The sequence below is a fragment of the Cricetulus griseus genome, chromosome 7, assembly GCF_003668045.3.
Source record: "Cricetulus griseus strain 17A/GY chromosome 7, alternate assembly CriGri-PICRH-1.0, whole genome shotgun sequence".
Taxonomy (NCBI): domain Eukaryota; kingdom Metazoa; phylum Chordata; class Mammalia; order Rodentia; family Cricetidae; genus Cricetulus; species Cricetulus griseus.
This window is the reverse complement of record NC_048600.1, coordinates 69023643-69094775: the sequence shown is the minus strand read 5'-3', so window position 1 is coordinate 69094775 and position 71133 is coordinate 69023643. Positions and strand designations below refer to the sequence as shown.

At 44.0% G+C, this 71133-nt stretch overlaps 2 protein-coding genes and 1 non-coding gene across 6 annotated transcripts; 1 reads left to right on the top strand and 2 right to left on the bottom strand.

Annotated features, from left to right (window-relative positions):
• Positions 1–26858: 26858 nt before the first annotated feature.
• On the bottom strand, positions 26859–31072 carry Hint1 (histidine triad nucleotide binding protein 1). Its single transcript, XM_027427479.2, has 3 exons — positions 30858–31072; positions 27611–27715; positions 26859–27173 (listed from the first exon to the last, which is right to left on the bottom strand). Exons 1-3 carry the CDS (start codon positions 30966–30968, stop codon positions 27009–27011), a joined length of 381 nt encoding a protein of 126 aa, XP_027283280.1. The 5' UTR covers positions 30969–31072; the 3' UTR covers positions 26859–27008.
• An 8111-nt stretch (positions 31073–39183) lies between these two features.
• Lyrm7 (LYR motif containing 7) lies at positions 39184–58666 on the top strand. 4 transcript variants are annotated; one of them, XM_027427483.2, is made up of 6 exons: positions 39550–40034; positions 40603–40708; positions 42526–42598; positions 45574–45641; positions 46630–46711; positions 58072–58666. In XM_027427483.2, exons 2-6 carry the CDS (start codon positions 40694–40696, stop codon positions 58140–58142), a joined length of 309 nt encoding a protein of 102 aa, XP_027283284.1. In that variant the 5' UTR covers positions 39550–40034; positions 40603–40693; the 3' UTR covers positions 58143–58666. The 4 variants fall into 4 exon arrangements, with proteins under 4 accessions (XP_027283283.1, XP_027283281.1, XP_027283284.1 ...); XM_027427482.2 differs by lacking the exons at positions 39550–40034; positions 40603–40708 and adding an exon at positions 39184–39337; XM_027427480.2 differs by lacking the exons at positions 39550–40034; positions 40603–40708 and adding an exon at positions 39185–39337 and having other exon boundaries at positions 45571–45641.
• A 10942-nt stretch (positions 58667–69608) lies between these two features.
• Positions 69609–69769, bottom strand: LOC113836852. Its single transcript, XR_003487372.1, has one exon. It is a non-coding gene; the product is annotated as a U1 spliceosomal RNA (small nuclear RNA).
• Between the last annotated feature and the right edge of the window lie 1364 nt (positions 69770–71133).

Below are 71133 nucleotides of genomic sequence, written 5' to 3'. Positions count from 1 at the left end.
TACACATGCACACACATATACATTCACATACAGGCATATTCCCCAACACAGAGTATACACAAAATAATAATAGTTAAAAAACAAAACAAAACAAAGGGGCTGGAGAGATGGCCCAGCAGATCTTATTGCTCTCACAGAGGATCTGGGTTCAAGTCTCAGCACCCACAAGAGGAGGCTCACAACTGTCCATAACTGCAGTTAAAGGGGTCCAATGTCCTCTGACCTCTGCAAGCACAGTAACATATAAACTCAGGCAGACACACATATACACATGACTAAAAAATTAAATAAAACTCTTAAGACAAAAAAGCAACAACAGCAAACCAAAACTCAAACCAGAGGCTTCTGGAGCCAGGGTACTTTCCCAGGGCTGCTTTTTCTCAGCTCTTAAAGCCCAGAGGAAACAGGCTGACTCTGCAGCATGAGGCTGGAAATGCATCAGTAGCTGTAGACCTGGCTTTGTGGCTGTGCCATCCCCTGGGCTCCACTGACAGATGTTCATGCAGCTGCCTGCCTGGTTCCTGAGGTCTGACTCCTGCCTAGTGTGGCCCCAGCTCTTGTCTTACTCTGATGTTTGGTAAATACTCCTCTGCCTTGGTTTCCCTACCTCTAGATGAGTTAGTAATACTTTTATTCTACCTGTGACATTACTGAGTTCTAACAGCATTAGTAATAGTAATGAATAGGGTGTCACTTGCTCAGTGAGGTCTGGAGACTATGCCAGAATCATCCAATTTGATTCTCACCATACCTGTTTCAGATGTGGAAACCGAGGCACAGAGGTTGAAGCACATGGTTTAAGCCACATACTTGTCACCCTTTTGTTGAGAATTTGATGGACTACATGAGTTCTTTCCTATCTGTTTTCCATCCTGTCCCCAGGGTCATCTCTGCGGGCACTCTCTCTTACATTCCTGCTTCAAGTGATCCTTCTGAGGGTCTAAGACAGAGTGTGCCCAAGCTCACAGAGCTAGTTCACAGCAAAGCTCAGTGATGAAGTTAGGTTTCCCTGTGTCCCATTGGTAGCACCACACAGTCGACAAGCTACTTACTCCATGGGAGTCATAACTTGTAGAGATATGGTCCTTCTTTTCTGCCTTTCCTCCTGAAACTCCCCCCCCCCTGCCCACACACACTGAGACAGGGGCTCAGGTTTCCCAATTGGAGCTGTCTTTATTGCTAAAGATGACCTTGAACATCTAAACTCCTCTGTTCCCCTTCGGAGTACTGGCATTATAGGTGGGCATCACCATGCCTGGCTTATGCAGTGCTAGGAACTCAGGGCTTCCTGCACACTAGGCAAGAACCCTGCTAACTGAGTACATCACTAGCCCTCACATTCTGACAAGATGCCTCATTTGTTCATTCTTTTTTTTCCTTTCTTTCTTTCTTTTTTTTTTTTTTTGTTTGTTTGTTTGTTTTCAAGGCAGGGTTTCTCTGTGTAACAGCCCTAGCTGTTCTGGAACTCGCTCGGTAGACCAGGCTGGCCTCGAACTCACAGAGATCCACCTGTCTCTGTCTCCCAAGTGCTGGGGTTAAAGGCGTGCACCACCACCGCCCAGCCATTCATTCATTTTTATGTGCTGGGGAATATCAGAATCTCTACTGTACTAGGCAAGCACTCTACTACTGAGCTCTACCCCCAGCCCTATTTGAGGCATTCTGTTTCTCTTGGAGTCTTCCTAATGCTTTCCTGCTTTGGACCATGGTGTAGGAATAGCATTGGGCTAGGATTTGGCATATCTGGGACCTTGGCACATACCAGTTTGTTTGTTTTTTTCAATTTTTTTATTTTGTTTTTTGTTTGTTTGTTTGTTTGTTTTGAGACAGGTTTCTCTGTAGCTTTGGAGCCTGTCCTGGAACTTGCTCTGTATACCAGGCTGGCCTCGAACTCACAGAGATCAGCCTGCCTCTGCCTCCCAAATGCTGGGATTTACAGGTGCCACGGCTGCCCAGCTTTTCACATCCCAGTCTTAATTCTCTCTCCAAGCTATTTTCTGATCTGAAGGCATTGAGAGGAACCTGGACTAGGTGACTTATGCTGTCTCCTGGTTATGCCCATGCTGATGCCAGCTGACCTTGAAGGGGCACAGCTGGAGATTCCCTGGAGCAGTCTCTGTCCTCTTTGACTGGCTTATTGCATGCCTCTGGATGTCACATTTCTTCAAGCAGCCTCACTCCCTGTCTCAGGGTTAGTCCGAATTCTAGAGCACACCTTTGATCTTTGGCCTTTCTCTGGCCCTGGTTCAGCAATTACTCAACACAGCCTCACTCCAGAGTAAGAAGTGCAGTCCTCATGCTGACATCCCATGACGTATACTTAAATGACATATACTCTCCCCATCCAACTCTTTTCTTCCTTCCTTCTTTTTGTTTGAGTCAGGCTCTCATATAGCCCAAGCTGCCTTAAACTCACTATGCAGCCACAGATGAACTCCTGATCTTCCTACCTGCACCTCCCAAATGCTGGGGTTACAAGTTGCACCACCACACACAAATCAAAACGGTTTCAAAGCCCTGTGAAGTAGAAACTAAATAAGGTTTATTTTACAGTTGTGGGAACTGAGGCTGTGGAGCCACAGTGACCTGGCTCAATGTGCTAATGAGCTAATGATGCAGATGACATAGACTGTGCTGCTGCTCCTCCTGTCCCTCTAGTCTCTATTTACTATTCAATGGGCATATTTACTGGGCACTGGCTGTTGTAAAAACCTGGGCTGGGCAGTGAGGATGTGGTAGTGAACAGGACAAATATGGCACCTGCCCTCACAAGAGGAAGACTATACTAAGTAAATCCCATGATTCTTTGTTGGTTTTTGTTGTTGTTTTTGTTTTTTTCAGTATTGGAGACTGGTTCCAGTGAAAGACCTCAGAAGAGGTACTTTCGTAGCAGGAGACCCGCACCCAGGAATCAGCGAGACCACATTTGGATGCAAAACCGCAAGAGGTTTTATTGATGGCGCCGGGCACCCGGGGACTTAGCTTTGTTAGGCTAAGCCCTGAGCCAAGGGAGAGGGGTCCTTATATAGCTAAAAGCACCGTGCAGAAGCGAAAAGCATAGTTACAGGGATTCTATTGGACAATTTAATGAGGTACGGAGTTATTTTAGGTCAGTATATTCTCAAGGTCTGCACCTGGTACAACAGACCCAATTCCCCCCTCCGCGTCCAGATGGCTGACCTTGGGACGGAGCGATCCGGTGGGGGGAGCGCGGTGCCAGGCGGGGCGGGCCGGGGGCGCGAGCCCTGCCGGGGTGAAGGCTTGGGAGGCCCCGGCAGCTCCGCGGCCCCCGTGTCCTTGGCTCCCCGCTCGCAGCTCCTGGACAAGCAGCATCGCTGCTCTCCCAGCTCAAGTTCCCCTTCCAGGCGCTGCCTGCGCTGCACTCTCCAGCCCCTGGCCGAACCCTGGCCCTGCCCTGCTCAGTCCCCGCCGCGCTGCCCTCGGTCAACTGCTCCTCCTGCCTGCTCCAGAGAGAACACCCAGCACCGGCACAGGCGGGGAAGACAGAGGAGCAGGGGGCATGCAGAAGCATCCCGAGAGGGTCTTTCACCAGGGTCTCCCATGTGCTAGGGCAGCGCTCTAGCACTGAGACACATCTACCCCTGCACTCCACCCCCCATGAGTGGGTGTGTGTGGGGGGGTCTCAAATAGCCTAGGCTGGCCTCTAACTCACTATATAGCCAAGGATGATCCTGAACTCTGATCCTGCTGCCTATACTTCCCAAATGCTGGGGTTTCAAGCCTGGACCACTACACTTGACTTCCAGCCTTTTTATTTATTTGGGGTTTTTTTGTTGTTTTGTTTTGGTTTTTTGAGGCAAGGTCTCTCTATATAGCCCTTGGTGTACTGGAATTCACTGTGTAGACCAGGCTGACCTTGAACTCAGGGATCTGCTTGTGCTCGCCTCTGCATCCTGAGTGCTGGGATTAAATGCATGTGCCACCACTCCTGGCTCCCAGCCCTTTTTAAAAAACATTTTGTGACAGGGTCTCATTATCTAGCCCAGGCTTGACCTGAAACTCCTAACTCTCCTGCCTCGGGTACCCTGGCTACAGGTATGCACCAGTCTCATCCTGTGCTTCTAGTATGTTTGCTTGCTACAGGATTTCATGTGTTCAAAGCTTCATAGCCAAAGATGGTCTTGGACTATTCATCCTTCTGCTTCCACTTCCCCAGTCTTTGCTGCTCATTCCATGAAATAAAGTGTTACAACGAGCTAAGCAGGGGCTGGCTTTTATGAACAAGGAAAGGCTGAGAAATTGGAAACAAAGGCCGGGAGTGGGCTGGTGTTACAAGATTCTCCTTGTGTGACAGATTGTGGAGACAGAGCTGGTAGGGGGCTGACTAGTTAGGACTGGTTCTGTTTGTAAGGATTAGGCAAGGAACTTCATTATCACACAGACAGAAACTGGCCTGATTGGAAAGTTCTGAGTTTTGGGTTTGTTTGTTTGTTTTTAGATATGGTTTCATTCTAGAGCCTAGGCTGAAGTGGGCCCAGGAAATCTCTGTGTAGCTCAGGCCAGCCATAAACCCCCTCCCCCAGCAATCTTCCTGCCTCAGCTCCCGTGCACTCACCCCCCTCTACTCCCCCAACCCCCCAACTCTCCCCACGCCACCTCCCCCAGTGCTACAATGGCAGGCCTGAGCCACTTCACCTAGCTGTCTGGATTGCTGTCTGTCTGTCTCTCATCTACCTACCTATTTATTTTTGGTTTTTTGAGACAGGGTCTCACTATGTATCTAAAGAAGCTTTGTTTTGTTTTGTTTTTCAAGACAGGGTTTCTCTGTGTAGGCCTGGCTGTCCTGGAACTCACTCTGTAGGCTAGGCTAGCCTCACATGGAGGTCCACCTGCCTCTGCCTCCCAAGTGATGGGATTAAAGGCATGTGCCACCATCACCCAGCTAAGAAAAAAAAAATATTTTAATTTATATTACTTAGTTGGGTGGTGGTAGCTCACTCCTTTAATCCTAGCACTCAGGAGACAGGCAGGTAGATCTCTGTGAGTTCGAGGCCAGTCTGGTCTATAGAGCAAGTTCCAGGACAGGCTCCAAAGCTACAGAGAAACCCTGTCTCAAAAAACAAAAAACAAAAAACAAAAAAAACAAAAACAAAATTATATTACTTTATTTTATGTATATGAATGGTTTGCCCGTGTGTGTGTGTGTGTGTGTGTGTGTGTGTGTGTGTGTGTGTGTGTGTCTGTGTACCATGTGTGTACTTAGTGTCCATGGAGGCCAGAAGAGGGCATCAGATCCCTTGGAACTGAAGTTACAGATGTTTGCCAGCTGCCAGGTGGGTGCTGGGAACTGAACTCTGTGCTCTTAACTTCCTCTCCAACTCCTGTATTCTGACTTCTTAGAAGTTCTTTTCAGTTTGAGATGTCATTCTGTTGTGGCCCAGGGCAAGAACCTCATCTAAAACAATGGCCTTCTACTGTTTATTTTTGGTGCCTCCTTCACTATGTCTCCCACCATCTTTCTGCTTTTTCATGTTCCTCTGTCCAAATCAAGGCCCTTTGCCATATATGGTCCATATATCTATAATCTCAGCACTCTGGAGGCTGAGATAGGAAGATCAACTCAGTCTCAAGGCCAGCCTAAGCTATGTGCTAAGTTCCAGGAGAGCCCTGTGTCAGAACAAAACAAACCAATCAAGGCCTGTCTGGGCAGAGCAGAGTCATGGGCCAACAGCTTCAACACTGGATTTTGGCCCTCCTTGCCTGCCTCCAGGATAAGTTGCTGCTTCCTGCCTAGACAGTGGGAGCAAATGGCCCAGAGGCAGGGTCCCCAAGGATGGGACCACCTTTCCCATAGGGTCTTGTCTCTCTCATGGTGGCTTGTGGATCAAGGTTGGGAAAGTGCCTGGAAGTTCAGAATGGCCTGAACTTGCTTGTTCCCTGCTGGGCCAGCTCCCTTATACAAATATGCATGCGGAACACGCATGACTCAAGCCTCAAGGTGGGGCCTGGGGATCCTGGCCCTGGCTTCTGAGAATCAAGGTTCTCCTGTCTAGTGGTTTCACCATGGACAAAGCATCTTCCCTCGTCTGTAAAAACGGGGTTTTGTAGTGGCCAAATGATACATGAGGACTGCCATGGTTTGAATCTGGAATGTCCCCAAAGGTCTCGAGTTTTCAATACTTGGTCCCTAGTTCATGGTGCCATTTTGGGAGGTTCTGGAAGTTTTGGAAAGTGGATGAAGTGGCCTTGGAGGTATATTCTCCCTAGCTGCTTCCTGTCTTGCTCTCTGCTTCTCCCTGGTAAGTGATAAAGTGAGCAGCTGTCCTCTGTATCCCACCTCCATGATGCTCTGCCCAAGTACGTAGTGACCATGGACTGGTCCTCTGAAAGTGTGTGCTAAGATAAGGCCTTCTTCCCTTGAGCTGTTATGCTGGTTTGAATGAAAATGGCCCCCATGGAATTATATGTTTGAATGTCTGGTCCCCAGTTGGTTGGGAAGAATTAGGAGGGGTGGCCTTGTTGGAGAAGGTGTACCACTGGAGGTGGGCTTTGAAGTTTCAAAAACCCATGATAGGCTGATAGGCCTAGTGTCTCTGTCTCTGTCTTTCTCTCTGCCTGTGGATCAGGATGTAGCTCTCAGCTACTTCTGCAGCACTATGCCTGCTGCCATGATGATAATGAACTCACTCTCTGAAACAGTAATCAAGCCTTCAATTAAATGCTTTCCTTTCATAAGAGATGCCTTGGTCATGATGTCTCTTTACAGCAACAGAACAGTGACTAAGACAGCTGTCTGTCAGGTAGTTTGTGGAAGTATTGAGAGAGAACTGATATAAGGAAGGATTTGGGGCGTTGATGGCTCACGCCTTTAATCCCAGCACTCACTCTGTGAGTTCGAGGCCAGCCTGGTCTACAGAGCAAGTTCCAGGACAACCTCCAGAGCAATACAGAGAAACCCTGTCTCGAAAAACAAACAAACAAACAAACAAACAAAAAAACAAAAAAGGAAGGATTTGATTCTGGACATGGAATCCAGTCCCTCCTTATTCTGTGGTTAGGATGGTTCAAGGTGCAGTGATGGCTGGGGATGTAGCGAAGTTGGTAGGATGCTTGTCTGACATGCACAAACCCTGTGTTTGATCCCCAGCAAGACATAAACCAGGTATGGTGGTACATGCCTGTTATCCTAGCAGAAACAGGAGGATCAGAAGTTCATCCTCAGCTGCATAGCAAGTTGGATGCCAGCCTGAGCTACATAAGACCTTGTCTCTAAATAAAACCAATGGTGGTTTCCATGTACAGACACAAAACACTCTCACCTCAAAAACAATAGGAATTTATTCTTGTGCCAGTATAACAGCTATGGGTAGGATTCCCTTAAGTAGCATGTCCTTCCTTAGTAGTGGCTTCATGAGAGTTCATTAGTTACAGAACAAAGACAGTCATAAGTCAAGGCCTTATCAAACACTCTAGAGAGGACTGCAGGGAGGCAGGCTACTGCAGAGGAGGGAACTCTGCTAGAGACTTCAGGTACTGTTTGATATCATGCTTAGCTTTTGAATTAATGGAAACTAGTGATGTGCCAAGAATATACATTTAACATGTCTTTCCCTAAGGTTGTTAGAGTTTTTGTTTTCAGTGTGTGTGTTTTACCTATGTGTATGTCTGTGCAGAGTGGCCAATGGTGGGTATCTGATCCTCTGGAACTGGAGTTATAGACAGTTATGAGCCATGCCATGTAGATGTGGGGAATAGAACCCAGGTCCTTTGGAAAAGTAGGCAGTGCTCTTAACCACTGAATCATCTCCCTGTTTTTTTTTTGGGGGGGGGGATTTGGGGCATTTGTTTGTGACAGGGTTTGTTTGTGACCTGGCCTGGAACTTACCATGTAGACCAGGTTAGTCTGGAACTCACAGAGCTCTGCCTCCTAAATACTGGGTGCTAGTTTACAATTAAGGGAACTGAGGCATAGTTCTGCCTGCCTCTGCCTCCTAAACACTGGGTGCTGGTTTACAATTAAGGGAACTGAGGCATAGAAAGGTTAAGTAATCCCAGCTGCTAAGTAATGGAGATGGCGTGTGTCCTAGTTAGCTCTAACTGCCAAGTAGAAACAGCTGACCTGAGAAGGGAGTCTCAATTGAAAGAATTTCCAGATCAGATTGGCCTGAGGCCACATCTATGGGGATCATCTTAATCTTCAATTGATGTAGCAGAGCCCAACCCACTGTGGGCAGCACCATCCCTAGGCAGGTGGGCCTGGGCTGTATAAGAAAGCTAGCTGAGCATGAGCCACCAAATGGTGGTCCTCCTTGATTTCTGCTGCAAGTTCTTGCTTGAGTTCCTGCTCTGATTTTACCCAGTGTTGGATTATAAACTGACGCATAAGCCAAATAAACCATTTCTTCCCTTAATTTGCTTTTGGTTAGAGTGTTTTGTCATTGTTGCAGAGTTTGAGACCACCAGGAAAGATCACCTAAACTATCTAGAGTTTTAATTAGCCAGATTTTATTTAAGCTGCAATTGACCATAGTCTCCTTGGTCAGATTTGAGACTGCAGCTTTTCAAAGGCAAAAGGCCATAATATGTTCCTATGGACGAGGTGCACTTCTGCAGGTGTGAGGCAACATCCCAGGTCAATTTTTTTTTTTTTTTCTGCTGTTATCTTAACAGCCACAGGTTGCTTACAGGACTGGCCTCAGACCTCTAAGATGGAGTCCTCAGCTGCTACATCATAGCAACAGAAGAGAAAGTAGAATAGAGACCCATCTTGGGGAGCTGGCTCCACAGCCTGCCCTTCTAGTCTACTTTTCCTATTCACTTCTAGTCCACACAATGGAAGGAGCTTACCTGCCATTTGCAGGGTGGCTTCTGACCATTACAGCAATGGAAGATGGAAGAGCCAGATGGAAGACCAGAAGAAGCCAACAGGTAAGGTATCCAGTGCTCTCCAGTTCTACACCCTTCCTCTACCCACTCTACCCTCCAAATGCTATGGGCAGTTTATTAAAAGCAGTGGGGCCAGCCGGGCATTGGTGGCATACGTCTTTAATCCCAGCACTCGGGAGGCAGAGGCAGGCAGATCTCTGTGAGTTCGAGACTAGCTTGGTCTACAAGAGCTAGTTCTAGGACAGCCTCTAAAGCCACAGAGAAACCCTGTCTCGAAAAACCAAAAAAATAAAATAAAGCCGGGCGTTGGTGGCGCATGTCTTTAATCCCAGCACTCGGGAGGCAGAGGCAGGTGGATCTTTGTGAGTTCGAGGCCAGCCTGGTCTCCAGAGCGACTGCCAGGATAGGCTCCAAAGCTACACAGAGAAACCCTGTCTCGAAAAACCAAATAAATAAATAAATAAATAAATAAAAATAAAGCAGTGGGGCCTAGGTCATGACCTTCCTTGTGGGAAAGTGCCAAGGCCAACCTGACTCCATCATGATCAAGTTTTGAGCTTAGAGCCTAGCTCCTTGATCCCTCCCCAAGGCAGCAAGAGCAGCTGACATGGCCAGTAGTGGTTGCAGGGTTGGAGCAGGCAGGGAGAAAGGGAAAGGATATCTGCTTAGGAGAGGGTTAGGGTGGAGGCTAATAGGAGAGCCAAGCATGTCTCAATAGTCCACTGCACGCCAAGTGCAAGGGAAGGCATTTCCCCTATACGGGGAAGCGCCATCACCACCCCCATCTTACCAAGAAGAAAAGCTCACAAAGATCAATCACCCACTCAAAGTTACCAGGTGCAACTACTCTGAAACTTTATCCCTGTCCACTAGAGAAGATGGGGTGGGGGTAGGGAGCTGGGACAGGAGAGCAAAGAGAGAAGGGGGAGAGAGGTAAACACAGTGAAAAGAAGGGGGCAAGTGTGGTTCTTGGTGCTCAGCCCTAGCAAGGGCCAAGCGTCAAGATCGGTCCCATCCCGGGAGGTTCACTGGATGGGGGAGGGTGTTAATGAGGAGCCCCTGCCTGCAGAAGCAGCATGACCTCCTGGCCTGCCCCTGCTGGTTCCTGCCCCATGACTGCTCCTGGCTGTAAACAGACTGTTTGTTAAACCGCAGGAAATTGGCCCTCCACCACTTAACTTTATCTCCCAGTGTGAGCAGTCTGAGAGGACAGGAGGTTCCGAGTCAAAAATTTCCAAACTGGGAGGGTTGACTGCTAGAGCCTATGGCACTCCAACAGCTGGGCTAAAGAGGCTTTGGGTAGGCACGGAGATAGCTGTCTGTGAAGTGCTTACCTTGCAAGCCTGAGGACCTGAGTTCAAGCCCCAGAACTCAAGGTTGTTTATTTGTTTTAAAGAGCTGGCTTTGTGGGGGCTTGAAGAGATGCCTCAGCAGTTAAGAACATTTGCTGTTCTTACAGAGGACCCAGGTTCAGTTCCCAGTACACACAGAGCAACTCACACTGTCTCTAATTCCAGTTCCAGAGGACCCAATACACTCTTCTGTGTCTGGTAGGCACTAGGCTCTTACATAGTGCACATACACGCATACACACAAAATGACAAAATAAACGAATCTTTAAAAAGATGGCTGTGGGGGGCTGGAGAGATGGCTCAGAGGTTAAGAGCACTGGCTGCTCTTCCGGAGGTCCTGAGTTCAATTCCCAGCAACCACATGGTGGCTCACAACCATCTGTTATGAGATCTGGTGCCCTCTTCTGGTGTGCAGATATACATGGAAGCAGAATGTTGTATACATAATAAATAAGTAAAATATTAAAAAAAAAAGATGACTGTGTAGCCCACATCCCAGACCTGGAGAGGCAGAGAAGGGCAGATCTCTGGGGCATACTTAACCTACTTGGAGAGTTCTATCCAGCCTAGTGACAAAAGCAAAAGGGGCTGGCAAGACAGCTAAGTGAGTAAAGGCAACTGCTGCCCACCTGATGACCTAAGTTTGATTCCTGAGAGTCACAGTGAAAGGTGAGAACTGACTCCTGAAAGTTGTCTTCTGACCTCTGTGCAATCACCATGGCACACTCCCCAAAAACAAAACACCAAATACATAAATGGTTAAAAGAAAAAAGGTGAACAATACCTGAAGAATAGTACTGAGGTTGTCTCCGACTTCAAACACCTGGCACACACACACACACACACACACACACACACACACAGAGAGAGAGAGAGATTGCTGAGCATCTGCCCTGCCTGGTCCAGCCCATCACTCACTCTTTCCCATAGTTAATCACTCAGGACAAACTCACTTAGGGGACAAAGTGCATTGCCACCCAGCATGTCCTTACCCTTCAGGTGACCTTAGGTCATTCAATCACACCAAGTCCCAGCATCTTGAAAAACACTATGCTAGTACTGCTTGTGTTCCTGTCCTTGGAGGATTCCCTGAGATACTGTGATTGACACCAGACCTGGTACCTCTGCTTGAGCAGTCAGAATTTGCCAGCTCTATCCTGGGTATCCTTTGAGAAATCACATAAAGTGTTCCCAAGGGACCCACTGACTTACAGGCACAGGGTTGACACTGCTCTGATGAAAGACAGGCTAACAAAACAAAATGCAAAAGGCAGGAAACAAAGTTTATTTGATCATAGTTTCACCTGACACATGGTCCTTAATATCAAAGACTAGAGGCTCAGGGATAGCTTTGTACCCGAGTTACCATGAAGCAGGGTCAGCCACATAGAAATGTAATTGGACAAAAGAGGTATGAGCTAGTACTGATAGACTAGATTACTGTGCTGTCTGTCTTCTTTGATATGGGGCACAGCCTCTTCAGAAAGGAGGGATTTATGATCTATTTAGACCAAATAAGTCTAAGAATTTTTTTTTTTTTTTTGGTGGCAGGGCTCAAGACAGGGTTTCTCTGTGGCTTTGGAGGCTGTCCTGGAACTAGCTCTTGTAGACTAGGCCAGTCCCCACCTCACAAAGATCCACCTGCCTCTGCCTCCCAAGTGCTGGGATTAAAGGTATGCGCCACCTCCGCCCGGCCTGAGAATTTCTTTATACTAGCTTACGACAGAAAGGCATGAAAGACGAGTCTTGTTGGTAGGGCTCACAGCTGCTTTGTGGGGAAGGGGGTTCTGGTTTCTGTGACTTACCTTAGGGAAGAGATTCTAGTCTCTATGGTCTGGTTTAAAGAGGAGAAAGAATAAACAGGAAGACAGGATAGAGTTAAGAACAGTGGCTTCTGAGGCCTTCCTTTTTGGGGTATTGTAAAGTATTATTTTCTAAGCTCCCCAAATGCTTATGGCTGAGGATGTGGCTCAATTGGTAGAGTGCTTGCTTGGCATGGATTTGATCCCCAGAAACAGATAAAATTATACAATGGTACACACCTGCACATGGGAGGTAGAGAGATGAGAATTAAGAATTCAAAGTCATCCTCTGCTGTATAGTAAGTTTGAGGCCAGCCTGGACTACATGAGACTCTGCCTTAAAATTGTTAAAAAATGCCTTGGGCTGGGCATGGTTGTCACAATCTGTAATCTCAGAAGGCTGAGGCAGGAAGATGATTGTGAGTTAAAGTCCAGTCCACCTACATAATGATTTCCAGGCTACCTTGGGCTATAGAATAAGACTCTGTCTCAAAAAAACAAACCAGAGGCTGAAGATGTACCTTAGTTGGTAGAGTGCTTGCCTAGCAGGTACAAAGTTTAGTGGTTCATGCTTGGTGGTTCCTTGGGGAGAAGGAAGCAGAAATGTCAAAAATAAATAAATCCTTTAAAAAATCAAAATAAGCTAGATATGGTGGCATACCCCTTTAGCCCAAGCACTAGGGAGGAAGAGATGGGCTAATCTCTTGAGTTCAAGACCAGCCTGGTCTCAATAGAGAGTTCTAGACTAGTCAGAGCTATATAGTGAGAACCTATCTCAGACAAACAAACATATCACTACCACCACCAACAAGAACCCACAGAAATCTTTTTAAAATTAATTTATTGATTTTTAAAAGTGATTGGAGCCAGTCGTGGAGGCTCAGGCCTGTGATCTGAGACTTAGGAGGCTGAGGCAAGATAATAGCCAGCACCACTTGAGCTGCATAATAAGACCCTATTTCACAGAAGATGAAAGAGGGGGGCTGGGATGGGAATTGTTTTGAACAGGAATGAGTGGCAGCCAGGTTCCTTGGAACTGGAATGGTGGAATGGGAGGATGTGGGAAACCACAGAGGAAAGCTCTGTGGAGTGAGTTTCTGGGAAAGGGAGGGAAAAGCAGTGGATGGAAAATCAGGATATTTACCACAGCAGAAAAGAACAGAACAAATAGCATCTCCAATTCTGGGGCAAGTGGTGAGACGTGACCTCCCAAGGAATTAGGAGTTGGGGCCATAATTGAAAGGTGCTGAAAGCCAGCCTCTCCCAGGACCGTCCTGCTAGCCAGTATCTCTGTAGCAGTGCTAAATTCTGTGGTTCCTACCCCCTGCCCACCCACACACATTCCAGAAACTTCTGGTGATGCATTTATGCTGGCCTATCTTGAGTCTTGGAACATACCTCTGTCTCTTTCATTCTTTCTTCTATCAAACCTCACTTTTTTTGGGGGGGGTAAACTACTTTTTGGGGTGTGTGTGTGTGTGTGTGTGTGTGTGTACATTTTTGCCATATCTATAGTAGGCAGAGGACCACTTGTGGAAGTCAGTTCTTTTCTTCCTTCCACCAAGTGGGTGCCACACACTGAACTCAGGTCCTCAGGCTTAGCCAGAAGCACCTTTGCCTGATGATCCATCCATCTTGCCTGCCCACTGATTTTGTATCTTAAAGATAGAAACCCAGTGGCAAAATAGTGCAAGGGTCTACAAATAACCTTATTTTATTTGTTTTTCTTGTTCTGGTTTCATTTGTTTTCCTTTGTGTTTTTGAAGAAAGCACAGGGTAGCTGTAAATTTGCCATCCCCCTGCCTCTTCCTCCCAAGTGCTGGCATTACAAGCCTGTACCACCATGCCTGATTTTCTTTGCTGAACCTATTTGTTTGGTTGGTTGTAGTTTTGTTTGCTTTTATTTTGTTTTGTTTTTGAGGAAGGATCTTACCATGTAGCTCTGGCTAACCTGGAACTCAGTAGACCAGGTTGGCCTTGAACTCACAGAAGTCTACCTGCTTCTACCTACTGAGTGTCTGCCACCAAAATGAAACAGCATCTCTTGTAGCCCAGGCTAGCCTTGAGCTTACAGTGTTGGTGAGGATGAGCTTGAATTCTTGATCTTCCTGCCTCTGTGTCTGAAGAGCTGGGATTACAGGTATGTGCCTGGTTATCCCTGATGAATCTTATTTTATTTATTTTGATTTTTTGAGACAGTGTTCTCTGTGTAACAGTCCTGGCTGTCCTGGAACTTTCTTTGTAGAAACTCAGAGATCTGCCTACCTCTGCTGGGAATAAAGGGTGTGTGCCAACATTGCCTGGCTTCCCTGCTGAATCTTAAGTAAAGATTTTATGTGACCAGCTCCCTGGGTCATTTTTTCTGTGGTTCAGGCACCATGCCTACATTACCAGCTGCTTGTGTACCTCTTGCACTGTGTAGCTCTGCCTACACACCTCTTCACTGCCCCTGAATCTTACTTCCATCCTGGCTGTCTATCAAGGAGAGCTTAGTCACAGGCATCTCTTCTGTGTTCTCCAACATCTAATGAAATTGAGACCCTGGGGAATTTTATCTCAGTAATGTCTTTTGGCTTTCATTCCTTTTGTAGTTGTCTTTGGCTAGGATTATTTTAACAACCCCCTAACGAGTGTCCTTGTTCCATTACACAAAGCACCAAATTAATCTTTTACAGCACCCGTGATGTCATTCATTTTAGTTGTAAACAAAATACAGCAGAATACTCTTGCTGGTCCAGCTCTTCTTCTGCCGAGCTCAGCCTATGTCACCACTCCTGGCAGTACTCAGTTTCTTCAGATTCCTCTCCTGTCTAGGCACACAGACCCCCTTACCATGCTCCAGTACACCTTTATTTCCCGCCTACTAGGCTTTCTACCCACGTTTTCTATCTTAGAAGTCTCTCTTTGTTCTGTCTGTCCACATCCACATTCTTTATGGGCCTGGGAAATCCATATTAAAATGTGAGTTCTGGGCAGTATATAGATCAGTCAGTTCTATGCTTGCCCAGCATGTGCAAAGTTAGAGCCCAACACATGAGTCAAGTGAGGCAGTACACACTTGGGAAGTGGAGGCAGGAGGATTAGAAGTTCAAGGTCACTCTTGGCTATATAATGAGTTCAAAGCCAGCCTGAGCCACAAGCACCTAGTCAGGCCCCTCTTTTTGTCTCTTTTTCCCCCTTTCCTCCTTCCTTCCCTCTTTTCCTCCCTCCTTTTCTCTCTCTGTACCCCCCTATTTTTGTTCCTCGAGGCCTCATGCATGCTACCACCCAACAGTATCATTTTCTGTCCAAGCAGGCTTTGAAGTTGCAATCCTCTTGCCCTAGGCTCCCTAGTAGCTGGGGTTATAGGCCTGGCAATACAAGTTTCTTTTAATGTTTTAAATTTTTATTTGTGTGTGTGTGTGTGTGTGTGTGTGTGTGTGTGTGTGTGTGTGGTATCTATGGGTGCTTGCAAAAGAGGGCGTTGAATCCCCTAGAGCTGGCATTATAGGAAGCTGTGAGCCACTGGATATGGGTGCTGGGAATTGAACTCAGAACCTCTAGAAGAGCAGGAAGCATTTAACTACTCCCTTCCTTAACCATACTGACTACACTGTAAAGCAGTGTAATACTTCCTGTCTGTACAGAAGTTTTCCTTGGAGGTACCAAGAGACTCAGCAGTCTCTAACCAGCCCTTTGTTCTTGTAATCCGACCTCTCTGATAAAGTCATACCCAGCGTCACTATCAGAATGAGTTTCCTATCTGCTAGGGCCCTTCTGTTTATTCTGGTGTATAACCACTCGTCTATTTATGGATAAATCTGTCCTCACACCTGATAAAGACTGCTGGGGGACAGGAATCCTCTTATTTATTCCTGTATGCTCCACAGCATCACTGATACTGTGCCTGGGACCGAATTACATGTAGGCAGAATGCTGTGAATTTGACCATTGAGAAGGAGCCAGAAGACAGACAGCATTACATCCTGTCTTGGAATCCAAACACAATACTTACCCTGGCCACCTCCAGTTTTCTGACCCATATAAAGGAGATAATGGTCTTTTTTTTGGGGGGGGGGTCAAGACAGGGTTTCTCTGTGGCTTTAGAGGCTGTCTTGGAACTAGCTCTTGTAGACCAAGCTGGTCTCGAACTCACAGAGATCCACCTGCCTCTGCCTCCTGAGTGCTGGGACTAAAGGTGTTCACCACCACCAAGGAGATAATGTTAATTTAGAGAGAGAGAGAGAGAGAGAGAGAGAGAGAGAGAGAGAGAGAGAGAGAGAGAGAGAGATTATCTCACTGTGTAGCTCTGGCTGGCAGGACACTGTGCAGACCAGTGTATGAGTATGGACTTCCTTTAATTTTAAAAAAATCTTAGTATGGTTGCTTGCTGCCTCCTTGTGGATAAAGTTCAAACCTTTATGAAATCTGTGTGATGACCCAGCCATTATATAACTCAGCATTGAAAACAAACCAGGGCTCAGATGAGAATTTGACAAAATAGATTTGACTACAGTGAAATAGATGTCTACACCATAATGCCAAGAAGAAACACTTCTAAATAACATCACATTTTATAAAAATGAAAGTTGGACTAAATGTTGGTGTTGGTTGATGAAATTCAACAACCAAGAATAGCCATTACAAGCAGTGACTTAGGATGTAAACTGTATATTAGGTGGTACTGAACTGTTAATTTGTCTAGGTAGAAAACTGTGCTGGATGGCTTAGTGGGGAAAGGTACTTGCCACTAAGCCTGGTGACCTGAGTTCAATTCTCGGGACACACATGGTAGAGGGAGAGAACTGACTCCATGTAGCATGTATAGTATAGTATGTATGTAGATGCACACATGCAAAAAAATAAATAAATGGTTGGGTGATGGTGACACTCACCTTTAATCCCAGCACTCAGGAGGCAGAGGCAGGAGGATCTCTGTGAGTTCGAGGCCAGTGTGGTCTTTAAAGAGACTTCCAGGACAATCTCCAAACCTACATAGAAACCCTGTCTCAAAAACCGAACAAACAAAAATAAATGTATTAAAATATCTTTTTGGGGCTGGAGAGATGGCTTAGAGGTTAAAAGCACTAGCTGTTCTTCCAGAGGTCTTGAGTTCAATTCCTAACATGGTGTTTCACAACCATCTGTAATGAGATCTGGTGCCCTCTTCTGACCTGCAGGGATACCTGCAGACAGAACACTATACATAAATAAATAAACCTTAAAAAAAAAAAGTATCTTTTTAAAATGTGTAAAAATGTAGGGGTTGGAGAGAGAGCTTGGTTCTAAAGAACACTTGCTACTGCAGAGGACCCAGGTTTGGTTTCCAACACTCACACAGCAGCTCACAACCATCTGTAACTCTAGTTCCAAGGGATCTGATGCCTTTCTGGTCTCTGTAGGCACTGGACATACACATGATGCATCAAACATCATCCACATAAACTAAATAAGTCTAAAATGTTTTTTATTAATTTATTTTTTACTTTCCAATCCCAGTTCCCCCTCCCTCCTTTCCTCCCCTCCCCTCCCCTCCCCCTCCTCCTATCTGCCCCATGGAGAGGGTAAGGCCTCCCATAGGAAGTCTACTAAGTTACAAAATGTTTTAAAGGTTTAAAGTGATGTAGGAAGCTCTTTAAAAAAGAGAAAACAGTTGTGGGCTTACAGGACAATGCCCTTTTCTTAGAGGCACATACTAAAGTTTTTAGGGTAAGGTGAAATGTAAGCCATTAATGTCACTCATTCCCTGTTCCCCCAAACTCAACCCTCAGAAACCACAAGTCTATTTTCTATCTTTATGGATATCTTTATGTTCTGGATAAATGCATGTTTACATTTAAGGTAATATAACAGCAACCTTTTGTGTCTGGCTTCCTCCATTTAGCATCCAATTGTCATAGCAACTTTGTTCTTTTTATTGTTAAGTAATATTCCATTGTTGGGGTATGCCATATTTTGTTTATTGATCACTTAAATGCACTTGTGAGGTTGTAAGGAGAGATGGTTCATTGGTTAAGAGTACTTGCTGCTCTTCCAGAGGACCTGAGTTCAGTTATTATTACCCATGTCTGGCGGCTCACACTCCAGCTCCAGGATATCCAGTGCCCTATTCTGGCCTATGCAGACTCCCATACACATGTGAGTATACACAGACAGACAGACAGCTACACACACACACACACACATCCATATACCACACACAAATAGAACAAACCTTTAAAAATGTTTAAATGCACTTGTTTTATTCCTGTGCTTTGCTCTTCTGGGCAATGTTGCTCTGGATATGCCAGGACAGGAGGTTTTTGTGGGACATGTGTGCACTAGTTAGATTTTTGTCATGTGACAAATACTTCATAAAATCCAGTTCAAGGAAGAAAGATTGGTTTTGCTTGCTGTTTCTGGGTTTCGATGCAAGGTCAGCTTAGTCTATTGCTTTGGGTTTAAGGTGAGGCAGAGAATCAGGGCATCAGGAGAATGTGGCAGAGGACACTTAATGGCAGCCAGCAAGTAGAGAGCAAGGAAAGAGCCCCTATTGACACTTCCTCCAATTAGGCCTTCTGCTTTTCAGCACTTGCCAATGGTGCCATCACAAGTCCATCATGAGGCCATTGGCATCCACTCACTTCCCAAAGGTCCATCAGCCCACAACCAAGCCCCTAGTTCATGAATCCATGAAAGGTCTTTCACATTCAAGTTATAATAACTTGCCCACTCCCCTTAAGTATATGGTTCAGGGTGGACCTGTTCCTATGGTTATTTAATCGGTTGTGTGAATATTCTGCTTAACCTTTCTGGGTTTTTGTGTTTTGAGATATATGGGATGTCTCAGCCATGCCAGATTTCTACTCAAGTGAATCCAAAACAGAGAGCTCTTACCCAGTAAGAGGTCCAAATGAGGGATCAACACCCCCTGAACTCTAGGAAAACTGACTTCACCAAGATCCACCCTGCTGGGGGAGGATAAAAGTACTTGCTAGTTTGTTTGTTTTTTTTTTTAAGATTTGTTTATTATGTATACACTATTCTGCCTGCATGTATGCCTGCACGCCAGAAGAGGACACCAGATCTCATTACACATGCTTATGAGCCACCATGTAGTTGCTGGGAATTGAACTCAGGACCTTTGGAGGAGCAAGCAGTGCTCTTAACTGCTGAGCCATCTCTCCAGCCCCATACTTGCTAATTTTTAAAGATACCTTTTTCAGGTAGAAGTGTTCCCCACCTGGATTGAGACTGCTCAAATAGTAGCTAAAAAGCTCCTCCAGGAATTGGTACCCTAATTTAGCCTCCCCCTAGCAATGTGGTCTGACAATGGTTTGGCTTTCATAGCCAAAACATCTCAACTTATAGTTAAAGCTTTAGACATAAATTAAAAACTTCATTGTGCATATAGATCTCAGAGTTCTGGCCAGGTAAAAAGAATAAACAGGACAACAAACAAACAAACACCAAACTTTTAACAAAAATCTAGTTAGAGTCTACCAAAGGATGAATAGGTCCCCTTCCTTTGCTTTGTTTTGGGCCACTGCACCCCATATAGGGAGGGATTTATCCCCCTATGAAGTTATATTTGGACGATCTCCCCCACTGCTTCCCAGGCTTAGAGACCAGCAGTTGACATAACTCTCTAACCACTTCTTGCTCTTCACTACAGGCACCCCAGTCCTGTTCATTGGACTGTCCAAGAGACCTAGTCCACCTCTGGGTCCACCACCAGTTTCATCTTGTTCCAGTCTGGTGACACTGTCTGGGTTAGGTAGGTAACCAATGGGGCACTAAAGCCAACTCGGAAAGGACTCTGCATGGTGATTCTCTCCACTCTGATGGTGTGAAGGTAGCTGACATTACCATAGTGAAGAAAGTGGAAGCCATAATTGCTGCCAAATGCATTATTCCTGGACTGTGGACCCATTGGATCCCCAGGCCCTTCCACTGTCTGCCCCTCTACCCACTCCTGAGACTTGTGTTTGGTGTAAATACAAGGTTATGATCCAACCCCCACTACCCTCAGGCCTGGACTGGAAATTGAGGAAGACTGACACAGGGAAGATATTAGCTAGTGTGACTAAAGACCAACAACTCATATTCCATCTTGGCCTTTATTTGCTGATGCCTACTTTAAATGTCTGGTTGTATTGGGGCGGGGGAGAAAAGAAATGGGAATTTATATTTTGAGATAGGAATACAAAGTTTATAATTCTATAAAAAAAAAACTTAGGGTTGTAAAGCTGAGGCTTTCTAAAAAACTTTCTTTAAAAGATTCTGCCTTTGGAAAACAGGAAAAACCTGGAGAATCAGACTCCATACCACAGGAAGGAACCCTGGCAATAGAGTTAATCATTCCCAGCCAAGAATCCACCAGGACTGCTGGTTATGCTTAGACTCCTAGTCCCTGTACTACCTAGGGACAGGAACTGACCAGACTGTCAGTTCATTAACTGACAAAACCCACTGTGACTGAGAGCTGCCAAAATTAATATATAAGAGGGCTTATAAGGGGCTAAAATTTAACCTTTACCCTAGGCACTTCCCCTTATTCTAAGGCCTGCTATTCTGCCTAATGGGTTAATGTACAACAACAATATTACTGGGCCTCTGAGACTACCTGGTGGGCATGTACTAATGGTTTGACTAAATGTGCCTCTTCTGATACTTTAAACTAAGTAGACAGGTTGAGCAGGACCTAGAGCTATTAAAAGTTTCAATTCTGAATTAAAACAACAGATTTCCTTACAGAAATGGTCCTATAAAAGTGGAGAGTTTTAAACTTTTCATGAGATAAAGGAAACTATATATGGCTTTTTGGAGATACATATTGTTTCTATGATAATTTATCAGGAATAATTAGGGAAAATCTTGCCACAGTTGGGAAAATTAATTGGTACCAGTCTCTGTTCTCTTGGTCTGCTGCTCACTACTCTGCTATTAGCACTGGCTGGGTCTTTAATTCTCATTCTGATTGGATTAATGATGGGCCCCTGCATCTTAAAACTAAAACAGGATGAGTCCATGATTGGACTCATTCACTAAGACCAGTGGGTAATGTATCAGGGCCCTAGACCTTAGCAAACTGACTCAATGACTGAAGTACCACTCAGGCTGTAAAACTCAGCACATAGACACCACCAGCAGCCAAAATGAAAACAAAGATCTACTCCATCTAAGTCCTTAGTTTTGGGGAAGTCTCTAAAGGTACTAACCTTGCTTTTTAGCTTCTGTAGTTCTACTTCTGGCTAACTGTTCTTGTTAACTGAAGTATGTTGACCCAGAACAGTGCTTTTGTACTTACAAGCTCACCCTGGGAAAGTCCAGTGCTACACTGGGAACCTGAATGTCCATCCAGTGTAGTCTCAGGCCAGCTAATACTTTCTGTTGACTTAAACCTATGTCTGAGAAGTCTTCTCTGGTGAATACCCTACAACAAATTCCACCCACAAATTTCAGTCAAGGTTCACTCCTGTTTTCATTTCTCTTAATTGTATGCTTACAATGGATGTGACTATGTGTTTTGTCAGTTGGCCATATGGTTACTGTATTTTTAATCTTATTGTTGTTTTGAGACAGGGTCTCAAGGTAGACCATGTACATTCCATGGATTGTGATATATGTGTACTTAAATAAATCAGTCCATCATGATATTCTCGAGAGTATTTTCAATGCCCTAAAAGACCTTGGCCATTTGTCCATTTTTACAATTGTGTTGTCTCTCTCTCTCTCTCTCTCTCTCTCTCTCTCTCTCTTTGGTTTTTCCGAGACAGGGTTTCTCTACACTCACTCTAGAGACCAGGTTAGGCCTTGAACTCACAGAGATCCACCTGCTCTGTCTCCCGAGTGTTGGGATTAAAGGCGTGCGCCACCAATGCCTGGCTGTGTTGTCTCTTAAATGTTTTTAAAATTGTTCTTTTAGACTGGCAGTGGTGGTACATGCCTTTAGTCCCAGCGCTTAGGAGGCAGAGGCAGGCATATCTCTGTAAATGGAACAAGAGCTAGTTACAAGACAGCCTCCAAAGCCACCAAGAAACTGTCTTGAAAAAACAAAACAAAATTTCTTTTATTATATGTATATGCATGTTTTGTCTGCATGTTTGTCTATGTGCCATGTGAATGTCTGGTGCCATAGAGGCCAGAAGTCACCATACCCTGGAACTGGAGTTACTGACAGCTGTGGGCTGCCATGTGTGTGTGCTGGGAATTGAACCTGGTCCTTCGAAAGATTAGCCAGTGCTCTTAACAGTTGAACTGCCTCTCCAGCTCCTATTTGTCTTTTTATTCTTTCCTTCCCCTCCCCTTCTTCTCTGAGACAGCATTTCCATATGTAGTCCAGGCTGACTTTGAACTCTTAATCCTCCTGCCACAGCCTCCAAAGTGCTAAGAGTAGAGATATGCAGGCATAAGACACAATGCTAGCTAGGATCTCCTGTTATGCAATGGTGGGGGGGGGAGAAGGGAGAAAGAAATGTAAGAGATGCAGGCAGGAAATCATGAGGCCCAGCCGGGAGGCTCTTCTCCAATTAGGAAACAGCTACTGTGGGAAAGTGCAATTTTAGAGTTATTTGGGTTTTTTTGGTTTTTCGAGACAGGGTTTCTCTGTGTAGCTCTGGCTGTCCTGGAACTAGCACTCTGCCTCCCGAGTGGTGGGATTAAAGGTGTGCAGAAAAATGCAATTTTGAGATGGGGTCTGTAAACAAACAGATATAGCCTCCAGGGTGGGGAGATGGCTCAGCAGTATAGGTTATGGTGTTTTACAGTTTATTATACAGGAGGGCTCCTTTGGATTCCTTGAATCCATATAAATGTCAATGTCAGGGGTTGGATGAAGCAGCTCCCACAAAGAAAATTCCTGACACCTACCTCAGGCCTCGACATGCATGCCTACACGTGTGACAGATACATGCTTACCAGACACACGTGGAAACATTCTTTCTCTCTCCCCCCTCCCTCAGGAAACTCAGTATGTTGGGGATTTGGAGGTGATACATTAGCCAAATTCTCCAGCATAGTTCATTCTACATATTTAGCCGCCACTCTTCCCTGATCAATGTTTTAGCTTTCCTAGAAGACTATGTAAGTTTGTCAACTAAGCAAACAATAATTTTTGGTGCTGAGAATCCAGCATTGTTTGACTTACTACCATTTCAGTTCTTCCACTGCTAAGAGTGTGTTTTGCAGAATTTCTTACAAAGCTTTACAGTGGTCACAGCAATGTCCCTGGGTTTTAAATTGATAAATTTAGCTAATTATTTAGGATTCTGGTTTTGTTACTGTGAAGATTTCAGCAATATGGAATTGATTTGGTGGCACACACCTGTAATCCCAGCACTTAAATGAAGGCAGGAGGACCAGAGGTTTAAGGTCATGCTCAGCTATGTAGTGAGTTGAAGGCCAACCCCACATGAGATCTCTCGAAAAACAAAAAAAGTTAGGTGTGATGGTGCATGCTTCTAATCCTTGCACTTAGGAAGTGGAGGCAGAAGGATCAGAAATTCAAGGTCAACTCTGTACATAGCAAGCTGTGGCCAGCCTGGGCTGCTTGAGACCTTATCACAAAACACAACTTCGGCACTATTAGGAGCAATAATAAAAGCTGAGTGTGGTGGTGCATGCCTGTAATCCCAACACTCTGGAGTAAGGCAGGATCTAGAGTTCAAGGCTAGCCTGGGCTACAGGGTGGGAAACCATAAGGGGGCTGGAAAGATGGCTCAGTGTATTAACACGAGTGTGGCATAAACATAAGGACCTGTGTTTAAATCCCCAGTACTCAAGGGAGACCAGCTGTAGCCTTGTAACCACAGCAGAGAATGGTGGAGACAAGAGGGTCTCTGGGGCACGCTGGCATAAACCTAGCTCTAGGTAGAGATCCTGTCCCAAGGGATTAAGGCAGAGTGATATCTGATGTCCTCCAGGCCTCCATACACAAGCACAGGTGCCTGTACCCACCCACCCACACACACACACACACACACAAACATACACCCGAGCATACACACACAACTTGAATAATGAAGAAAGCAGTCAAGCCAGGCATGCTTGTGTATGCCTTTACTCCTGGCACTCATGAGGCAGCAACAGTCATCATCTCTGAGTTTGAGGCCAGCCTGATCTACACAGGGCAGCCCAGACTTGTGGAGTATTTGTACACTGTGAAAATAAATGTATTACTGTGATTGGTTTAATAAAGAGCCGAACAACCAATAGTTAGGCAGGAGGTATAGTTGGGACTTGTGGATAGAGAATCTGGATAGAGAATCTGGATAGATGAATCTAGGCATTTGGGAGATGCCAACTAGATATGGAGGAGTCTGGTGTTGGTGGCACATACCTTTAAACCCAGCATTCAGGAGGCAGAGGCAGGCAGACCACTGTGAGTTTGAGGCCAGCCTGGTCTACAGAGCAGGTTCCAGGACAGGTTCCAAACCAATACAGAAAAACCATCTCGGAGGAAAAAAAAAAAAGACATGGAGTCAGACATACAGAATGAAAGGTAAAACCACGAGGCAAAAGACTAATATAAATGGGTTAATTTATAAGAGCTGGTGGCACAAGCTTAAACTAAGGTTGAGCTTTCATAATTGCTAAGAAGTCTCTGTCATTATTTGTGAGCTGGTGGCTGACAACAAAGCTTGCTACATAGGCTACATAGTGAGATGCTATCTTTTTTTTTTTAGTTTTTTTGAGACAGGGTTTCTCTGTGGCTTTGGAGGCTGTCCTGGAACTAGCTCTTGTAGACCAGGTTGGTCTCAAACTCACAGAGATCCACCTGCCTCTGCCTCCCGAGTGCTGGGATTAAAGGTGTGCACCACCAATGCCCTGCCGTGAGATGCTGTCTTAAAAACAATAGCTGTCAGAAGACTTCCCAGTTCTTTATTTTGGTGTACCCTTCATATATTCCTATGGTAATTGTGTTTGGAAGCCCTAAGCCATGCCTTTAGTTGGCACATCAGTACATGATTAATGAGTTAGTCCACTCCTTTGCTATTTTTCACAGGCTCTGAGAACTGCACTCTCTAATGTTCACTGGATTCTCCCTGCCTTCACCTCAAACCAGTCCAATTTTAGCCAGTCTCCACTCTTTACCAGTCCATCTGTGAGAATCACAACAGGATTCCACTGTTTTTTCTGTCAGTCACCTTCCCGAAATAATGCTTAATGGATGACCCACAGGTTAACTCAGGGAATAAGCAGGAATAAAGACAAGTTATGCAGGAACACCACCAGCAAAGCAGAGCCAGGGAGCCAGTGTGCAGGACACCCTCCTTTCACTGGACACAGGAACCGGCCTGCACTGTTGTCTTCCCTGGCATTCAACACTGGATCCAAGGGTTGGCAACAGAGACATCGTTGTGCCTGCCAACTTGAAGCCGCTGCCACGGACACCAGAATGAAGTGTCCACTGTCCTTGTTCCTCTGTCATTAGTCTCAGATTCAAAACCCCAGATAAGTGCATCTGATTGGCAGAGCCTAAGTTAAGGGCTTGTATCCCAGCTGGTAGAGTGGCAACAGTTCTCACTGGTCTCTTCAGTTCAGCTTCTTTTGGGGGCAAGGACTCTCAAATAGGAGGGGTGTTCAGAACCTGCAAGTGCTTTACATTTATTTATGCTGCTCTAGGCAGATGCTCCATCATGTAACACTTAGATACAAGCTTGTGTTTGTAGCAAAACTGTTAGTTTCTTTCTTATTACTGCAATAAAATACTCTGCTAAAGACTAGACGTGGCTCGGTGGGAAAGAGCACTTGTTCTTGCAGAGGATAAGAGTTGGGTTCCCAGCGCCCCTGTGGCAGGACACACCCACTTGTAATTCCAGCTCTACAGAGATCCAGAGCCAGTGTAATTTGCTCACAGGAACATTATCACTCGCTGTTGGCAGGTCTGTTCTCAGCACAGGACTCTTTAGCAGGCCGCTTGAAGTTCCTTAGCCATAAGACATTGGCTGCCCCCACAAAGCTAGTGTGATAGCCTGTTCCAGATGCTGTAAAGTATCATCAACTGAGTGGCTTCTAATATCAACTTCTTTCTCATAGTTCAGTACCTGGTAAGGGCCCACTCCTTGGCTCACAGATGCTGTCTCTTACTCATCCTCACATGGCAAAGGAGCTATGCAAAGCCTTTTGTGAGGGCAGAATCCAGAGTCATTTCTCTCCATTACCTAACAAGGCCCCTCCTTCCTACAGCATCATAGCAGAGGTAAGGAATTTGATGTACATAAACGTTCATCTAGGGCAGAAAGCCATTCCAGAGAACATGGTGTAAACCAGATCACCCTTTTAAGACCTAACCTCCAAACTGCTAGTCTAATAGGCCAGACCAGAAGAGGATTCTCATACTCTATTCTGGAGACTGGCTGCTACATGAAATGTGGGTATCTATCCCAGGCCAACTGAAATCAGAAGGAGGATTGCCTATGTGCTTGAGGCCAGCCAGGTCTGCATAGTGAGTTTCAGGCTAGCCAGGGCTACATAAACCTGTCTCAAAAGAAAAAGCGGGGAGGTGATAAAAAATGTTCCTGATTTAATAATTTAGCCTAAGAGGGTATTTGTAATTTATCGAAGACTAATTACACTACTCTACCACAGTGTTCAAATGCCAAGGCCTCCTTGGGAAGAAAACACCAAGGAATTTGGGTTATGGGCCTATTTCTTTATTTTTCAGAGAGGGCCTCACTATGTAGACGAAACTGGCCTAGAACTCCCAGAGACTCACCTGCCTCTATCTCCTGAGTGCTGGGATTAAAGCTGGAGACCTATTTTAGTGATAGATCCCTAGTCCTGATTGTTGAGACCCGAGTCTGATCTCCAACAACATACACATGAAAAACTTCTATCATAAACTTGCCCTCCTCATTCCATCACACACAGTTCCAGAATAACAAATCCACTCAGAAACATGCAACAATGTTTTTTATTAGGCACAGGATTTTAAATGATCTTTCCAATTATTCCATACACAGGCAAAACTATGTGTGCCATTTAATATACTGGAGCTTGCCAACTGAATCACTACCTAGAGAAGGGAAAATTATCCCCAACCTGCTTAACCAGGAGGCCAATTCATCTGCCGACCCCCGAGAACATGGAGATGAATATGGTAGACAGACTGTCCTCCGTCTGCACCTTCATTCACCACCATCCGATAGCCCCGGTTCAGGCCCAGATCCGCAGCACATTTCTTGCCAACAATCATTAAATGTCCTAGAAGCTAGAAAAGAACAAAGGGTTTCTTAAGTACAGGAAATGTACACTGCTGTCCATTAAATAACAGTCAAGCTGGGCTTAGTGGTGCATGCCTTTAATCCCAACACTAAGGAAACAGGCAGGTTGGTCTCTGTTAAATTCTAGGCCAGCCAGGCATTGGTGGTACACCCCTTTAATCCCAGCACTTGGGAGGCAGAGGCAGGTCGATCTCTGTGAGTTCAAGGCCAGCCTGGTCTACTGAGCAAGTTACAGGACAGGCTCCAAAGCAATACAGAGAAACCCTGCCTCGAAAAACAAAAAAAAAAGTTCTAGAACAGCCTGTCCACATAGGAAGTTTCAGGACAGCCAGGGCTACATAGACCCTTTGTCAAAAACAAAACAAAACAAAAAAGAACAACAACAAAAACTCAGTTAAGTAAAATGTGTTAGAAATTTACTTACACTTTCGTCATCGTCTTCTGCTACAGAAATCTGGGATATATGCTTCTTGGGTATCACCAGGAAATGTGTTGGTGCTTGAGGGGAAATGTCATGAAAAGCAAGACACTGGGGGAAAGAAACAGAATCCATCATATATCATCCACTAGACTAAAACATACTCTCTAACAAGTATTATGCACTAATCAAATGGGAGGCACTGAATTAGATGCTAAGAAAACAGATGTGTACATGATACACATGGCCTCATAATATTTTCATGACATTTAAGACAAGTTTTCAGAGAAGACTTTAAGCAGACATATAATTATTAAAGGTCAGACATGTTATGAAAGGAAAGGGGGAGTGTATGATTACCACAAAGAAAATAGGATTCAGGTGATCCAAGGATAACCATTCTGAGGCAGTGCCACTGAATCTGTGATTTAATGTATGTGGTGGTTTGAATAATTATGGCCCCCACAGGCTCATATATTTGAATGCTTAGTAATCTGGGAATGATCATGGATCTCTCTCTCTCCATGTTTCCCACCAGGATGATAATGGACTAAACTCTGAAATTGTAAGCTCCTAATTCAATGTTTTCCTTTATATGAGTTGCCTTGGTCATGGTGTCTCCTCACCACAACGAATGAGCAAAATTAAGTCCTATCAACCTTGCCAGGCTGATCTCATTCAAGTTCTCTGGTTCAAGTCACACTGTCCATAGTTCTCTATCTTCAGGGCTTGCTATCCCTCCCACAATGATCTTCTCTATACTCTCTTTTTAGTAAGATTTCAAGGCCAGCTAGGTCTACAAAGCAAGTTCCAGAATGGCCAGGGCTATTACACTGAGAAACGCTGTCTCGGGTAAAAAAAGAAAAATATTATTTTTTTATGTAGATGATTTCTGCCTGCATGTATGGATGTATACCATGTTCATGCTTTGTCCATGAAGGCCAGAAGAAGATACAGGATTCCCCTGGAACTGGAGTAAGACAGTTGTGAGCCACCTGATATTGTCTTAACCAGTGAGTCATCTCTCCAGCCCCTCTTTACCCCAACTTTTGTCTAATTTATAAAATGCTATACATTCCTCAACTTCAATTCCTCCCTTCCTAGCATGTTAGTTATGTCTTTCATATTTTTATGTGTATGTGCATGGACATAGACATGAAAATGTGGGTGTATAACCTATGCACACAGCCTTCCTGTATTGCCTTCCACCTTACTGCCTGCCAGGAGACAGTAGGTCTTTGAACTTTGGTAGGACTTTAACAGTTTCCCCCTCCGAACTGTAGAGTCACAGGCACATGCAGCCATGTCCAGCATTTTTTATGGGTGCTGGGGACTCAAACTTGGTTCCTTATACGTTCAGAGTAAGCACTCTTACCCACTGAACCACCTCCTCAGTTTCCACCTTTATGATGTGGGAAACAAACCTGATTCCCCTCCCCCTCATACCTTTTCCAGGGTCATGATTGTGCAATTTCCTGTTTCATTTTTTTTTCACTTTGCAGGTACAGCCTGCACGGATGGGGTTTTTGGTTTGTTTGTGTTTTTTTGGGAGGCAGATGGGGGTTATCTCTTGCTCCCTTCCTAACAGAACCCAGCCATACTTATCCGGCTAGTGAGTAATTTTACTTGATATACTCTATAAAATGCAGTATCATTTAGAATGCTTCAGCCGTTACTCTGAAGTTCAGTCATTATTTCAAAGATCATCTATCAAAAAAACGGCAAACTATGGTCCCCATATTGCTCAGGTTGGGTTTGAACTGATTCTTTTGCATATACCTCCCCAAGCCCAAAAATCACAGAGTGATTTTTTTTTTTTTTACAGTTTTTTTCTTTCAAGTGTTTTGTTTTGTTTTTGAGGCGGGGTCTTACCCTGTAATACAGGCTGACCTGTAAGTCCTGGCTCAGCCTACTGGATGCTGGGATTACAGGACAGTCTTCAATAAATGCAATTTAAATAAAACTCACCTCAAGGAACTGAATTAAATTTGGGGTAATGTTTTGAGTCTATGTGAACATTACCAGTGGCACTAAGTGAAAGGTTCAGGCATTATGCTGGCCTGGCCCTGTTACCTAGCAGAATCCACTCAGGCAGTACCCTGGTCAGCCCAGGGTTCCATGGGAACTAAGTCTGCACGCAGGTGCAAAGGACCCCTTTACAAGCCAGACCCCTGCCCATTTACGCTCTCTCCTACTCTCTTCTCTATCTAACACTCTCGCTTTCCAGTGGTCGACCACTATCTCTCCTGTCTTCTCTCTTCCTCTCTGCTCTTCTCTGTTCTTCCATTTCTCTCTCTCCCGGTAATAAATTCTATGATTAATATACCCTTTATGCGCTCTATAGTTGGTGTTCCTTAGTGCCGGTTTCCATCTCACGGTTTCGTTTCTTTTCTTTTTCTAATTTTTAAGCTTTTACAAAACAACAACATTAAGGACGTCTCATATTTCATATTTCTTAATAAATTTAACAAACCACTTACAAAATTTTCTAGTCAATGGGCCAAGAGCCTACCCTGCTGTATGTGAGACCAACCTAGGAAATAATTTACAAAATTGGTCTTCAGTGTCCACTGCCATTTCATCTACCACACAGGGTAAAAAACAACCTTTTGTGCCGCACCATAAATGTTTTCCCGTTCAGGAGGGCATGGTGGGCTGCCTGCAATTCCAGCATCTGGGAGGTGGAGGCAGGAGGATCAAGGGTTCAAGGTCCGCCCCAGTTAGTTGTTATTCAGCGAGTTGGGGGTCAACTTGGGGTACTTGTAGCCGATTTTAAGAACAAACAAATAAATAAATAAAACTTAAAACAGTATTTTTTAAAAGTTGAGGGGCTGATCCCAGTCTCCAGGGGCAACGTCTGCAGGGGGCACAGGGAGCGATGGACCTCGAATCCCCGGTCACCTCGCGGCGCGTGGACCGCCGCGCGCGGGAGATCGCGGAGATTGCGCCGTGGGTGCGATCGGGTTTCTCGTAGGCCAGATTGACACCAACGAGGTGGGTGGCGGCCGCGGGCCCCGGTGGGCGTCACCCCGCGGGTCGTCACCTCACAGGAGTCCGGGCGAGCGTTACCGCCCCCGGCCACCGCCCGCACCTCGCCCGGGCCGCCGGGCCTAGCGGCCGATAACGCGTAACCCGAGCGCAGGCACGCGCCGCAGGGCCACGCGGGCGCAGGGCCAGGCCAGCCGGGCCGCGCGTCGTCTCAGGCCCGCAACTCCTCAGGGACCGCCGGCGTGTCGCCGGGCCGCAAGCCTACCCGGTCGTCCTCGAAGATGATCTTGGCGGGGATTTCTTTGCGGATGATCTTGCCGAAGATCGTGTCGCCGCCGGGCGTGGCCACTTGAGCCTTGGCAATCTCGTCAGCCATCGCAGCCGCTCGCTGGCCTTCCCGCGCCGCGGCCACGGTGGGGAGAGGAACCGCGGGAGCGCGCGGAGACCTCCGGCTCGCGCTCGGTCGTCTTGCGCATGCGCACTGGCGCCGGCGCCGCAGCTGCGGCGTGCAGGGGAGCGAAGTAGGAGGAACGCCCTTCCTTTGCCTGTGCGCCTCTGCAGGAAAATCTGATTTGCCAGCTCCAGGAGGAGGCTGGGTTTGGTAGAGTGCTTGCCAAGCGCGCATAGAGTTCTAGGTTTGATCCGCAGTGCCTAATAAGCCGGGCCTGGTGCTGCACGCCTGTAATCCCAGAGTTTGAGAGATGGAGGCAGCAGGATGTTCAGTTCATCCTCCACAATATAGTGAGTTTGAGGCCAGCCTGGGTTAACTAAGACCCTGTCTCAAAGCAGTTTGTTTTCTAACCAGAATGGTGCTGGTCACGGTTGCTGACTGACATACCTTAGCGTTTCTTTAATTTTTTTTGGGGGGGGGTTGTATATACAATCATATACATTGTAATTTATGTATATGAGTATTTTTGCCAGTATGTATGTGAGTGAACCATGTCCAGTGCCTGGGACTGCCTGGAACTGGAGTTAAGGTGGTTTTGAGCCATGTGGGTGGAGGGAACTGAAACCTGGTTCACCACTAGAGCAGCAAATGCTCTTAACCCTGATCATTGAAACCCTCCGCTATCTGAGGTCTTGGCTAGAGCTATGAGTCTTGCATCAGGTATTTTGAGTTTTCTTCATATTGTGTCCACTTTGTCATCTTTGGTTCTTTGTCCCTTTCCTTCTTGTTGGGACCTCCATTCACAACATTCTGTAAACAGTACCAACTGCATACACATGTGTTGGCGTGGGTAGCCACTTGCTACCATTATCTGCTTTCACCATCTACCCTCCACTGCTCCTCTAGATGGTAATTTCTTCTGCACAATGAGTCTCCATTTCCACACCTCATTGGATTCAGTTCTTGGCTCTCTTATCTGACCATCTCCAAGTAACCATATTAAGATTAAGATTAGAGGCTTGGCAAGGTGATTCAGAGGTTAAGAACATATACTGTTCTCAAAGAGGCTAGTATAAACATCATAACTGCCTATAACTCTGACTCCAGAGGAATCTGAAGTCTCTGGCCTAGCAGGGTACCTTCAATCACATGTGCACATATGCACATACATACATACATACATACATACTTAAAAGTAAAAAATATCTTAAAAAGGGAAAACTTGCTGGGCAGTGGTGGCACATGCCTGTAATCCCACAGATTACAGAGGCAGAGGTAAGTGGCTCTCTGTGAGTTCCAGGCCAGCAGGGTCTACAGAATGAGTTCCAGGACAGACTCCAAAGCTATCAAGGAAGCCTGTCTCAAATAAAATAATAAATAAATAAATAAATAAATAAATGAAAACTTAATTGCTCCCCCTGAATGAATTGCCCTATATGATGATATTTGATCATGTGGTCTTGACAAAATTATCATTACCATTATTGAGACAGAGTCTTATGTAGCCTAGGCTGGCTGTCAACTTGCTATGTAGCCAAGGATATTCTTAAACTCCTGATCCTTCTGCATCCACCTCAGAGTGCTGGGACTGCATGCCTGCAACACATGTCTGGCTTGACAAAATTATTAATAGTGGTTCCTGGTGATCTCAAAGTGTCCTATTTGATGTGGGATGTCAGTCTGCACACTGTGAATATGTGTTGCTTTTATTGGTTGATAAACAAAGCTGCTTTGGCTATGGCAGGGCAGAATATGGCAAGGAAATCCAAGCAGAGATACAGGGCGAAAGAAGGCAGAGTCAGGAGAAGATGCCAGCAGCCTCTGAGGAAGCAAGACATGTAGAAAATGAAGTAACATCACAGCCATGTGGCAATACATAGATTAATAGAAATGGGTTAATATAAATGTAAGAGCTGGCTAATAAAAAAGCCTGAGCCATGGGCCAAACAATTATAATAAATTTTAAGCCTCTGAGTGATTACTTTATAGGCAGCTGTGGAACAGCGCAGGACGCAGAAAAGCTCCCAGCTACACCTGTTCTTGGCAATCAAAGGAATTATTGGTACTTTACAATCACTGGTAAATAATATCTATGCAAAAGACATTAATGTTTAATTCATTGTCATTTCTTTCCATAACTACAGAAAGCTCATCAGTATCAGTTGGCTCCAGATGATGTCATTTCTTTTGGCCCTGGTACTGTATCCTGAGGACCAGTGACATAATGCTGTTGTAGGAAAAAACCCATGATGGGGGATGTCCTGTATGCAGTGAATATATGTTTCTCTTATTGGTTGATGAATAAATGCTGATTGGCCAGTAGCTAGGCAGGAAATATAGTCAGGGCAGTCAGACTAGGAGAATTCAGGGAAGAAAGAGGCAGGGAGGAGCTGCCAGGGAGATGCCATGAAGCCACTGGGGAGGTAGGATGTGTGGGCATTCTCTGGTAAGATAAGGCCATGTAGAAATAAATAGATTAATAGTTATGAGTTAATAATTAAGAGAGAGCTAGACAATAAGAAGCTGGAGCAATAGGCCAGTTTATAATTCATATAAGCCCCTGTGTGTCTATTTGGGACTAAATGACTATGGAACTGGGCAGGACAGAAACTCTGTCTACAAACCCATTTATGTATGTAGAGGCAAAAGAGTATTATATATGAAGCTTACTCTTTTGAAAACATTGTTTTTGTTTTTCAAAAACAATTGTTTTTCAAAAATAGGGTTTCTCTGTTTAGTCCTAACTGTTCTGGGACTCCCTCTGTAGATCAGGCTGGCCTCACACTCAGAGATCTGCCTGACTCTGCCTCCCAAGTGCTGGGATTAAAGGCATGTACCACTAGGCCCAGCTTCTTTTTGTTTTGGTTTGGTTTTTTGTTTTGTTTTCTTTTGGTTTCTCTGTGGCTTTGGAAGCTGTCCTGGAACTAGTTCTTGTAGACTAGGCCAGCCTTGAACTCACAGAGATCTGCCTGCTCTGCCTCCCAAGTGCTGGGATTAAAGGTATGCACCACCAACTCCTGGCTCCAGCTTATTTTTTTTATTATTATTATTTTTAATTCGGAGAGAGAGAAAGGGAGAATGTGTAGTTGAATGCAGGTGCCTGTAGAGGCCAAAGGTGTCAGATACTTGTACACTTGATGCCATCCAGTATGGGTGCTGGGAGCAGAAGTGTAGTTCATGCTCATAACCACCGAGCCATCTCTCCAGCCCCTGAATTATTAATGTTACATATTTGTTAAATGCAGTGTTGATTCATGTATAGTGACAAAATATGTATAACGCCTCAGGCTGTCTTTATAAATATAAAATTAATTAGGACTGGAGAGATAGCTCAGTGGTTAAGAACACCGACTGCTCTTCAAGAGGAACCAGTTCAGTTCTGGCACCCACAAAGTGGGTCTACACAACCATCTGTAGACTCCAGATCCAGAGGATCTGATGCCCTCATCTGGTATCCTCTGCATATGGTACACAGATATCCATGCAGGTAAAACACCCATACACATAAAATAAAAATAAGCCTTTAAAAAATTCAATTAACACATACAAGTTGTATATATATTGTAATTGATATTTAATTGATATGTAATTGAAGTAATTGATATTTCAAATTGTGTATATAGCATATGCTGATTTAAAAAAGATTAGTCAGCATTCTTTTATCTTTACATTGTTTTGGAGGATGTGAACTCTTTTTTTTGGTAGTCATTCATTAGATAGAAAATAGGTTATTTTATTTTGGTCTTTTGAGAAAAGATTTTTCTCTGTGTAGCTTTGTAGACCAGGCTGGCCTCGAACTCACAGAGATCAGCCTGCCTCTGCCTCCAGAGTGCTGGCATTAAAGGCGTGTGCCACCACTACCTGGCTGAAAATAGGTTATTGTAAACTATATTCACCAAACTTTACTACAGGACTCTAAAACTTTACTTGATTAAAAAAATTAAACTATAGATATGTGATAATTTGTAAATGCTACTTAAACTCAATGTCATTGCCCATACCAGCATTATTAGGACAAACACACGTGTGTTCATTATCTATCTGTTGTGGCTGCTACTAGACTATGGCAGTACAGTTCAACAATATTGACATTGGCCAATCAGTGATGTCGCACACCTTTAATCCCAGCACTCAGGAGGCAGAGGCAGGCGGATCTCTATGAGTTCATGGCCAGTCTGGTCTGCAGAGCAAGTTCTAGGACAGTCAGGGCTATTATACAGAGAAAACCTGTCTGGAAAAAACAAAACAAACCAATAGTGACAGACTCCATAGGATTCACAGAGCTGAAAATATCTACTAACCAGCCCTTTGCAAATAAAGTTAGTACTAACACTCACAGATGCAAGCTGCTGAGCCTGACTGAGTACAAGATAACCTGCAACTGTCACTGACAGAGATGACTGGCAGTTCAGAGCCAGTGTGTAAGTAAATGGGTTTGCTTTTGTGGTACTGGGGAATCAATCCTCATGTTTATGTAGCAGGCACTTTACCAACTGAGCCATCTCCTCAGTAGTTTTGTTGAGACAGGATCTCCTGTAGCCCAGGCAGAACTTGAAGTTGCTCTTTAACTAAGGATGACCTCGAGCTCATGATCTTCCTGCCTCCACACCCAGCCAAAATGATGTTTGTAAAATGTAAACCATGATATCACTCTCCTACTGACACTATTCCAGAATATTCTATCTCAATGAAATCCAAAATCCTTATCTTGACCAATAGTAACCTGTATGATCATGTCCTGGCTGTTTCTCCTCCATTCACTCCCATTTCTAGCTTCACACAAACTGGATGAAGTAAGCAGAGTATGTCCATGCCCCATCAGGGACCCAGGAGGATCCTGTGAGCATGTTATGTTAGTAGGTAAAGGGTATTTTGCAGCTGTGATTAAATTAAGGAGCCTGAAAGAGACAGGCTCCTGGATTATCTGGGTGAACCCAGCGTAACCACGGGGCCCTTGAAAGGGAGGAGAGGAGATGTGATGGCCAAGTGAGGATACAAGATACTGGTTTACATGATGGATCGGTGGCATTCTGGGTGTCCTAAATCAAATTTGTTTCCACTGAGCAAAACTCATGTCACACGAGCTGCATTCTTCTTGGAGGCTCTAGAGGGCAGTCCACTCCCTTGTCTTTCCCAGCTTCCAGAGACCACATGGTCTCTGGTTTGTTGGCCTCTTTATTCATCTCCAAAGCCAGCAGATGAGTATCTTCAAACTGTCCCCGTTTCCTTCTTCCACTTTCAATTCGACTCACTAGGCCCACGAGACAATACACAAAAAGATTCCCATCTCAAAATATTAATTTAATCCACCTAGCTAAAACCCTTATTTATCCTGCAAGGTAAGACAGTGAGAAATTATGGGCATCTGAGTGCACGAATCCTTTTTTGGGAAGACGGGAGGGAGGAAGCATTTATCCTGCCAGCCACTCAGTTCTGTGAACTTACATTCGGGAGTTTCTTCAGTTCAGTTTGCATGTTCAGATGCAAACAAGGACATGCTCCCAGAATAACCAGATCAGTAAAGAGTGCTGAGTCATCCCATTTCACTTCTTCTGTGGAATAGCTGAAGGAACTGTAGTGTGTTTGTTTAAGGGAAAACTCATATGATTTGGGCACTGTAGAACTATATTTTCTTTTTAAATTTTATTTATATGTGTGTATGCTTGCATGGCTTTGAGGGCACCACATGTATGTAGGAGAGAAGAAGAGGATCTCCCAGAACCGGAGTTACAGATAGTTGTGAGCTGCCATGTAGATGCTGGGAAGTCAACCCAGGTCCTCTGCATGATCAGTAAGTGCTATTAAGCACTGACTGAGCCTTCTCCCCAGTCACAGGAACTGTATTTTCAAATAACACAGAAGGATTTTTGGTTAACTTTCTAGCCACAAATTATTACTACAAACTATATATTTTTTAAAGAAATTGTGCTATAGTACTTGTACTGGGTGATTTTGAGATCCAGCCGTAAGGCATTTTCTCATTTAGTGATCAGTGGGGGAGGGCTCAGCCCATGGTGGGTGATGCCATCCCTGGGCTGCTGGTCCTGGGTTCTATAAGAAGGTTGAGTAAGCCATTGGAGGCAAGCCAGTAAGCAGCATCCCTCCGTGACCTCTACATCAGCTTCTGCCTCCAGGATCCTGCTCTGAGCTCCTGTCCTGACTTCCTTCAGTGATGAATAGCAATGAGGAAGTGTAAGCCTAATAAACTCTTTCCTCCCCAACTTGCTTTTTGGTCATGATGTTTCATCTCAGCAATAAAAGCCCTAACTAAGACAGGACTGAAGTGTAATTTTTCTAAAAATGATTACTCCAGAAGGCATTACAATTGAATGCCACAGATCACCTAATTTATTGTTTCTTGGATAAAATATAATAGCTACTACATTTGATTTAACTGGTTATATTAAATGCTCTTCTGCAAATCTAGAACTTCCATAACAGTTTTTTTTTTTTTTTTAGATTTTTATTTTTATGAGTGGATGTTTGCTTGAATGTATGTCTACACCATTTGTATGTGGTATCCTTGGAGGCCAGAAGAGGGTGTTGGATCCCTGGGGACTGGAGGTACAGACTGTTGTTAGCTGCAAATGGGTGCTGGGAATTGATCCTAGGTCCTCTGGAAGAGCAGCCAGCACTTTTTTTTTCTTTTTATGTACATTGGTGTTTTGCCTGCATGTATGTCTGTGTGAGGGTGTCATGTTGGATCCTCTGGAACAGGAGTTAACAACAGTTGTGAGCTGCCATGTGGGTGCTGGGAATTAAACCCTGGGTCCTCTGGATGAGCAGTCAGTGCTCTTAACCACTGAGACATCTCTCTAGCCCCTGAAGCCAGCACTCTTAACTTCTGTACTAGCTCTCCTCCAGCCATCTTCAACAGTTTTTAAAAGCTGAAAATTATTTTGCTGTTCTCATGATGACTTGCTAGACATGCTGCTACACATTTTTAATCTTAGCACCGGGAAGGCAGAGACAGAAAGATCTCTGAAACCATGCCAGTTAGTCTGGCCTAACTGGTGAGTACTAGGCAAATTCTAGGTCTCAAAGTAGAAGGCATTTCTGAGGAAGATTACAGGTGTGGTGATGTATGACTTTAATTCCAGCACTCCGGAGTCAGAGGCAGGCAGATCTCTGTAAGTTTGAGACCATCCTGATTTATATAGCAAGCTCCAAATCAGGCAGGATTATAGAGACCCTGTCTCAAAACCTAACCAAACCTGCCCACACTTTTTGTTTTATTTTTCAAGACAAGTTTTCTCTGTAGACTTGGCTGTCTTGGAACTCACTCTGTAGACCAGGAACTCAGAAATCCCCCCTGGCTTTGCCTCCCAAGTGTTGGGATTAAAGGCAGGAGTCACCACCAACCGACCATCCCTTTTTATTTATTTATTTATTTATTTATTTATTTATTTATTTATTTTTTATTGAGACAGTTTCTTATAATCTAGGCTGGGGCTGTTCTTTTACTCCTGATGCTCCTGACTTTACCTCCCAAATGCTAGGCTTACAGGCATGTGCCACCATACCCAGCTCCCAAATCTTTGTTTCTTAATAAGCAGTCCATTTTACCTAAAAGTAACCTGAAATGCTACAGGAGTGTTGAAGGCAAATGGTTGTGAAACAGAAGGTAGAAAATTTAATTCATGCCTGCAAGTCCCAAGTTAAAATGTAAATGAATGTTTTATGACCATGAAGCTTTTAATAAATGATTTCCTACCTCAGCAAAACCAAAGAGCAGGGCAAGATAAGTAGAGTAATGATAATGCAGAGGGTGAGGAGTCTTTGGGATCAAGCGTGTGAATTTGAGCAGGCAGCTCAGCCGCACCTTCTGGGGGAAGAGTTAAGCGAATGTATAAACAGAACTTTCAGGAGTCAACGTTCTGATATGTACTGGCTATGTTTGTTAGGGCCTGGCTTTTGTTTGCTTCCGTTTCCAAGGAGCCAGTCACAGCTGGGAAACGTTAACATACAGGAACTTTAAGAGACGACCCACGCCCTTAAACAGGCGGTAAAAAACGAGCAGGTGAGGAAGTCACACATTAATAACCGGGCGTACGTACGCCACGCTCTGCAAGGCGGAAGGGACCCTGCCCCTAACAAACGTGGCTTCCGGTTACTTCCGCTCTCCTTTTGGTAGTTTGGCTCCGCGGTTTCTCGCGGTTTTAGTGATCGCTCTACTTAGCAAACGCCGGGCCTTCGTCCTGCAGAGAAGGCGGGCCAGGAAGGAGGTGCTGCGTTCTTATTGGTTGCCATGTGGGAGCGTCACCGGCTACGCCCCGGCCCTGATTGGCTACTCAGAGGGGGCGGCTTGAGAGGCGGTGGCAGCAGCGTGGGGAGCCATGGGTCAGCCTGCCAAGGTGACAAGGCCGTCGAGGAGGGTGCAGGGAAGCTGAAGCTCAGGACCCTCGGCAGGGGAGGGAGGCGACCCCGAGGGGCGGAGAGTGGAGGAGGGTGACAACCTTGAGGGGCGGTGAGGAGGGAGACCTCCAAGAGAGGGGTCAGTGAAAGAGGGCGACGATCATGAGGGCAGTGAGAGAGAAGGGAAACGACCCCGAGGGACAGTGTGAGTGATAAGGGTGACAACCCCGAGGGGCGGTGAGTGGAGGAGAGTGACAACCATGAAAGATGATGAATGGAGGAGGGTGATGACTATCCTTGCCTTCATAAAGAAGGCCAGTAGTAGGAAGATTATAAACAATAAAATCCCTGGAAGTTCTTCAAACTAAAAACCGCAGCATGTTTTGTGAACTTGTAACTAGGGTTTAACTTATCTAGAGGAATACAGAAATCTCTAGAGCAGGAGAGGCAGCATTGCTGAGCCTACTTGTTCACGGCCATCCCAGGCAACATAGGTCTTGTCTCAAAATTTAGAAAGAAAATAATGGAATCACAAGGAACCATAGGCAGAGAGCTTAAGTTTAATTGGGAATTAGGAGGGGCTAGTCTCAGATTTACTGTGTAGCCCAGGCAGGCTTCTAACTCAGCAGTCTTCGTGCCAAGTGTTGGGATTACAGGTGTGAACCTCTACACCCAGCTACTTTCTGCATTTGAAAGGTAGTTTTTTTTAGTTCGGATGTGGTTGTATTTAGCTTAGTGGTAAAACACTTGCTTAGGGTGGTCAAGGCCCTCCCTGGGTTCCATGCCCAGTACTGCATAAATAATAAATAAAAAATACTATTTTATTAGCTCTAATGTGATATTGGCCCCAATAGTTTTGTGATAATAAAGATGACATTAAATTTGTTTTGTTTTCTGAGACAAGGTTTCTCTGTGTAGCCTTGGCTGTTCTGGAACTCACTCTGTAGACCAGGCTGTCCTCGAGAACTCACAGAGATCCTCCTGCCTCGGCTTCCCAAGTGCTGGGATTAAAGGCATGCATGGGTGTTTTTCCTCCATGTATGTGTACCATGTATATGCCTGGTACCACAGAGGCCAGAAGAGGGTGTCAGATTCCTTGGGTTGTGAGCTGCCATGTGGGTGCTGGGAAGAACCTGGGTCCTCTGTGAGAGCAGCCAGTGTTTTAATCTCAGAGCCATTTCTCCAGCTCCCATTTTTCTTTTTATTAGGATAATGTTCTTAAACTAGTGGTACTGTTTTTGTGTTAATGGACCCCACCCCTTAGGTATTACATAAAATTACTGAGGTTACTGTTTGGTTTGAGACTATGGTCTTAAACTTTGGGATCAAGTGATCTCCCTTCTCCACTTCCTAAGATGCTGGGACTACAGGTGTGTAACTAGACACCTAGTTTTGTGTGTGTGTGTGTGTGTGTGTGTGTGTGTCTTTACTTTTTACTTAATTTATATTTTATTTTGTTTTTGTAGTGCTGAGAAATGAACCCAGGGCCCACTGCATGCTCTAAACACAGTCTGCTGTGGTGCCTTTAAAATCCATATTCCTATCAACAATCTCTGCAAGGCAATCAGCTCTTACTGTCAAGCACTTTAGAAAAATCCTTTCTGTACACATTACTCAATCTCTAAGCCACTCCCACATTTTTAGGTTGTTATTGTTCCCCATTCCCGCATAACAAGCCTGTTCATTTCCTGTGATTGTCTTAAAGTACAGGCCAAGCATTTAAAAAAAAAAATCCTAAATCTGAAATGCTCATAAATAAATCTTAAGCATTTTTTCCATTTTTGTGTGTGTACTTGTGAGTGTGTGTATGTATGAATACTTCTATAATTCTTCTACCTTATTTATTGGGAGGTCTCCCAACTGAACCCAGAGTTCTCCAATCTGAGTATGCAGTCTTGCAAGCCTGTTGCTCTGGGCACCCTCTGTTTCTGCCTTCTGAGGCTGGAAATACACATCTACTCTGCATTTTTGTTGGTTCTAGGGATCTAAACTCTGGTCCTCACCCTTGTAGAACCAGCATTTTAATCACTGAGGCATCTCCCCAACCCTAAATCTAAGGTGTGTTTTCTATTTTAATATTTTTAACTATTTTACTTTTTTGCACTGGTGTTTTGCCTGCATGTATGTCTGTGTGAAGTTGTCAGATCACCTGGAACTGTGAGCTGCCATCTGGGTGCTGGGGATTGAATCTGGCCCTGCAAGAACAGCCAATGCTCTTAAACACTGAGCCATCTCCCCAGTTCCACGTTGTTTTTGTTTGTTTGGCTCTGGGTTTTTTTGGGGGTGTGTGTGGAGGTGGGGAGCGGGATGGATATTGGTTTTTTGAATAGGGTTTCTCTGTTTAACAGTCCAACCTTGTTTTCTTGAACGTAAAGAAAAATAACAACTAGGAATTTACTTTGCAAGTTCTTGCTTTTACCAACTGTTCTGAAAAGTAATTTTTTAGAAGTAAATAGAAAATAAATCCAATAATTCTAAACATTATGTAAAATGTGATCTTTTTTTCTTTTCCTTTTAGTTTTTTGAGACAGGGTTTCTCTGTGTAGTCTTAACTGTCCTGGAACTCACTCTGTAGACAAGGCTGGCCTCTGCCTCCTGAATGTTGTAACTAAAGGCATTTACCATTGCTATCTGGTTGTGAGTTTTTTCTTAAGCATAAAATCTTACTGTTTTTATTTTTACTTATTTTTTATAAGTATTTATTTATTTATTTATTTATTATTTATACAGTGTTATGTCCACATGTATACCTGCAGGCTGGAAGAGGGCAGCAGATCTCATTTCAGATGGTTGTGAGCCATCATGTGGTTGTTGGGAATTGAACTCAGGACCTCTGGAAGACCAGCTAGTGTTCTTAACCACTGAGCCATTTTCCAGCCGTGTGGGGGGGGGAGGGGGGGAGGTTAGAAGAAAACCTCAGGTGATGGTCCTTGCCTTCCACCTTGTTTGAGTCAGGAACTCTTTGCATACACAGACTAGCTCAAGAATCCCTTGAGCTTCTGTAATTCTCCTGTCTCGCTGTCACTTTCTCATAGGCATACAGGGATTACAGATGTGCAGTATCATGTATTTTTGTTGTTTTTAATGTGGATTCCAGGGATTTCAACTAGGTTCCTCATGATCGTGGAGCATACGCTTTATCCACTGAGCCATCTCTTCAGTCCTGAATTCTGTTTTTTCTTAATAGGTTTTACAGCTCTTCAGAACACTGCACAGGACAAGACAACAAGTTTTTAAAAACGATAAGAGAGCGCTAGAAGGTAAATGTATCTTTCACTCCTTTAGAGCAAATCCATGCTTTTGTTGCTTTATTTTTTGCAGTGCTAGGAACTTAGAGCCTCACACTTGTGAGGCAAAACACTCTGCCATTGAGCTAGGTTGCCAAGCTGAGCCAGGATCGACAATATCCCAGGCTCCCTTTGAAGGGCCTTTTATGCAGGGTGACCTTGAACTCCTGACCCCCCGCCACCATTCCTGCCGCACATCCATCCTTTATCTGGCTGCCCTTCTCTTCTGACTGTGTGACATGACCTTTCCCATCTTTCCCTGGTGTTCTATAAAGACCTGCTCACATTATACTGATGGAAGAATACTTACTATTTATAAAGATCCAGTTCTCATATAGAATCATTCAAAAGGAAGGGGCAGGTGAGATTCAAGGTTCTCTCTTAATCCCATTTCCCACACTGTAATCAGTGCTACCGTGTTGTTAATGCTGGGGTAAGTGTAGCAGTCACTGCAGTTGTAAGAGAGTGCAGCCACAAGAGTCCACACTCAGCATCTCCCTGTTTGAAGTGGTTTCGGGCTGATTTAGAAGTCATAGCTCAAGGGGGCTGGAGAGATGGCTCAGAGGTTAAGAGCACTGACTGCTCTTCCAGAGGTCCTGAGTTCAATTCCCAGCAACCACATGGTGACTCACAACTATCCTTTATGAGATCTGGTGCCCTCTTCTGGTGTGCAGATATACATGGAAGCAGAATGTTGTATGCATAATAAATAAATAAAATCTTAAAAAGAAAGAAGTCATATCTCAAGACTTCAGTCTCTGTATTGGTCTTATTGATTTCCACTTACCATGCTTTTCCAAACCTCCCTAAGAGGGAGCTGGGCAAAGCCAGGAATTCAAATTCAAATTTGGTCATTTCTTTTAGATATCTCTTCTTCTTCTTCTTCTTCTTCTTCTTCTTCTTCTTCTTCTTCTTCTTCTTCTTCTTCTTCTTCTTCTTCTTCTTCCTCTTCCTCCTCTTCTCCTCCTTCTTCTTCTTTTTCTTCTTCTTCTTCTTCTTCTTCTTCTTCTTCTTCTTATTATTATTATTATTATTATTATTTGGTTTTTCAAGACAGGGTTTCTCTGTATTGTTTTGGAGGCTGTCCTGGAACTCACTCTGTAGACCAGGCTGGCCTCAAACTCACAGAGATCTGCCTGCCTCTGCCTCCTGAGTTCTGGGACTAAAGGTGTGCACCACCAATGCCCGGCCACTTTTTATTATTTTTAATTGCGTGTGTGCTATGCACATTGGTGCAGGTCCCCACAGAAGCCAGACCCGTAGGATCCCTGGAAGCTGGAGTCACAGGCAGTTGTGAGTCACGTGATGTGGGTGTTAGGGATTACACTCAGTACTACATGCTCTTAACTGCTGAGCTATCTCTTCAGCCCCTAGTTATAGAAATACATCATTTTATATGCTTCTTACAAATTTCTAACAGTTTCTCAGCTCTGCAAGGTAATTATACTATAATTCCAATTTTAGCAGATGAGAAAACTGACAAAATATGAAAAAGATTTCCTGCATGTCTTTAGCTAATGGTAGAACTGATGAATATATTAAGCAGTCTGATTCCAAAAGCCAGACTTTTAAAAAAAAGGTTTATTTTTATTTATGTGTGTGGATGTTTTGCCTACATATATATCTGTGTGCCACTTGGGTGCTTGGGAAGCCAGAAGAGGGTGATGGATCCCTGGAGCCACCATTGAGCCATCTCTCCAGCCTCCACTAGGACCAGACTCTGGTTTAACCATCCTACAAACTGAGGAAAATGAGCACGGAAGGAGGCTTCCATGGCTATTTCTTTTTGTCAACATGGTATATTTTGTTGCTTTAGGCAACGTTTGTTGTATATTTACTAAGAACTTCATACAGATTGTTCCACTAAATGCTCGTAACACAGCGAGGTCAATTAGAATAGGTTAAACTGCTGTAATGTAGGTGGAATATGTGAGCCTAAAAGTTTTTTTGTTATTGTTTGAGACACAGCCTGCTTTATAGTCCTACCTGTCCTAGAACTCACCATGTAGACCCAGCTGGTCTCAGACTCACAGAGCACCTCCTGCCTCTGCCTCCCAACCCAGTACTTAGTTAAAGGCTGTGTCACACGTAGCAACTTTGCTTTCATCATTCACTTCTACATCAGCCTAGGGATCAAATCTTCTGTACTGGCATATGTGTGTGCAGGTATAGGTTATATATTGTTTGCACTGATTCTTGCCATCTTCATAAAGCACATGCATGTAACTCCAGCACTCTAGAAGCTGAGGCAGAGGGCTCACAAGTCTAAGAACAGTCAGGGCTTTACAGTGAGACCCTATCTCAAAATAAAATAAAATAAAACGAGGTGTTACTTTAAATGTTCAGATTTAGAGAAAAAAAATACTGGACTACTTAGAATCCAGTAGTTCTGGAAGTACACAAAGTTGAAAAGAAGCCAGGCATGGTGTCCTTAAAGGCTGAGGATCTCTGTGGGTTTGAGGCCAGCCTGGTCTATATAATGAATTCCAGTATAGCCAGAGCTATATAGAGAGACTCTGTCGAGAGAGACAGAGAGAGAGAGAGAGAGAGAGAGAGAGAGAGAGGCAGAGGACCTGAGTATTAGAATACTGATTAGGTTAATACATTTCTTCTTCTTCTTCTTCTTCTTCTTCTTCTTCTTCTTCTTCTTCTTCTTCTTCTTCTTCTTCTTCTTCTTCTTCTTCTTCTTCTTTCTCCTCCCCTTCCTCCTCCTCCTCCTCCTCCTCCTCTCTCTCTCTCTCTCAGACAGAACTTCACCATATAGCCCAAGCTGGCCTCAAACTCAAAATCCTCCTGCCTCATCCTCCAAATGCTGCTGTTATGGTGTGCAACACCATGCTTTGTTTTATGTGAGAAGTAGAAATTCATAATGGATATCATTGAGTAACATGTTAAGAATCATAAGTATTAATTACATGTATTTCTCTCTCTCTCTCTCTCTCTAGCAGCCAGAGTAAAGATAAACGAAGAATTCAAAAAACATAAAAATGAGGCCTCCCCGGAGAAAATAGAAGAGGTACAGTAATAGGTTTCAATTGTAATAAAGCTGGTGTAAATGTTCTAGGTAAAGAGAGGACGGTGGGAATGGAGGGTTATATGAAGGGAAGCCATTGAGCACCTGCAGTAGTAAAAGCTTCCACAGCTGTAGACAACCTCCACTTGTTTGCTGTGGCTCCCCTCAGGATTATTTCCTACCCACCGAGATAACAAGGCCCCCTGGAAAGAGAATACAGAAGCAGCCCTAGTCCAGTCCAGGGCAGCTGAACGATGGCAGAAGCCCTAACATTCTTTTTTCTTGAGGCAAGTGACTTCACTTGAGGCAAGTGACTAAAGATAAGGAACAAGTGTTCATGACGCAGCACTTCAGAGGGAATTTTAGGTAGGGAAGCATCCTGACTAATGCAGAGTAGAGCTGGGCATGGTGGGGTATGCCTGTCATTCTAGTACTCAAGAGGCTGAAGCAGAAGAATCACGAATCCAATGCCAGCCTGGACTATATACTAACGTACTGTCTTTTAAAAAAGTAAGAAAAGATTCATACTTATGAAGAATTGATTGGTAAAAGAGAAAATACAAATGAGAGAAAGTCTCCCATATTTAATATCATTTATACACATGAATAAAAATCTACTTTATTTATTTATTTTGAGACAGGGTCTCACTGTGTAGCTCTGCTGTGTTAGAACTCACTGTGTAGACCAGGCCAGCCTCTGCCTCCAAAGTGATAGGATTAAAGGTGTGTTCCACCATGCCCAGCCCTGAACACATTTTAAAATGCATATTATAACAAGAAAGTTCTAAATCTGTTTTTGAGCAAAATATAGGATATGTAGATAAAAATGAAGGGCATCTGAAATGTTTGCACTTTCTATACTACTCTTTACAGTTGCACAGAGCTAAAAGCCACATTATCTGAAAGTGACCTGTTAAACTGTGGTTTTCAAAACCAGTGCAGTTCTACAAAGCACTCAGGGGTTGGTTACTCTGTTTGATTTTCCTAACAGATGTTGAAAATGGGTTCTGATGTTGAACTGTTACTCAGAACATGTGTTATTCAAGGTATTCACACTGACCGCAACACATTGAGTAAGTAAAGTGTGTGGGGGGTATGATTTCTGATTGTGATATTTCAAAATAGTAATGATTACTGCACCTTTGTTTGTTTTTATTTTATTACTATTGATTTTTTTTCTTTCTTAATTCTTTGAGACAGGGTTTCTTTGAACTTGCTGTGTAAATCAGACTGGTCTCCACTGGGATTAAAGGCATGACCACACCCACCACACTGGCTTTACTCTAACACTGACACTGGGATTGAACTCAAAAGCTCAACTGAGCCATGTAGCACTAATAATAAAAACCTAGAGACAGGGGCTGGAGAGATGGCTTAGAGGTTAAGAGCACTGCCTGCTCTTCCAGAGGTCCTGAGTTCAATTCTCAGTAACCACATGGTGGCTCACAATCATCTGAAATGAGATCTGGTGCCCTCCCTGGCCTGTAGTTATACATGTAGAAAGAACACTGTATACATAATAAATAAATAAATCTTTAAAAAAAGAAAAAGAAAAAATTCTAGAGACAGATATAGGGGTTCAAGCTGAAGATCAGAGAAGCAAAGCAGCCAAGCCAGTAGCTCTTACTTCTACCTGTATTCAAATGGGTGATCCTGTCTCCACTAATCCTCAGAGTGCAATGCTCTCTCTACAAAACCTCAGACTGAATGCTCTCCATATCTTGAAACTAAATCTCACATGAGACCCTTTGCTTCTTCCTTTTATACCTCTCAAATCCTGGGATTAAAGGCATGAGCTCTGATTCACTCTCGAGTGTAGCCCAGGGTGGTCTTGGACTCACAGAGATCCATCTGCCTGTCTCCTGAGTCCTGGGATTACAGGTATGTGCCACCACTGCCTGTCTTCTAGGACTAACTACTATGGCTGCTGGGATTAAAGGTGTGTATCACCACTGCTTGGCTCTATGGCTATGGCTAGCTTTGCATTTTGCTCTCCTTGTTGCTTTATTAGATCATAAACAATGTATCACCACAGTGCCATCTCTCTTACCCCCTTTTTACTTTTAAGTTTATTTTTAGATTTATTTTGAGGCAGGATTTCTCTGTGTAGCCTTGATTGTCCTAGAACTTGCTCTGTAGACCAGGCTGGCCTCAAACTCACAGAAATCCTCCTGCCTCTGCCTCCTGAGTGTTGGGATTAAAACTGTATGCCACTACTGCCCGGATAGATATTTTTCTTTTATTTTATGTGTATTCATGTTTTACTTGCATGTATATATGTGCACCCACGTGTGCTTGGTATCAGCTGAAGTCACAAGAGAGCTTTGGATCCCCTGGGTTAAAATTATGGATGGTTGTTAGCCATTATGTGAATGATGAGAACTGAAACCAGGTCCTCTATAAGAGCAGCTCGTGCTCTTAACTGCTGAGCCATCTATCCAGAGCCCCTCTCCCATAATATTAATTCCTGGTTATATTGCAAAATTGTAGTTGTAAACATACTTTTTTTGTTTGTTTGTTTTTTTCTAGACAGGGTCTCACTATATAGTCTTGGCTGTCCTAGAACTCATTATATAGACCAGGCTGGCCTTGAACTCACAGAGATCTGCTTGCTTCTGCCTCACAAGTGCTGAGACTAAAGGAGTGCACCACTATATTAACTACAACATTTTTTTTTTTCAAGACAGGGTTTCTCTGTATTGCTTTGGAAGTTGTCCTGGAACTAGCACTGTAGGCCAGGTTCAACTACAACATTTTTTTTCTCCATTTTTTTAATTTAAATTAGAAACAAGATTGTTTTACATGTCAATCCTAGTTCCCTCTGCCTCCCCTGCCCCCCACCCCCAACTAAAACCCTATCTATCACATACCCTTTCTGCTCCCTAGGGAGGGTGAGGCCTTTCATAGGGGATCAGTCTGTCATATCCTTTGGGATAGGGCCTAGCCCCCCCCCCCCCATGTGTCTTGGCTCAGGGAGTATCCCTCTATGTGGAATGGGCTCCCAAAGTCAATTCCTATGCTATAGATAAGTACTGATATACTACAAGAGGCCCCATATATTTCCCAGGCCTTTTCACTGACACCCACGTTCATGGGATCTGGATCAGTCTCATGCTGGTTTCCCAGCAATTAGTCTGGGGACCAAGAGCTCCCCCTTGGTCAGGTCAGCTGTTTCTGTGGGTTTTACCATCCTGGTCTTGACCCCTTTGCTCATCACTCCTCCTTCTCTGCAACTGGATTCTTGTTCAGTTCAGTGTTTAGCTGTGGGTATCTGCTTCTACTTCCATCAGCTGCTGGATGAAGGCCATAGGATGGTATATAAGTTAGTCATCAATCTCATTATCAGGGGAGGGCATTTAAGGTAGCCTCTCCTCTGTTGCTTAGATTGTTGGTGTCATCTTTGTAGATCTCCAGACATTTCCCTAGTGCCTGATTTCTCTTTAAACCTATAATGGCTCCCTCTATTATGGTATCTCTTATCTTGCTCTCCTCTATTCTTCCCCAACTCAATCTTTCTGCTCCCTCCTGTCCTCCTCCCCCTCTCCGCTTCTCCCCTTCTCATTCTCCTAGCTCCCTCTCCCCTCCCCCCATGCTCCTGATTTGCTCAGGAGATCTGTCCCTTTCCCCTTTTCCGGGGGACCATGTATGTCTCTCTTAGAGTCCTCCTTGTTTCTTAGATTCTCTGGTGGTGTGGATTGTAGGCTGGTAATCCATATATGAGTCAGTATATTATGTAACTATATTAATTTTTATGGCATCATTATGTACCTAGACTAAGTCTATGTTTTTTACCTTTTATTCTGTAATTAGTACAGAAGAATTGGGATTATAGGAAATGGAAAAATATACTTAAGAATCTGTTATTTTGTTGGGTGGTGATGGTGTATACCTGGTGTAATCTGACCTCTCAGGAGGCAAAGGCAGGCAGATCTCTGTGAGTTCCAGGTCAGCCTGGTCTACAGAGTGAGTTCTAGGGCAGCGAGGGCTACACAGAGAAAGTTTGTATTGAAAAAAAAAATGTCTCAGGACTCCTGCTGGAATGTTAGCAAAATCTCACTGCAGGTTGCGACTTGTTTGTGTGTGTGTGTGTGTGTGTGTGTGTGTGTGTGCATGCATGTGTGTGCATGTACGTGTGTGTGCTCGAATTCTCACAAATGAACACAGTGGAGGTCAGGTTAGCTCTCATGTGTGGGTTCGAGGCATTGAGTTTGGGGTATTAGACTTGATGACAGGCACCTTTACACACTAAGCCATCTTACAGGCCCCTTTATTGAATTTGTCTGCTAACTAATGAATTAGGAGCACCTTTCAGTTGGTTAGTGGAGATCTGAAGATTGTCTTTACAAAGTATCTACTAAAGCCTTCTGTCCACTTGTCTAGAGGATTGTTTGCCTTTTTTTTTTTTTTGACTTAAAGGGATTTTAGTATGTCCTATATACAAATCCTTTATTGGATATGTGTATTCTAAGAACTTCCTACTTGTGGCTTTTCCCTTTGAGGAGTTTTTGTTTGTTTGTTTGTTTTGGTTTTGGTTTTTCAAGACAGGGTTACTCTGTGTAGCTTTGGAGCCTTTCCCAGAACTCTGTTTGTAGACCAGGATGGCCTAGAACTCACAGAAATCTGCCTGCCTCTGCCTCCCGAGTGTTGGAACTACTAAAGCCTTGCACCACCACCACCCAACCTTTTGGGGAGTTTCTTATTTTAATATAGTCTAGTTGATCCATTTTCCTTTATTGTAGTTGGAATTTTCTTTGGGCCACCAACCAGCTCCCAAATAAAGACATGGAGACTTATTAATTATGAAAGCTCAGTCTTAGCTTAGGCTTGTCCCACTAGCTCTTTTAACTTAATTTAAACCTGTTTCTCTTCATCTAAATGTTGCCTTGGAGCTTTTTACCTTTCTTTCATTCTGTATGTCCTACTTTCCAGACTCTCTGTGTCTGTCAGGCTGGCCCCTGGCATCTTCCTGGCCTCCTATTTACTCTCCCTGCCTGAAAGTTCTTCCTGTACCTCCTCCTTCACTATTGGACATTCAGTTTTTTATTAGACCAATCAGGTGCCTTAGACACACAAGGTAAGACAGCAAAACATCTTACATAACTAAACAAGTGCAACACATCTTTACATAGTTAAATAAACATTTTGCAACACTTTGTTGGTATTTTTTGGGTCCTGTTGAAGACTGTGTCAAACATGGTCATGGAGGGATTCTCCAGTGCTTTGTTCCAAAAGGTGGTGTTTTAGTTAGGGTTTCTGTTACTGTGAAGAAACACCATGGCCACAACAACTCATGTAAATGAGACATTTAATTGAAGTGGCTTGTTTACAGTTCAGAGGTTCAGTCCATTTCATCATGGTAGGATATGGTGTTGGAGAGGCAGCTGAGAATCCTATATCTTGCAGGCAACAGGAAGTGGTCTGAGTATCACACTGAGCGTAAGCCCAAGTATATGAGACCTCAAAGCCTTTTTCCACTGTGACATACTTCCTCCAACAAGGGCATACTTACTCCAATAAGGCCGCACTTCCTAATAGTGCCATTCTCTTTGGGGGCCATTTTCTTTCAAACCACTACAGTATCTTTTTGATTATCTACTAAAGTTGGCTTTGTGGTTTTTGTTTTGTTTTTCAAGACAGGGTTTCTCTGTGTAGCCCTGGTTGTCCTTGAACTCACTCTACAGACCAGGCTGGCCTTGAATGGCTTTGTGTGTTTTAAGAACACTTGGTCCACTCTCCTACCACTGACAGATAAGCAAACTAGATCACTGAATCATGTAAAGATCTTTACTGTTGCTATAAACAAACAAACTGAGTTAAAATTTCTTGACTCCTTTACCTTTGCAGTTGTGGAGTGCAGAACCACTGTTGCACAGACTAGATTTTGATTTCATCTTCTTGAATTTCTCCTGGTATAAAATTAGCATATGCCCCTACCCCCATACACACGAGGCAGCATCTCACATTCCTTTTTTTGTTGTTGTTTTGTTTTTATTTATTTATTTTTGAGACAGGGTTTCTCTATGTAGTACTGGCTGTTATGGAACTTGCTATGCTGGCCTCAATTCAAAGAATCTGCCTACTGAGTGTTCGGATTAAAGACACGTGCCACCAGGCAATCTCCACCCTTCACCCCCTTTTCTTAGGTCACTTCCTGAAAACCCATCCATTTCCAGGGCAACTTCTAGCAGGTCTACATGCCTACCACATCTTCATTGTTTAAGATGAGATTCAAGATTGTGTCTCTTTGTTTTGGAGCAGGCTGCTTGAAGGGAAATCTTATAGGCGCTCTTCTCATTCTAGCCTAGTCAGGGGCCATCACTGTGACTTAGCAGCTGTGATCAGTATCTAGTTCAATCCCAGAGCTTTCCTCATGGCTGTAGGTAGCTTCGTGGTCAGAACTTGAACAGCTTTGTAGAAAGGAGTTTTTATAAGATGATGGAAGGCTTTGGCTTTGTGGCAAGATAGAAACGACAGCAACCAGTTTTGGAAATTCTTCATACCACTCACCAGTATTGAAGACTAAAGGTTGATATGACAGACTGCTTCTTTTGCTGTAGCCATGGTGATAAACTTTTCCCATAGCCTGGAGGCTTGGAGATAGGAATATATTTTGGAGGTTGCAGAGGTCTGGACTGCTCAAACCAGTGCTTTCTGATAGAGGAGATGTCTATAATGGTGTCAGCTAAGCCTGCCGTGACTCCCAAGTAACATGTTCATTAAGAGGGTCACTGGGTAAGGAACAACATGTTGTAAGGTATCCACCAGAGGAGATCACACAGACATGGATTCAAGGCAATAAAAAGTCTTTATTAGCTGGCTGGTGACTAGACTAGGTGTTCAGGACCCAAGTGGAGTCCCTACCCTTTCTCAGGGTAGGATTTTAGCACAAAAATCACATCCTGGATTGACACACCCCATTTAGGGACTTTCCCAGAACTAGGGACTTTGATGGATCAGGTCTTTGTTTTGGCAGATGTTGCTGCCTATGTGCTGGGTTCCACAGCCTGAATGGTTCTTCCATCATGGTGTCAGTGTGCTAAGATCTGGGGCATGTTAAACAGCAGTGAAAGCTCCACATTCTCCACACCAATTTGCTTTGTTAGTTTCTCTGTTTTTGAGCTACTTTCTGGTTGGAACAGTTGCATCTACCATCCTTTGATAGAAAAGTATGTGAATGTGCCAAATGTTGTTAAACGGAAAGTGAACCCTTAGTTCATTTTCAACTCAGTGGGTGAGAAGAGGCTTCAGCATGAACCATCTTGATCATTGATGTCCAGGCAGGAGGGCCAGGGGTCGTAGAGCCTCTACCTTATTTTTTTTTAAGATTTTGTTGTTTAATTCAAAGATGTTTATTTATTTATGTGTATGTGTGTACCTTTGTGTGTGTGTGTGTGTGTGTGTGTGTGTGTGTGTGTGTATGCCATGTGCATGGAGTAGCTGGAGGAGATTAGATCTTCTAGAACTGGAGTTACCTGATATGGGTACTGGGAACTGAACTCGGGTTCTCTGGAAGAACAGCAAGTGCTCTTCACCACCGAGCTATCCCTCCGTTCCCCTGTTTTTGTTTTTTGTTTTTGTTTGATTTTTGAGACATGCCCTCCAAGCTACCCTCTAACTCCTTATGTAGCTGATGGCCTTAAGCTTCTGACCCCCCCCTGCCTCTACCTTCTGAGTGTTTTGTCTACAGACATGTACCACCTTGCTTTATATATGTGAATCACACTCAGGGCCTCTGTATGCTAGGCAAGCACTCTACTGTCAGTGGAAAAATACAGCCTTTACCTCAAAAGGTAAATCTACTCAAAAGGTAGATCCCCTGGAACTAGAATTACAGACAGTTGTGAGACACTGTGTATGTGCTGGAAATTGAACCCTAGCTGAAGAATAGCCAATGCTATTGACTGCTGAACCATCTCTGTGGCCCCCAACCCAGTATTTTTTTTAACTTCCTCTCTAGCATATATGTAAGACAGACAAAATTGGGTTGTATTTCTAAGTATATGTGATAACATTAAGAAAATACAGCCAGAAAAACTTTTTCAGATGTCTTTTTGTTGTTTGTTTGTTTGTTTGTTTGTTTGTTTTTTGAGACAGGGTCTCACTATGTAGCTCAGACTGTCCTAGAACTCACTATGTAGAATCAGGCTGGCCTCAAACCCATAAAGACCTCCTGCCTCTGCCTCCCAAGTGCTGGGATTAAAGGTGTACACAACTATGTCCAGCTCAGATGTTTGTTTGTTTAAACTTCTGCCTTTTTGTATGTATGTATGTGTCTGTGTGTGCATATCTGTGTATGTGCATATGTGTATATGGAGGCCAGAAGTTAATGTCAGATGTCCTGGATTGCTCTCCACCTAATTGTTAATGACAAGGTCTCTCACTGAACCTGGAAGTCACTGCTATAGCTAAACTGGCTAGTTTGCCAGACCCAGAGATCTACCTGTGTCCACCACTCTAGCTCTGAGATCATAGGTGTGTGCTTCTGTGTGGGAGCTGGGGATCAAAACTCAGATCCTATGCTTTCACAGGAAGCATTTTATCAACTCACTCATCTCCCTAGCCCTAAACTTCTACCTTTGGATCCTGTACATTTGTCATTGTCAAACACATCTGATTTTTTTCTAAGACAGTTTAATGTGACTCAGCCCATATTTACTGAATCCTCATTGTGGTAGACACTGGGATTTATGTGAAACAATGGGCTAGACAAATGTGGGTCTTGTCCCTAAGAAACTGAGCACTCTGTAAAAGATTGGTAGTTAAGTGTTCTTCCATAGCACTTCTGTATGTCGGAGGAGCTCCAAGACCAAGCACAGGGAGGGACAGGTTCCTGGAAAGAACATGACCAAAGCGTAAGCTCCTCATTTCAGCTTATTGCTGTTTATGTGCCTGATATATTTTTATATATTGTATACATTTTATATTTATATGTTTTATAACTTTAAAATACCTTGAAGTCCTATATATTATTAATGTCCAAATGTTTCTGCCACACTATTGTGAACTATGAGTGTGTGTGTGTGTGTGTGTGTGTGTGTGTGTGTGTGTGTGTGTGTTTATACATATTTAAAAAAAATTTTGGAGACAAACCTGGAGCAACAGCAATAAGAGAAACAACCCAAATGTCAGTACATGTAGGGTAGCTTTTTCTGTTTTTAGCAAGATGCTGAGAAAGAATGCATGCAGATTAAATTGGTCCATTGACAAAGCAAAGATGGAATGAGTGTTACTTTGCTAAGGGGCACTCTTCTGTCTGCAGCCTGTGTTCTGAGGAGAGCCTTGAGGAGCTGCAAAGAGTCACAGGTCCACATTCCCACTTAAGACAGATGTAAAGAGGCTTCTGAAATCTAACCTGAGGTCTTTTCAGTTTGCTCCCGGGCCTCTTTCCTTCTTACTTCACTCTTCACTGTTGCTTTTCTTGCTTTAAGAAGTGTTCTCAATGTAAGAACTAGTGAGTGCAGCATATCCCAGTGACATTACCAAAGAGGGATGACAGTCTTTAGTGCTCAAAATAGGGTAAGATACTTGCCCATGGCTTCTTGTTTGTGGAAACAGGCTTGAAGTTCATAGTTTTTGAGTGGATTGTATTGCTTAGAAACCCAGGCTCATGTAGTTCACTTCAGCTCTTAAAGCCATCCCTGATCTTCTGAACTCAGGTTAACAGGAAGTGGACTGTGAAAGCTTTTGAACACCCCCCCCCCATCTTTGGCTATTTTCCCCAAGATCTCCATCTCCCCAAGACAGGGAGTGGCCCAGAGTCTGGGTCTGGCATCTGTGTAATAGAGTGCATCAGAGCAGGGCTTTGAGTCTCTTGAAAATAGAATTTGGTATTGCCAGATTAGCAGACTGAGGATTTAGTCCATTACCAAGTAAAGAAGTTTGCCTTTTCCTATCCCTGGGATTTAGGATTTTCTGTGACCTGGGCACCACCATGGATTCCCAATCTCATGTTTTTATTTTTCATCCCATCATTTATTTCCCACTTAAGTGGGGTAGGTGTCTTCCATATGCGCCACAGATGGACCCAGTGGGCAGAGCAGGCCAGCACATTAACCAGAGGCCCTCCATGTGAATCTGGGTGAGGTTAGGGGACAGACAGTAAACGGGAGTGTGCTATAAATTGCTTATGTCTATGCTGCATATCCAGAGAGGGACGACAAGGAAGACTATAATGTGACTTCTCAGTCTGTCCGGCATCTTTTGTAAGCATTTATCTACTGAGTGTCATTTCCACTGAAGCCATTGTTTTGTTGAAAAGGAATGGGCTGGGTGAGGTTCCCCTCCTGCCTTCAGTGCAAATGCAGTAATAGCAGAAGGAAAGGCAAACTGCTGTTCCAAAGGGCTGCAGACACGGAGGAAAAAGGATTCTGGATTCTTAGCAGCACCAAGGACTTACACTAGCTCAGGCCTACTGTGTTTCATAATGGAAGAAAATTAAATCTTACAAACCACTGATGGATTTCTGGTTGTTCAAAGCTGATCACAATCCAAAGTAAAATTGATGGGTTTAGTAATTTATTCAATTTAACAGTCTCAAATGCTTGCATTTTCACTATAAAAGGCATTTGTGAAGCATTATGTTATTTGTTGTTTATCTTTTCCAATAGATTATGAGCCCCTTGAAGCCAAAGAAACTTTTCTCTTTTTTTTTGAGACAGAGAAAATAGACTTTTCTTTATTATGTAGCTCTGGCTGCCCCAGCTTTGCCTGTAGACCGGTCTGGCCTCCACCTCACAGAGGTCCCGCCTGCCTCTGCCTCCCAAGTGCTGGATTAAAGGTGTGCGCCACCACTCCTCTTCATGTTCATCTTCATCCCTTCCTTCCTTCCCTTCCTTCCTTCCTTCCTTCCTTCCTTCCTTCCTTCCTTCCTTCCTTCCTTCCTTCCTTCCTTCCTTCCTTTCTTTCTTTCTTTCTTTCTTTCTTTCTTTCTTTCTTTGTGTGCTCTGTCTGCATGTATGCCTACAGACCAGAAGAGGGCATCAGATCCCATTGTAGATGATTGTGAGCCACCATGTGGTTGCTAGGAATTGAATCCAGGACCTCTGAAAGAGTAACTAGTGCTCTTAATTGCTGAGCCATCTCTGTAGCCCTGTGGGGCAGGAGAAATGACTCAGCAGTTCAGAGCTGATAGAAGATCATACTGATCTTCAAGAGAACTGAAGTTCCTTTCCTATCACCCACATTGGGTGGTTCATAATCATTTGTAACTTTAGCTCTGGGGAAATCTGATATACTCTTCCGGCTTCCTGGGGCACATGCACTCACGCACGCACACACACACATACATTCATACACATAAATAAAAATAAATCTTCAAAAATACTTCAATATGCATTTCTTTTTGTTATATTTTTTGAGATAAGATCTCACTATTTAGCTCTGGCTGTTCAGGAACTTGCTATGTAGTCCAGGCTGGCCTTGAACTCAGAGATCCACCTATCTCTGTTTCCTGAGTGTTGGGAATAAAAATGTGAGCCCAGTCCCCTCAATGTGCATTTCTTGACTATAAAGGACATTTCTTAATCACTGTTTACTTATCAGAACTAGGGTATTAACATTAATGAAATACTCTTGTTTAATTAATTTTTTTTCTAGGTTGTTGTTTAGCAGTGTGTCTCAGTGAGGGCACTGCTGTCATTCTGTCATGACAGTTCCTCATTGCACCAGACTGTCTTTCTCATTGCAGTTAGCATCCTTGGCTCCTGCCCAGTAAATTTTTAGCAGCATTCCCTAAGTGATATGTCTGAAGTCTCCCTCAGTTAGACACCGTTGTTAGGGGGTAAGGATGTAGCTCGGTGGTAGGGTACAAGTCTTGTAATGTATGAAGGCCAAAAAGGAAGGGAGGAAAGGAGAGGGGAAATTAGGGGAGGGGAGGGGAGCCACTGTTCTGTAGATATGGACTTTCTAAGTTAGGGGAGTGATGTCTTGCTTTCTATAAAAATTTCCAAGTATCCAGTCAAGGTGTAATACACCTATAGTCTTATTATTGGGAGGTGGAGGCTGGAGGGTCAGTAGTTCAAGGTTAGCCTCAGCTACATAGGGAGTTAAAGGCCAGCCTGACTATTTGAGACCCTCTCTCAAAACCATTCCTAGATGGCAATTTTAATTAGCAATTAACAGATGGCCAAAAATGTGTTTTTAGCTTAATTCTGTTCAGTTGTTTAATTAGTCATGTTTAGTAAAATGATGGACTCAGTTGTATGTTTTTATGTAATGAGGATCTTATTAAATGCCTCCATTTAGAGTCAAAGATTTCACCTCAGACAGCAACTGAAATAAAATGTCTCTAGAAATGTTTTCTTTGAGGTTCCTAAACTTGACAGTTTACAGTTGGAACTTGTGGGGGAAGTGATGTGCTGGCACTTAGGTCTGATTTGAGGATAGTGACTGGAGTTCTAATCATCTTAACCACTTGTCTCTGTGTTCCTTTTAGAACTGGTCCCCAGGAACGATCTTCTAACAGAAAACGTGCCGTACTGTGATGCGCCAGCTCAGAAGCAGTAAAGTGCCAACTCAGAAGCAGTAAAGCCTCCAGGACAAAATCCATCTCTGCCCCCTCTGACTTTAAATACATACCTGGCAAAAGTCCTGGGCATGCAGATGTTTCTCTCTGAAGCAGCGCGTTGCAAACAAACAAAAGGCTGAGGGCTGCAGGGTACTGAAGTGTTCTGAGGACATAGATGTGCCATCCCTTCAAACTGACAGGCAGTCTTAACCTGGCGACTGAATGCCTGGGGAAGTGGGACATGCTTCTCTTTCCCTTTGGTAGGTGTTTTGGTCTTACCAAAGCTATTTGCCAATGAAGCACTTTACCAACTTGGTGACTTTTCATCCCACGAGAAACACAACTGCTAAATACAAAATGCTGCCAAATTAAATTGATGTTTAATTTCCAAAATATTAAGTTGGTAAAATATTAACATTTTCCTGCCAGCTCTGTACTGAAAGTAACCATTGTTTCTCAAAGTCCTGTGGTTATTTCTGCAGATAACAAATAATTATGTGGCTTATTTCTCTGTTCTTATGAAGACAGTTTTCCCCTGGCCTGTGTAAATGTCTAAACACCATGAGTGTGCGGAGTCTGCAGAGGTCAGGAACAGGGTATTGGATGCCCTGGGACTGGAGTTGTAGATAGTCCTGAGCTGCTATGTAGGTGCTAGGAATTGAACCTGGGTCCTCTAAAAGAGCAACAAGTGCTCTTAACCACTGAGCCATCTCTCCAGACCCTATAAAAACATTTTAAACAGTCTTCTGAAGATGGATGGATGAAATGTCAACATCACTTTGGCCACTATAGAATAAAGACATCCAGCATTTTTCGGAAGTGGTGGCCCTCAGACTACTTGGTCTTTGTAGAATGAGCTATATTTGGATCATTTGGATGTTACTGTGAAATGCTGTAGATGGCTACATTCTCCTTTTATTTTTTTTGATATAGGATCTCACTGTGCAATCCTAGTCTTGAACTCAGAGATCGATCTGCCTCTGCCTCCCCAGTGCTTTTCATAATTTGATCCTGAGTGTTGCCAAATAAATAATAATAATTATACTTTATTAAAGTTAAAAAAATTTCACTGGGTGTGGTAGTGTACAGCTTTAAGCCTAGCACTCAAGAGGCAGAGGTAGGTGGATCTCTGTAAGTTTGAGGTCAGCCTGGTATACAAAGCAAGTTCCAAGACAGCCAGGGCTACACAGAGAAACCTTATCTTGAAAAACAAAACAAAAATGACAGAAAATCATTAGTGAAAAATAGTTGAGATAATATCTGAATCATATATCTGATAATTCTTATTATATAAAGAATATATGTTGGGCTGGAGAGATGGCTCGGTGGTTAAGGGCACTGACTGCTCTTCCAGAGGACCTGGGTTCAACTTCCAGCACTCACATGGCTGCTCACAACTGTCCATAACTCCAAGATCTGACAGCCTCTCATAGACATACATGCAGGCAAAACACCAGTGCACATAAAATAAAGATAAATAAATTATTTTTTTAAAAAAGAATATATGTTAGCAGGGTGGTGGTGGCACACATCTTTAATCCCAGCACTCGGGAGGCAGAGGCAGGAGGAGGAGGAGGTTCTCTCTGAGTTTGAGGCCAGCTTGATCTAAAGAGCTAGTTTCAGGATAGCCAAGGCTACACAAACCCTGTCTCAAAAAAAAAAAAAAAAAAAATATATATATATATATATATATATATATATATATATATATATATATTCGGTATATAAAAAGATTTATCATATTTTAAGAACTGAGTATAAGAAAGCAAGCAGGGACTGAGATGGTGCAGTGGTAAAGAACTCTTGCTGCTCTTACCTTGGACCTGAGTTCAGTTCCCAGCACCCATGTCACAGCTGTCACTCCCTCTCCAGGGAATCTAGTGCCCTCTACTGGCTTCCAAGGGCACTGCACTCACATACACAAACTCAAGCCAACAAACAATATACACACATAGTAAAAGTAAAGGAATCTTGAAGCAAGCAACCCAATTAAAAAGACATTATTTTGTGTGTATGGGTATTTTACCTACACATATTTTACCTACCACTTGCATGTTTGGTGCCCACAGAGACCAGTAAAGGTTGTCAGATCCCTTAGAACTGGAGTTGCAGATGGTTATAAGCTGCCATGTGGGTGCTGGGAATTGAACCCAGGTCCTCTGGAACAGCAGCTAGTGCTCTTAACCACTGAGCCATCTCTTCAGCCCTTCAACACAATTTATTATTTTTCCTTTAAATACTTATTTATTATGTGTACAGTGTTCAGCTTGCATGTATGCCTGTAGGCCAGAAGAGGGCACCAAATCTCATTATATATGGTCGTGAGCCACCATGTGGTTGCTGGGAATTGAAGTCAAGACCTTTGGAAGAGCTGGCAGTGCTCTTAACCGCTGAGCCATCTCTCCAGCCCCTTCAACACAATTTAAAAGTAAATATTTGAACAGATGTCTGCTGAAGTTTTCTTGTCCCACCAGGTCCCACTGCCCTTCTCAGCCCCAAATAAACACAGAGACACTATATTAGTTATTAAACTGTTGGCCGATGACTAGGGCTTCTTACTGGCTAACTCTGTCCTAATTATTAACCCGTTTCTATTAATCTATGTATTTCCACATGGTCTTGGCTTACCAGGCCTTCTACTTCTTTGTCAACTACATGGTTCTGGCGGGTTCCCTCTGCCTATCTTTCTCAGAATTCTGCTCACCTCCTAGTTCCACTTATCTTACTGCCTCATTGACCAAACAGTGTTTATTCATCAGCCAATAAGAGAAACATGTATACAGAAGAACATCCCCATCACAGACTCTTCATCAAAAAAGATGCACAGGAGCTGTCAAGATGGCACAGTGGGGGGCTGGAGAGATGGCTCAGAGGTTAAGAGCACTGGCTGCTCTTCCAGAGGTCCTTAGTTCAATTCCCAGCAAACACATGGTGGCTCACAACCATCCGTTATGAGATCTGGTCCCCTCTTCTGGTGTGCAGATATACATGGAAGCAGAATGTTGTATACATAATAAATAAATATTTTTTTTTTTTAAAAAAAAACAGATGTCGCAGCAGGTAGTGTTAACTTGCTATGCAAGCTTGGCAACTGAGTTTCCTCTTGGAACCCACATGATGGGATGAAACAACCAAATTCTGCAAGTTGTCCTCTGACCTAAACACTCATGCTGTATGATTATATAATGCACACTCAATCAAAATTTTTAAAGATCTGCAAATGACAGATGCAGTGTGAAAAAATATTTGGCATTGTCAGGTCCTGGGAAATTAAAATCACAGTGGCATTAGAATGGACAAAATCAGGATGGCTGACAAATATCAGGGATAGGGCTTTTTGTTATTTTGTTTGTTTTCTGAGACAGGGTCTCTTTGTGTAACTCTAGCTAGTCTGGAACACATTATTTATGATTTTAGCCTTATTTGCCAAATCCCCAGATTATCTGTCCTCCTTTTGGCTCAGGAGAGATTCAGGTTTTATCGTGACAGTTGCTTTTGTGCCGCTGTGACAGAACAGCCAAAGAGCAACTCATGGAAGGGCTTGTGTTACTTCGTGACTTGGTCCATCTTAGGCGTGCTATCTCAGCAGAAGGTGGCAGCAGACAGTCAGCACTAAGCCTGGCGGGGAGTGGGTGGGTGGGCCTAACATTAAAATGACTGTTTCTAGTACTTACTGTGCCAGTCAGGTGCCACCTCTTAAAGGTTCCATACACTTCAAAAGAGTCCTACAATCCAGGGACAAAACACTTAAAACACAAATCTGTGGGGGACATTTCAGAGTCAAACTGTAACGTGTGAGTGTGTGTACGCGCGCATGTGCACTCTTGTGCCTGCACCTGAGATTGTATACGTGCACATGGTATGACACACATGTGGAAGTCAGAGAGTAACTTGGGGAGTTGGTTCTCTGGGGATTGAACTCAGGTCATCAGGTTTGGCAGCAAAGCACCTTTTTTCTACCGAGCCATCTGACTGACCCACATATGTATATCTTGAGTTGGAATTGTGAGGGGCAGGAGCTATAGTTCAGTAGTACAGCGCTTATACAGTATGCATAAGGTCTGGGATTCAATCTCCAGTACTATAAGAAAAATAACAGATGGAATAGAGTGGAGATTGATAATTCTATGAGAAGTCTGTGGAGGTATGGACTAGAAGGTTCCTACAAAAGTTTTGTTCCTGCCTTTGTCAGGCAACCCAAGGATACCCAGAAATTCCCACAGTTAGCAGAATGCTTGCTTAGTGTGAGTTCTGAAGCCCTGATTCTGTCCCCAGCATTGCACAACCCAAGTATAGTGGTTCCCATCAGCAATTCAAGGTCAACCTCAGCTTCATAGCAGGTTTGAGGCTAGCCTGTCTTAATAATGAGATGATTAGAACATGGTCTATAAGATATAAATACACAATATGATGTGGTTTTACTGTCTTTTAGGTTCATTTTTATGTGCAGGTGTGTGTGTACTTGCATGTGGATATGTGCATGTGAGTGTAAGTGTCTGTGGGCCAGAGTGTGGATCTCCTGGAGCTGAGAGTTACATACGATCATAGCCAGACTGAAGTGGGTGCTGGGAGCTGAAGTCAGCATCTCTGGAAGAGGCAGGTGTTCTCAATTGCTGAGCCATCTCCTTAGCCTCCAGCTTTACTATCTTAAAGAAATATTAAGTGGGGCTATGTTTTTATTTCCCAGTACCCACGAGACAGAGGTAGAGGAATCTATGTGAGATCCAGGCCAGCATGGTCTACATAGTGAGTTCCAGGACAGCCGGGGCTATGTAGAGAGACCCATTTCAAACAAAACATTAAGAGGGCCTGGAGAGGTGAGCCAGTGATTAAAATCATGTGCTGCTCTTGCACGTTGCAGAACCCAAGTTCAGTTCCCCAAACCCAGATCACAATGACTGTCTCTGGGGAACATGACACCCTTTTCTCCACCCTCTGGGTATCACACTCACTGTGTGAGCACACATATACACACAGTTAAAGATAAAAGTAAGTATAAACAAACTCTATACCTAACACTATTTTTACGAATATAAATTGAAATTCAAAAATATTTTTTGATAGGGTCTCATATCTAAGATGAGCCTCAAGCTCACTGTGTACCAAGGCAGACCTAAAACTTGTGACCACCTCCCCAGCCTGAATGTTGAGATTAGCGGCATGTGCCCTGTGCCTGCTTTAAGAGAAAATCAGCTGCTGGTGATGGAGGCGTACTTGGGGGTAATCTTAAGCTTCCAGCCACACACGGCCTTATGTAGCTTTTCCCCACTTTTATCTTTTATTTTTGCAACAGAAGAGTGAAAAGGCTCAGTTCCCAGGGAAAAGGGCTGTGAGATGGGGTTGCCTGTGGGAGGTTTAAATCTGAGCTCTTAGGAGGTGATGGAGACCAGATGTGGCAGGGCCTGAGGCTGAAATGGCCTTCAGAATCTGGTCACACTAAGGCAAAAGGACCAGGACACTGTGTCCTGGCACGAAGGCCTGGCCTAGCAGGAGAGAGGCAGAAGGAGAGAAGGCTCCTGAGGGCATCTGGGTAGTGCACAAGCGACACAAACTGCCCTTGCCATCATTGCCTCAGATCGAAAGAGGTGGCTGAGCGTTTCTCTTCAGGGCATTGAGTCCATTAGAAGAGAAGCCGTGAACAAGCTGAGGTCCAAGTGATTTAACACACCATGCAGTCATTTATTCATCCAAAGTTTTTCTAATTCAAATTACATGGGAAAATGTTCACTGCAGGGTGGACAAGACATTGGACTCTAGTCATGGGTATGTCACTGAAAATGATGTGTCTGAGGAAATCATGGATGTGTCTTCTGGTTGTGTTGCCTAAAATGCATGAAGGCATGAATCCTACCCCTAGCACTTAAAAAAAAAAACTGAACTAGAATGTATACTAGTTAGAATTTATTATTATTATTATTATTATTAATTTGGCTTTTCAAGACAGGGATTCTCTATGTAGCTTTGGAGCCTGTCCTGGAACTTGCTCTGTAGACCAGGCTGGCCTCGAACTCACAGAGATCTTCCTGCCTCTGCTTCCTGAGTGCCAGGATTAAAGGCATGTGCCACCACTGCCCAGTTCTAGTTAGATTTTAACTGTTTAGAAATAATTATTATTTGGGAGTGGTGGTCACATCACACTGCACGTGTGAAGTCAGAGAACAGCTTTCAGGAGTTGGTGCCCTCCTTTCATCACATGGGTCCCAAGCATTAAACTCAGGCTGTCAGACTTGTCAGCAAACACCTTCACCCACTGAGCCCTATCACCAGCCCTCATTGGAATTACTTTAATAGAAACCCACTGCAGCTAGCTCTATAAAGAAGCGAGGGGAATGGGTTTGGGATGCAGATCACTTCACGGATGTTTGCCTAGCTTTCATGAAGCCCCGAGTTCCATCCACTCATAAACCAGGAGACCAGAGGTTCAAGAGTTCAAAGCTAGGCTGGGATTATGTGAAATCCTGTTGTAAGAAATAAATGGATTAGTTTAAAACTTTTTGAAGATAATGTGGGTAAAATTTAACAATTTCCAGCAGAAATTTGACAATGGATTAGAGAAGCTAGAGAAAAACCTACTAGGAAACTGCACTCAACCTCACCTTCCTACTTAGTTCACTGACACTAACTGTTCTCCTGGAATTAAACCATCAGGCAGGGCTCGATCAGCATTTCCTGAGGGGGAATGGTGAGGATTTCTGTTGTTGTTTATTTTTTATTTTTATTTTTTCTAGACTGTGTAGCCCTGGCTGTCCTGGAACTTGCTCTGTAGACCAGGCTGGCCTCAGACTCAGAGATCTGCCTGCCTCTGCCTCCTGAGTGCAGGGATTAAAGGTGTGTGCCACAAATGCCCTACAAAATGGTGAGAGTTTAAACCAGTGGGGAAGACATGCTTTTCCTGGTTCCTCATTGGTTTATGGCTTAGACCAGTTACTGATATGCACCCATGAAGAGCATAAACTCATCCACGAAGGCCAAGCGACATTGTAGTGCTGTTTTCAGTCCTTGGGGCACACTTTATCTCACGTCCCTGTTTCCCTACTCCACCCCCAGATATCAAGATGACTTTTAAACAACCCAAGAGACTAATCCAGCTGGCACCCCCTACTGGAGGATGAGAGCACCATGCCTACTAGAGGTGTCTACACTGTCTCTCAGCTAGGAGACATTTTTTGAGACCGAAGCTATGCTTTACACGGTGTGGAGATGCGTGTTGAACTTGTAAAAAATGGAGCTAAGCATTCAGCATTTCCACAGTCTTTCAAGATTAACCCTGGAGTAAGAGGGTTTTCACTTGCTGTATCAAAGGTAAGAAGGGGCTGTAGCTGTAGCTGAGTTGGTAGAATTCTTGCCTAGCATGCACAAGGCCCTAGGCTTGGTTCCCAGCACTTCATGGAACAGGCATGGTGTTGCCCATCTGTAATCCCAGCACTAAGATGTGGGAGCAGGAGGACCAGGAGTTCACAGTCATTCCCAGCAACACAGGGAGCTCAAGACTGGCCTAGGCTAGAGACTCTGCCTGGGGTATGGAAGACAGGCAGGCAAGCAGAAGACCCAGAAATCCCCACCCATCCAAGGGATAGCATTTGTTGTTCAGGTCTGCAATGTTTACAAACCCTGAGTTCCTGGATTGCCAGCTTTAGCATTGTGCTGAAAGAGCATGGTCTATGTTTGGCTTCTCACATGTAGGCTCCTGCTTTGTGTTGCCACTTTGAAACCCCTAATCAGTGTTGTGAAGGGACAGTCCAGGCCTACAAAACAGTCAGATGGCCTCAGCTACCCACCCGCTGTCCTAGGAAACAGCCTGGCAGTGTACCCTAAGCAGCTTGAGCAACTGAGATCCTAGGAAGCAGATGGGTGGCCTCCTCACCCACCCACAGTCCCAGGAAACAGCCAAGGGCCCTCTGTAACTGTCTTGGTTCACCAACGCCCCTGGAAAACAGGCAGGCAGTATTATGAATCTGCCTTCAGTCTCAGGAAACAGTTGAACAGCCTGTTCTCAGCTCAGCCGGATGCTGAAGTCTGAGAAACACCAACCACGAACCCTCAGCTCCAGGAAGCAGCTGAACAGCCTTCCTCTAGCAGATCAGGGCCTCTGAAAAGGCACTAACAGCATCAGTGTGTCACTAACAGACAAGCTCACTGTGGCCTACCAGGACAGCCCCACCCTCACGTGCCCACAGGAACTACAGGCACCCCAATACCTGCAGCAGGTACGCCACAGCCAGAGCTGTTAGTAAGCCATCTCACACTAAGCAGCACCATCCCAGCTGGCTGCGAAGTACCACAGCAGAGACCTTCATCACTTGCAGCAATGCCCCTGTTAGTTAGAGTAGAACTACACCCACAACACACTAAACTTTTACCTGAGTCGGTGTCAACGTAGCTTGTCAAACCAATGCACACAAATCACTGGGAGAAAACCTTTACTCTCTACAAAAGTCACCTGGTAAAGATGGCAGAGGCAGCAGATTCACCAGACACACAAACACCAGTGAAGGACATAAAAAGTACATGCCCAGAAATGCAACACATAAGAGGAGGAAGCAGGAGAATCAGGAGTTCAAGGTCATCCTCAGCTACAGAGTGAGTCCAAGGCAAGCCTGGGCTACATGAGACCCTGTCTCAAAACAGACAATAAAACAAAGGAATGTATATTAACACATTTTGAGGTGTTTGTTAAATGTTAATTAAATCATTTTAAATCTAGCAGTCATAGAACTATAGAAGTCAAGTCAGTGGCTAAATTTTGAGAACAGGAAAATAATGGTTTAAAAGGTAACTGGTGGGGTGCTAGAGAGGCATCTCGGTTGTTAACAGCACTTTCCCAGAGGACCCAGGTTCAATTCCCAGCACACACTCATAGCAACTCACACCTGTCTGTAACTTTAGTTCTAGGGAATCCAAAATGCCGTCTTTGGCCACTGTAGGCATCAGATATACAAACAGTGTACAGACATACATGCAGGCAAAACACCCATACAAATAAAATTTTTAAAAAATGAAAAAAAAGTAGCAACAAACTATCAGAATGTTAGCAATGATAACCTATACAACCCTGAGTCACTTTGTGACAGGATACATTCTGAGAAATCCAACATGAGGCAATTTCATCAGGATAAGACAGTGAAGTGCATACTTACTCAATTCTAGGCAGTGTCACTTAGCTCTATGTGGCCTAATGTGAGCAAAAGACATGGAAAGCATGAGCTGTGTGACGCTAGAGCTGGCGTGTTGTACAATAAACAGTTTATTTAGTTAATTTTGGAATACCAGGAGTGAAAGAGGGTTTTGTGCTGGGTGGTGGTGGTGCGTACCTTTAATCCCAGCACTCAGGAGGCAGAGACAATCAGATCTTTGTGAGTTTGAGGCCAGCCTGGTCTACAGAGTGAGTGCCAGGATAGGCTCCAAAACTATACAAAGAAACCCTGTCTTGAAAAACAAACAAACTAAATAAATAAGTAAATAAAGTCTGTGTATGTGTGCTAGATTAGCACTGGACCCTGAGTCACAACCTAATCCAGTAAAGAGTTTTTTTTTTTTTTTTTTTTTTTTTTTTTTTTTTTTTTTTTTTTTTTTTTTTTTGACAAGGTTTCTCTGTGTAGCTGTGACTGTCCTGGAACTCACTCTGTAGACCAGGCTGGCCTAGAACTTGGAGATCCATCTGCCTCTGCCTCCTGAGTGCTGGGATTAAAGGCGTGAGCCACTACCCCACTCAGTAAATAGGTTTTGAATAAATAGAAGATGTACTCCAACAAAGCATAGCATTATAAAATAGCAGAGCATAGTAAAAATATAAGTCAATAACAGTCATGTCATCCCCAGTAACTGCTGTGCACTGTACATCGCTTCATATAGTACACAAACACTGCTATCATGTGACTTTTGCTGGAGAGATGTGAACAAACCTCTTTCCACCCCTTAGAGCACTGACAGGGAAACAAAGAAGCAACTCTACCCAAGTCTAGCTTGGAAAGCTGAGGGCTCACTGAGGTTATCACAGAAGTGTTGGGGAGGAGCTGCTCAACAAGAGTAAGGGTTACTCAAAGGCAATGTATCACCAAAAGCCCACCCAAGCATGAGTGACAACTCGGAAAGTTAAGTCCAGCAGGCATGGTGGGTCTCTGTTAGAGGACAGCCTGGTCTACAGAGCGAGTTCCAGAGCTACACAGAGAAGCTTTGTCTCAAAACACAAACAAAACAAAACAAAAGGCTGAGTCCTTGCAGCTCCCAGGCAGTTCCATTAAAGAATCCCTCTTAGCAACTGCTTACTATTTATGTAACTGGGCTGTGTGTGTGTGTGTGTGCGTGCGTGCGTGCGTGCGTGCGTGCGTGCGTGCGTGCGTGCGTGCGTGTGTTGTAAGTCTTGCAACTAATAGCTGCATAACACTTGACCCCTTTCACCGCTCTTACATTCTTTCTGCCCCCTCTTCTGCAATGTGATTTTCTTCCACTTAATGACTGAGCATTGGGCCACTATGCCACAAAAATAGCCTCTTATTTACAGTAGGCTGGTTGTTTGAGTCTCTGTAGTAACCACCACCCACTGCAGAAAAGAAGTTTCTCTCCCAACTGAGGCTAACTTAGTAATCTGTGGATATAAATATAAATATTCAGGAGGAAGTTTGTCATATTCGTATCAGCAGCGACCTCCTTGCTGGGACCTATGACCCCCTCAACAACAGGTCTCAGCCCCGGCTTACAGTTCCAACTACGAGTTATTTCCTTTAGAGTGAACTGTGTGTGTGCATATGTGTGGAGTAATGTATATGTTTGTATGTACACATGTGCATGCAGGTATGCAAGCTTATGGAGGCAGAGGTCCATGTCAAGTGTTTCTTCAATTTGTCTCCACATTATTATTGCTGTTATTTGAGCCAGGATCTTACTATGTAGCCCTGACTGTCATGGAACTCACTGTGTAAACCAGCTTGACCTCAGACTTTCAGAGATCCTCCTGACTCTGCCTCCTGAGTGCTCGGATGAAAGGTGTGTGCCACTATGCCTGATATGTATATGTATATATATGTTCGTGTACAAATATATATATATATATATATATATATATATATATATGCACACACATACACATATATATGTTTGAGACAGTCTGTCACTAGAGCTAGAGTCCATCTGTTTGGCTAGGCTGGATGGCCAATGAGCCTTGGATCCATTTGCGTCATTGCTCCTTAGTACTCTGTTAGATACACACTGCCCCACATTTTTATGTGGGTACTGGGGACTTGAACTCAGATCTTCATGCTTGTGTGGCAAGCATTTTACCAACTGAGTCCTGTGTAGTATATGTTAAACTAACTTGATGGTTCATGGACCCTAGGAGGCCCCCTGGCCCATAGAGCATAGGGAGGTAGTCCACCTATGGCACTAGGATTTTCACCCAAGGACACTTGCCTTCTGGGAGTGTCTCCTCCTATGTATGCAGGGTACCTTCTTTGAACTTTTTTTTTTTTGAAGGAGAGTGTGAATGCAGTTCTTACTATCACAAGCTATGCATTTGAAATTCTTGAATTTGGAGAAATTGCCGAGGTCAGCACATATGAAGGGTAATGGATGAGCCTTGCCCTAGAAAACCACCTGCCTGATCATGGTATCTCCCCCACCAGGTATTCCTTTAAATACTTTAAGTGCTATTTTCTACTGTCCTTCTAGATGCTTTAGCTAATCTGTAAAATACTCCAGGGTTAGCATTATATAATGGAAAAAAAATAAAGGAGAGAAGTCTCTAAAGGCTTACTACCAAGTGCCAATCGGTCTTGAGATTCAGCAAGGTCCAATACAGCATGAAAAGAACTGGCTATTGGAATTATTTGTCAAAGGGAAATGCTGGCTGCAGAGGAATAATGCCTTGTGTAGCTCTCCTAATCCACAGCCGTTCTCCGTGAGCCACCCCACTTTCATCACCCTGGGGAGCTGCAACAGGGCTACTGCACATGTCACCATCCCTGACTGGCTTTGTAGAGCTGGCTTGTACTGCTTGTCCTAGTTCAAAGTCAAGGTTATGCTCTTATCTGCCCTGTCTGCCACTGGTGCTGAGTCCCAAAACCTGGCAGCTGCTGGGATGGAGACATAATCTTTGTCTTTGTCTCTTTATCAGCTGCCTCTGGCTACTGCAAAGGCCCACACTGAACAGACAGACTGAAGACAGTCTTCAGTCCCAATAGTTCCTTCCTTTTCTTAGTTTTGTGGTTTTTTTTTTTTTTTTTTTGAGACAGGGTTTCTCTGTGTGTAGTCCTGGCTGTCTTGGAACTAGCTCTGTTGACCAGGCTGACCTCAAACTCAAAGATCCTCCTGACTCTGCCTCCTGAGTGCTGGGATTAAAGGAATACACTTCCATCGACAGGCCCAACTTTCTTGTTGGGGGAAAAATGAATACAGTATACTCTGGATGGAATCATTCATTACCTAACCTTATAGCAAGCTTACTCCTTTTTGCCTGTTCTACTCTGTCATTCACTCTTTCTTTTTTCAAAGGTTTATTTATTTATTATGTATACAGCCTTTGCCTGTTTGTATTCCTGCACACCAGAAAAGGGCACCAGATCTCATTATAGATGGTTGTAGACCACCATGTGGTTTCTGGGAATTGAACTCAGGACCTCTTAACCTCTGAGCCATCTCCCTAGCCCCCTCACTCTTTCTTTTGTCCCTTTGATGAACTGTTCCTCAGATTTCAAAGCCTTCCAGAGGCTCACAGGTACTGGATTTAGCTGTCCATTTTTTTTTCTCTAAAAATTCTGGTTCCATGAAGCTTTTGTTATATTTTCTTTCAAGTGACCCATCAAGGTCCCACCGTCTTCTTTTCCCCATTTCATCCTCCTCTGGATGCTTTAGAACCTTCTAAATCCATTTTACACACGCATCTAACCCATTCAGATCTGTTGGAACTTCTACCTTCTAAAGATCACAGCCCATCATGAGGGCTCATCTTTAGCTTTCTGAGTCTTTTGAACTTCTCTCATTGGCCCAGTAGGGAAT

Coding starts and splice junctions, on each gene's coding strand:
- Hint1 (XM_027427479.2), bottom strand. CDS start 30,968: ATGGCTGACGAGATTGCCAAGGCTCAAGTGGCCACGCCCGGCGGCGAC. Junction 27,716..30,857: donor TCATCTTCGAGGACGACCGG/GTAGGCTTGCGG, acceptor TCTTTCCCCCAG/TGTCTTGCTTTTCATGACAT. Junction 27,174..27,610: donor CAGAAGACGATGACGAAAGT/GTAAGTAAATTT, acceptor GTTCTTTTCTAG/CTTCTAGGACATTTAATGAT.
- Lyrm7 (XM_027427480.2), top strand. Junction 42,599..45,570: donor CGATAAGAGAGCGCTAGAAG/GTAAATGTATCT, acceptor CTCTCTCTCTAG/CAGCCAGAGTAAAGATAAAC. Junction 46,712..58,071: donor CACTGACCGCAACACATTGA/GTAAGTAAAGTG, acceptor TGTTCCTTTTAG/AACTGGTCCCCAGGAACGAT.